The sequence below is a fragment of the Sorghum bicolor genome, chromosome 10 (assembly GCF_000003195.3).
Source record: "Sorghum bicolor cultivar BTx623 chromosome 10, Sorghum_bicolor_NCBIv3, whole genome shotgun sequence".
NCBI classification, from domain to species: Eukaryota; Viridiplantae; Streptophyta; class Magnoliopsida; order Poales; family Poaceae; genus Sorghum; species Sorghum bicolor.
The window spans coordinates 8174565-8229302 of NC_012879.2; the positions used below are offsets into that span (position 1 = coordinate 8174565).

The window sequence follows — 54738 nt, forward strand, 5'->3', positions numbered from 1 at the left end:
CAGTCACAAAACATAGCAGTCTTTAGTGATGATTTTTTGGAGAAAGCCATTTTATTTTTAGAGACAATAAAAAATTGTCCACCTTTAGAAATCTATTACCAGAGGTAGATCTCTTAAAAAGTCCGTCGTTGGATAATACATCCTATGGCCAACTCAATCTAGCCCAGTCTATTTCCAAATCCAATCCGCCCAATCTAGCCCACTTAGTAAACCATAAGTATAAAACATCCTATGGCCAGTCAAGGTAGTGGTGGCGGCGGCACATGGATCCGTAGGTGAGTAGCATGGTGGTGTGTCAATGGGCTCGACGAGCCTCGTGCATGGGCTTAGCTGGCCCTTTGACTGGCTCACTAGTTTTTCTAATTTATTAATAGAGGTAGGCATTTGTCCGCTAAGGCTAGTCTCAGTGGGATCTGAGTTTCATTCACATTAAATAGGTTGCTATATAGGCATTTTAGATGACATGACAGTGTATTTAAGAAGAGAGAGAAGAAATGAGTTTCATCTAGATGAAACTCTCTTGGCACGATTACCAACTCTCTATGAGTCTTGAAATTAAATGCCTATGAAACTATAGAATGAAACTCTCCATTGAGAATGGGTGTTTCATCCAAGTTTCATTTCATTTCATATGACATGGTAACCTTGGAAACAACGCTATAAAACTCTCCACTGAGACTGGCCTAATGTAAATTATGATTTACACATATGTGGCAACCAAGGCAAACGGTCTGCCACCTCTATCAATGTTTTTTTACCATCTGCGAAATTATTATGGTAGTAGAGTGGCTTGGAAGGGATTGAAGCGAAAAAATAGTTTATTTTCCTCTCTAAGCCATCTCAACTTATATGGATTAAGGTGAATTTGAGTGCAACTACATAATTTCTGTGTGGTTTTGCCTATTCCTGTATACCATATATTATCGGGAATTGACGGGAAATATGAATGAAACTTCTCCAAATGCATTAGCATGCTATATATCAAATAGTTCTCCGTGCCTTGGTTTAATCACCACCATAGCCACTTAATAATTACTTAATTGCAGTCTACTTAGAAGGTGTTTGGGACTGCTCTGCTCCACGCTTTTCAGCTTCATTCCATGTTTTTTAGCCAAATGGTTTCAGCTCCACGCACTTAGTTCGAGAAAAAAGGGTAGAGTTCTGAGAGCACCTAAAGAGGTACTCCATGAACTCCAGTTTTTTATGGAGCTGTTCCATAATAAAGTTTGTGGAGCAGAGTTCGTGGAGCAGTGCCAAACACCCTCTAAGTCGTCAAAGTCAAGGAACACAATAGGGTCGATCTTGGAGGAGGCGGAGGCTAAAAACAGAACTAAGGGTGAAAGAGCATCATGGGGTGAAAATCATTTCTACAACAAAAATTACAGATACTTTAACCAAAATTACAGATACTAAACCACTTCATCAAAAGTCCACCCAGCCGGTGAGTGGAATCATAATGTGACGGCGATTTTTCCAGTATGTTTTATGTTGTGGTTTTTCAGTTTCGAGCTTCTCCCTGACGCTCACGAGCCTCATGCAAGCTTTTGTCGCGTCATAGTACGAAGACGACATTCCCATATTTCTGCTGAGTACTGTACCTTGTTATGTTACATCCACTGCTACTAAACAATTATGAGTTCTAGAGCAATTGTGGACTGTTTGTGAATGGAGGTAGAGATGCTAGCGTTGATGATTTATGTGAGCTTTCGGATGGCTCGTGCCTTCATTTCCAGTTTCCATTTGGGCTGTTTCAACTTTCAAGCACTTAGGGGGTTAGCCCCAGATTGCATTAGTTTCTTAGCAAGGCCCCATTGGGCTTTAGTCTGAGTCGTTCTGAAACGCTCCTACTCTGATCACGGCACGGCACTTCCAATAAAAAAGCTAATCAACTCTGTTGTGCTGTCTCATTTGCTTTCTGAGTTCTGTCCGCTAATTGTCTACTCCTAGTACAGTACTAGTACTTGTCACACAAGAACAAGCTAGAAGACCTGCAAGATTTGGCAAAGCACAGCTACATCCACGTATGTCGAGAGATTAGAAATATAATTCCACCTTGAAGCGCAAAAAGGTATAGTCAGCTAGTACTAATACTAGGTCACTAAATAATAAGCAGACACACCACACATTCCTTAGTGTCATAGCTCAACTGCTGATGGCCGCAATGTCGGAGACGACGGAGGTGAGACTGCACGGCGCATGGGGCAGCGCGCACGCCGCCATGGCCCGGAACGCGCTGGCACTCAAGGGCGTGCAGTACGAGTACGTGGAGGAGGACCTGGACAACAAGAGCGAGGCCCTGCTGCGCCTGAACCCGGTCCACCACGGGAAGGTCCCCGTCCTCGTCCTCGTCGTCGACGGCCGGCGGCGGCCGCTCGCCGAGTCGCTCGTCATCGTCGAGTACGTCGACGAGGCGTGGCCCGAGAGCCCCGCGCTGCTCCCGCGTGAGCCCCGCGCGCGCGCCGCGGCCAGGTTCTGGGCGCGGTTCTTCCACGACGAGGTGTCGCCGCTGTCGCGCCCGGTGCTGTTCGCCGACGGGGAGGCCGAGCGCGCGGAGCTGGTGAGGGAGATGAAGGCGCGGATGGCCGTGATGGAGGCCGGGATAGCGGAGGACTTCCCGAGCGGTGATGAGGGCCCGTTCGTGCACGGGCGAAGCCCCGGGCTGCTCGACGTCATACTGGGCTCGTGCGCCGCGGGGACCCGTGTGCTCTCCGCCGTCTCCGGGGAGGAGATCGTGGATCCCTGGACGATGCCGCGCGTGCACGCTAGCATGGCCGCGTTCGACCAGCTCGCCGCCGGGTTCGGGACCACCGTGCCGCACGAACACCTTCTGGCCCGGCTCCTCCAGAGGAAGGCGAGGCCTCGCGCCGCAGCCGCGTGACGTGTGCACACTTGACTTATCTCCGTGTCGTAGACTGTTGTTTGTTGCCTTTTTGGAATGTGTATTTTCTGTGTCACTTGTTTGTGTGGCTTCTTAAATAAACAGTAAGAGCAACTCTAACACATATATTATCTATATATTATCTAGGCTATTTTTATATTTTTAAAGCAAAACTTTAAATCCAACATATATGCTATCTGGTTTGCTAAAATAGAAAGTTGTTACTCCTAAACTTTCGCTTGTCATATATAGCATATCGACCTCACTAACTATCCTATACAAAGGCTGTTGTGGAACTCTATGCTTTGAGTGAGTTTTTTATTTTACACAATAGCTAAATCTTGTAGTTTAGAATATAATTTTACCTAGTCTCTTGGAGATGCTCTAAAGATCCTTACTCTTGCCAAAGAGCCTATAGCATATAACCCAGTATTGGTTAAAATAGGTTAGAGCATAACTAAGAGTATCCTATTTTTTCTTCCCAAAACACGTAATTTTGTAACTTCTAAAAAGATATTGAGAGAAAAAAGAACCATCTCTAAGAGCATCTCCAAGAGTCTTTGCAAATCTAAGAGCATCTCCAAGAGTCTTTGCAAATTTAAGAGCATCTCAACAGTTTTGCAAATAAGCTTTGCATTCTTATTTTTTTAAAAAAAAGTCTTAAAAGTTTCTATCCAACGATTTGGTAAATGGGCTTTATATTTTGGTTAACTTGGCAAATTCCTAGCTAGGTTTGGCATATATATATCAACCGTGTATTGCGCTTGGCATTGCATAGCCCGCGTGTTTTCCTCCCGCGAAAAGTTAGAGGCCGTGATCTTTCGGTTCTGCACATCGCTGGACATCAACGCCGGCTTGATGAAGTCGTCGGCGACATGAATTCCGTCCAGGACGAGAACATGGCGACGATGCTATAGAGTACAACAAGCCCCGGTGGCTAGCTGATTTAGCCCGACCTGGCTGAAACTGTGTCCGTCGCTCTTTCTTCTAATACGCTAGCTACATTCCAAGAAGCCCTGGCTGCTGCAAGCAGTCTCCGTCACCCTGATCTATTCTCTTCCTTCAAGTGCACACATGACTGGAAATTGAAAGGCGGCGGCGCCAGGAATAGCGCGTGAAGAAAGATGCGCGACTAAATCGACGGCGCGAAGAAAATTTTCACCTGAAAAAGTAACCGTTGGGTCCACACTTTAGGTTTTGTCAATTCAATTTTACTAAATCATTGGAGGTAATCTTTTTTTTCTCCTCCTCATATTAATTTGAGGCTTGGCAAACTCCATGTTCTGCCAAAGATAAAATGCAAAAACAGAGATGCTCTAACTCTCTAAATTATCATTTAGAAAATCATTTCCATAAAAATCGCTTTCTATATTTCTTCATTCTCCAATAGCTTTTCTATCTCTCGTGCGCACTCTAAAGAGTCATTCTCGTCTTCTATTTTGGGCTAGTGAAAAATCCAAAATAGAAGATGATTATATTCACATAACCATTTAGACAAGTTGTTAGAAGATAACTTTTCACCAAAATCTTTATTGTTAGCATTTAGAAAGGATTTAGAGAGTCTTTTTGCAGTTGCTTTAAGAGTTTCAAAAAATTCACTCCTAAAATAATAGACAATTTTACGCCAGGAATCTTATACTATTTCTAAATTATCATAACCACTTTTATATATTATTTCTCTCTCTCTCTCTCTAGTATATTTGTAATAGGAACTCTTTCTACTTTCTATTCTTTTCTACACCCTTCCACCTCTAGAAGATGGCGCGGGAAGAGCGATGTGTACGACAAAGGCTGCACACATTTTTAAGCATGGTGCCAATCTATTTGTCAATTGCCAATAGATGAGGAAGGGATATAGGATACTCTTAGAGATGAGTTTTTCTCTTTTTTCTCAAAAAATATGAATGGGAAAGGAATATTATGTACTTTTGGAGATGCTCTTACTAAGGACGTCCTCAACGGAGAGGAATAAACCGCTAGCGATTTGGACTTCAAAACATTAAGTTGTGAGAGAGATTTTTTTAAATCCATGCCAGACTATCTATTCCTTCGTCGCTAGCTTGACATCCTTCTAGCCAATAGAAATTCAACTAGACTAGCTATTTGGATGTTATTAGGATGCCCTAAAAGTAGCAGTGATAGATCATTTCTTCGTCCCCACACATAGCCTCGCTTAGGGAAACCCAACTCAGACCCTCGTGTGCTGGAGGAGCCACCCCGAGGAAAAGGCAGGGCTTGGGTCGAGCTCCCTCACTACATGGTCTTCCAAATGTAGAGGATTCTAGCCCAGGCTGAATGCCCCATAGGGCTTTCCACCCAAGGATCACTCTGTTTGTTTGGGCTTATCAGTCAAAATCAGCTCTATCTTTTAGATATAGAATAGTGTTGTTCTTCCACAACAAATCAATATAGTATAAGCTAAGAAAATAGTCAACTGGACATAGGACATCCACGGGGACGTGGGCTTCCAAAGGAGGCATGTTGAGAAAGGACCTTTGCTCTTGCTTATAGTTTTTTTTTGGAAAAAGGTCTACTTTTCCTCTTTCAACTTTCACGAAAATCCGTTTTCTCTCTCAACTCTAAAGCTGGGCAAACCACCTCTCTCAATTTTTGAAACAATATATTTTACCTCCCTAAAGCAGTTTAGAAGGCAGTTTGCTACAGTGATTGGTGGTTTTGCTTCAGTGACTGTGGTTTTGTTTTTTTAATTATTTCGGCTGAATCTTTAAAAAATCATAGAAATTCATAGAAAAAATAATAAAATAGAAAATCTGATTTTGTTAGACTCCACATAAGTAGATCTACATAATAAATGTATAATATGGTATCTTTAGTACAAAGTTTTTACTATAAAGGTTTTGTCTTTTTCTTTTTTATTTATTTTAGCTAAATTTTGAAAAATTATAGTAAATTAAAGAAAAATTATAAAATAGAAAATCCAACTTTGTTAGACTCCGCATGAGCATATGTACACATTAAATATATAATATAATATGTTTTTGTATATTTTTTGTTGTAGCTTTAGATTTATACTTTTCTGTAATTAATTTAAATAATTCATAGCTACAACATCTATAATTATTTTATCGGAATAAAACATATCCATATTATATGTTCATTGTGTATATATACTCATATGGGGTCCAACAAAATTATATTTTTTATTTTATGATTTTTCAAAGATTCATCCAAATAAATAAAAAAGACAAAACCTATATAGCTAAAGCATATCATATTATATATTCACTATATAGATCTACTTACGTGGAGTCTAAAAAAAATTAGATTTTCTATTTTATGATTTATTTGTGGGTTACTGTGATTTTTAAAGATTCAATCGAAATAAATAAATAAAAAGAAAAAGACAAAACTATGTAGCAAAACCACCATTCATCGTAGCAAAACCGTCTTAAAAAAATGCAAGGTTTGAAAAGTTGAGAGAGGTAGTTTGTCCGGTTTTAGAGTTGATGGAGAAAAGCTAACTTTCATGAAAGTTGTTGGAGGAGAAAAAGTAGACTTTTTCTTAGTTTTTTAAAGGGTTTATTAGATAATTTAAGGTGCTGTTGTTAGGCCTTTTTTGGCAGGATTCTGATTTCTATGGCATGCGACAGGCTCACGTCCTTGTGCCACCCACTCGCGCGCTCAAGCTTCGTACCCGGGCCACGAATGCTACGGGCATATGGGCTGCCAAGTGTTTGTGGGGAGATTCTGGAGCCATACATGAGCCGGTGACCATTGATACTCCTGACAACAATTTCGGGCCCAAATGTGGTGTTTGGATGAAAAGCAAATATGTAGATGGGCTACAAGATTTTGGAAGTTGCTCGAGGCTTATTATGAGGTTGCGTCCAAACTAGTCGACCCTAGCACAAGTATTTGAAATTTATATAACAAATTTAGGCACCATAAAAAAAGGAATTTCTAAATTCACTATCGTTCATCATCTCTGTGTTTTCTCATATTCTAAAAAAAATTCTTATGTAAATATTTATTATATTGACCTATTTATGGTAAATTTGGTTACTAATTACTATATACTCTTTTTGGTTCATAGTTTTTCTTTCTTTTTTGTCAAACCTCCAATGTGTTTGACATGTGTGTAGTTAAAATTTATCTCTCATGTGTTCATATCTAGCACACTACTCATAGATACTTTCTTATTTTTAGTCTGTTATAATAACTTTAATTATATATTTTTTACATTCTATTAAACTCGCAGCACGTTGAGTATTATTTGACGTGCTAGCCCTCCTCAACCCCGCAATAATAAAACCTCAACCTTCAACCGTAAAAATGGACAAAACCATAAACACACATCGTACTCCCTCGTCCACACACCTGCAAACGTAAATACTCAACCATAATTGGCATTGAATTTAAGTAGTAATTATTTGAATTTAGGTACTACTACTTGTTTGAGTCATGTACTAACTGTTTCAAGCAAGAAGAGATTTTGCAACCGTAAAAATCTCAAAAACTAGTAGAAAACTCACAAAAATATGACTGTGATTAACTACCTGGTGTAATGTCTGATGATTATTATTGTAGGTTAACTTTATCTAACAAAAAACCAAAAACCTTATCCCGTACATGTTACTCAAGTTGTAGTTATTACTTTTTGTAAATATGTTATAGGAGAACTAGGTCATAAACATTTGCTTTGGCAAAACTAAATTTGAAGAGTACTTACGAAATCATCAATATTTATACACAAAAATATTCTCACAAATCACATGCTCTAGCAGTGATTAAAATCATAGGAAGAAAGTAGTGTCCTAAACAAAATTCATACAACAACAAACACTCCTCAATCCAACAAATCAATTATGACATGCTAACTTCCTCCAAATGAGACATAGCACGGATCTCATTTTTGAAATGCCTAGAGAAGATTAATTGCAGATGTCATGACTTACTCCATAGCCATATGTAGCCATACATACAACCTTCAAGTGTTGTTGGGAGGACGAAGGTGGGGCTGACTAGGACAACGTCCATGACTTTGGGCACGCCACATAACGGATTTTCCTCCAAGGCTACCATCCACGCACGCGGGAGGGGACCACAAGCCGATAGAGGTAACATATTTGCCGCCATTGGGTGGAGGGGAGACGACATTGCCAGATGGAGAGGAAGGGACACATTGCTAGGTGTAGGGAAGGCACCGCCGCCATAGCCAAGTAGAATAGAGCAGAAGCGACATTTCCACCCTTACCGATTGGAGCGTGCCATCGCCAAATGGAGGAAGTAGAGGCGCCACCACAACCCTACCAGCTGGAGGAGGGGTTGTTGCTGCTAGGGGAGCGGAGGCTCTGCTGACGCTGGGTGGAGGGAAAGTGCTACCGTTGTAGATCCTTTGTGTGATGTGGATGGGAGGACAATGAACAAGAGAAATTAGAGATAAGTAGGGTTAAGGATTGAAAGTATTGAGGTCCCTAATTCGTTTTTGGCAATTAATGACAACTAGAGGAGCCGTCATCACTAGGTGAAGGGGAGGTGCCGACGCCATCGCAGATGCTCTGTGTAATGTGGATAAAGGAGAGAGAATGAAAGAAATCAGAGATAATTAGGGGTAAGGGGGTAAGAGCATCTCCAAGAGTACCCAAAAGAGTATAGAATCCAGGAATTTTGGCAAAATTGAAAAAAAACTAATCTCCAACAACTCTCAAACACACCATCTTTTGGCACTTAGAAAAAAACTACCCCCCATGTGCGTAAAGTTATGCTCACGTATCGTCACCCCAATATGAGGTGGAAGGACGCGGGGAAGAAAAAAGTAGGATAATGTTCCTTATGCAAATATGCAAGAGAGAAATAAGTATAAAAGCGCTTAGTGTGATTAGAAATAGGAGATTTTGAAAACTATTGGAGTTCTAGTTTTTTATGTCTCCCAATATATTTTGCAAAGGTTGGAAAACATGTTTTTAAGAGTATTATTTTTAAGTACGGTTGGAGATGCTCTAAGGCTGAAAGGCCTTGAATCAGTTTTGGAGATTAATGACGACACAATCATTGCGAGTACGTAACGTGTTTTCGGAGTGAGAATCTATGTTTGGTCACAATGATGGTTGATTAATGGGACTATCAGTTTTAAAACCCCCCTAAAATCGATTTTGATTCTCTCTAAAAATCATCGTTTGTGATACTGATCGGGACCCCTTATATATATATATATATATATATATATATATATATATATATATATATATAAGTGGCAGCAAGAAATTCTTGTTTTCGTCGTAGTGCTACATGCAATTTTAGAAAAAGGCGGTAGTCATTTTGATGTGAAAGAAGTGGTTTACAGAGCTTTCAGTCGAGGTGATTCGGGTGAATTAATTACTTGGCTCAGCTTACATGATGTGTTATTGCCCTGGTCAAGCAAATTAAGAGGATCGAATCACGCTGTGCTCTTTCCAGGCAATTTTCTGCACTCTTTTTATCCAAATAAAGTCCCATTGCTTTTTGTGACAGAGAAAGAGTTTGATTTGTAGATTAGTGTAATAATTACCATCCAACAGAATATTCTTCCAGCTGCGCATCCATTTTACTATTTGTGTGCAGTTCTAAAAATATAACTTCCAGTCTTCCAGACAACACTGCTTTGAAGTGAATATTCTACTAATTTGAGGCTCCAAGTCCAACTATAAAGCTCCATGTTAATCCAAGATAAACTTTCGAAATTCACAAATCTATTTTGTTTTCTAAAACATCACCTCTGCTATTATGAAAAACAACAGTAACATAGTAACTATAGACCTAATCCGTCCATGTGTCATTATAAAATTGTAACCCTAAATTTACATATAAGTTATTACTTTAGCCACTATATTAGATAATCTAAACTGTTACTTCTGTTATTTCAAGAAATAAACCAAAGTACCACCTGATATCTACATTTAAATTACTAATACCTACTATTATATATTGTGAAAAAAATCATTAAATACCATAGATAAATGTCTATCTATGCTTACAAACTATCACTGTATACTATTATCTCAACAGCCACGTGTTTCAATGTCTTAAGCAGTGACAGAGGTTAGTGTAGATCAAAGTTTTGTCTATAATAACCTTCCTAATCTTTGAGATTTCTCTGTAGTGGGTAGCAGGTTAAATATAATACTCCCTTGAGCTTGAGGTCCCCCTCTCTCAAGTCTCAAGATATGGTTGCTGTAGTTGCTGTTGCGCAAAAGATAAGCGCAAAAGACTAGCGTCCAATGTCTAACCGAGAGTCTGAGACGTGCTAGACCGGAAGAGCTAGAGTTTAACCATCTAGTCTAGTACTAAAACTATTACTTACTTGTCAGAGGCAAATCAATATACTATAGCTGAACTATTACTTGTCAGAGGCAAATCAATATATAGCTGTATAACCATCTACGTAGCTCATTCTTTTTCAAGGCAAACGTCCCTAAAAGTCAGATATACATCTACATTATTCCATGGTGCTGCCAGAAAGCTGACCCAGGAATATTTAATTTGGCTCAAATGATATTTTTCCCCCACAAGAGCCTTGAGGGAGACAAAAATGGCAAAGCAGAGGCTGAGACACTCCGTCGTCCGTCCTCCAAATCTCGGTGAGAGGCAACATGAGGCCCAAACTCCCCCTAAGTCTTTTCACCAATCACACGCAAAAAGCGCCACGCACTAACGGCAACAACATCTCAAATCTTGCAGAATAATCGCACCCGGCGTGCTGTGCTGCCACACCATGCACACCGATGATAGTTACCTTGCATGAGTTCAACTCGACCACATGGATGAGCTCGATCGGCATCTCACCCGGCCGAGGGGTGAAAGAAAATGACGCGAGGGCACCATGCGCCCCCTGGCTTATTTAGCTTGCTTTATTTTTCCACCACTCACCAGCACCGTACGCCGACCCGCCGTGATGTGAATTCCAAGATTCCAGACGCCACCTTAGCTTTGAAGTTCCATCATCAGCAGTTGCTGTCAGCAAATCAAACACCCCACTTCCATTGTGTAATAACACCTCACAAAGGCGATCTTCTGAGTAAACAAGCATTATTATAGGATCCTATTTTATATGACCCAAGACCTAATAATAAAGGACTAGCATAAGCATCAATCAATCAGGATGGACTTTCTGTTCGTGCCCCGTCTAAAAAGGATAGTATCATTAGGCGAAAGGGTCTGTATAGCCCAGGGAAGCGAATATTAATTTTAGGATCATTGTGCATTTAGTGGTAGATGACGTCTCATCGGTATTGTGCCCCATCTAAAAAGGATAGGATCATTAGGCAAAAGGGTCTCTAGCCCATAAAAGCAAATATTTCAGGATTTATCGGTGTTATGCATTCAGTGATAGGTGATATAGTTTTAAGGATTTGCCGGCTTAGTATTCAGAGATGCTCATAAGAGTAAGATTTGCATATGTCTATTTATAGAGATGAGTGTCCGTGTATAAATGTCTGCATTGCACTAAAAAAAGATAAGATAAGAGCAGCATTGCTGCTAGGACGATTGGAATGGCCGCTGCATCACTAACACGGGTCCAATCGACAATCCGTCTGCGTTGATGGCTGGTAACTTGATCGAGGGTTTAAATCTAAGATTTAATAATGCCCGGCTGAGCCTTCGACGTGATTAAAAAAAAAAGTTGACAATTGCGAGCGGGTCGACCGACCGACATGCATGGCTGTTCATCGACAGTCTCGTGATTTCGTGCCAGGAGCACTAAGGCTATGGATTGCGGGAAGCAGGCGAGCAGCATCATATCCCAAAATTGGTGTGTATGCATGGGGCCAGTGTGACCTTGCTGTGCGCCTCCCCTCGTGCAGATTCACACCTGAATAATGGAGCTCAGGACCCCAAATTCCAACGCTATTGCCCCCCTGATCGCTACACGCATTAGCAGGCTCAGCTAGCTAGTGCGCTGGGACACATGTCACCTCAGCTGTGACTTGCTGGCGGCTCGTCGATCTGCTCGATGGATCGTCGTCGTCGCCGATTTGTAGCCAGTGCGACAGCTGCAACGTTAACATTTCCCATGTGTTTTCTGGGACAGTGCTTTGCTTGTTTCAGCTTTGGGACGGTTGGCACCGTACCTTTTGCTGCAGACAAGCCGCGCTCGGCGCTCCGGCCTGGTGGCGACGGCCAGCCGGCCAGGAAATTTGTGGATGAGAAATGTATCTTTCAAGCACAAACGATATTGTGGTTTGCTACTATGGGAGGTAGCAGAATTGAGGTTACGTACCAGAGACATGGATGATGCTAGAACTCTTACACGTTTATTTGTGGCCAAGTACTTTGACGTCGAGGGCACCGTGTAGTGGTAGGCTAGCTGGTGCCTTCTTTCCTCCAAAACTAAAGCTAAGGGAAAGGAGCAGCCGCAATGCCTAACCAGTCTCATCAGCTTTTTCTTGGACTACATGCTCTCTGCCATCACACGTGCTACTACATTTCCAAATACATATAGTATATAATAGAGACTTTAAGATAGATTAAGAGAGAGAACATGAAAGATGAATATATGTCTCAGGAACTCTCGGCGTGGTAGTTGGGAGCTCCAATCGGGCCTCGGCATAGGTAAGCCGTTGTGGAGAGAGGGAGAGAGGGTAACGGCTATAACAACATTTCTACCCTATGAATGGAAATGCTTGCGCCCTTGAGGAATAGCTGTGTGTTCTCCTCTGTTCTTCCCTAAACTCTTGCTACTCTACCTTAGATTCTATAATCACAGTTCTGTTACGGTTTGGTATCTAGAGCCTCTTGATTTGGGGACAAATATTTTGTTTGCAAGCCTTAGTGTCAGGAACTCCAACGCCAATCGGGCCTCGACATAGGTGTCGGCTTCCTGGTGTGGGCGTCAGCATGTGTAAGCGTAGTCGACAGTAGTGCAGTTATAAGTTGTTGTGAAGAGGGATAGAGGGTAATGATTGTAACATACATTTCTATCCTCCCAATGAAATTGCACTCGCCCTCGTGAAACGGTTAGACGCTCTGCCATCCCATGCTATTACATTTCCAAATACATATATTATTATCATATTCCTCTGCCTGAAAAAATTGCTTATGCTAGACATTTTAATTAAGATAGATTAAGAGAGAACATCAAAGATGAATATACGCTGACTTCATATGTATGTGAATCAACTTTTCCCCCACATGTATAACACTGTTATCAGTTAGATTAAAGGGTGATTTCTTGATAAATGACAACTAATAATATTTCCACGATGGGGGGATAGTATTTTGCCAAAAAAGCCACCACATTTATTCTACCTAGAAATTATTGCGTTATCAGAAAGAAATAGAAATTAAGGCACCCTCTAAATGTTCATAAATTACTAGCCCATTACGTAAAAAATAACCCAAAATGTATTTATATATTACATATATTTGTCTATTGCACCAATACCATCATCATTATAAAAAGAATGAAGATAAAATATCTTTGTTACATGCTCCACAATTTAAAAAAAATCATATTGACTTATTAGAAAGGATTCAAAGTTCCAATTCAAGTCTCATTTTAATATCAAATATAACAGAAAAATAAACATGGTATATAAATGGAAATAGTAGCTATGGGAAGAAACTTGGTAAGAAAAAGTTGAAAAAACATACCCTGTTGTTTAGTTTCTATAGTTTTAGCTTATTTCGATCATGGATAATATATAGGCTGTACCAAAAGGCCCAAGGCTCAAAGTTGTAATGTCAACTTGGCATCCACAAAGTTGATGATAAAACTGCCACATCTCACTACTACTGAAACAACTTTTAGTAACTCTCCACTTTACGGTAGGTTTCTTAGTTGGTCTACATCTAGAAATCAATTTTTAGAGCTGGATGAGCCGTATCTAGAAATGCTATCTGTTTTTTGGGTTGATTCGATTTGCTAGCCACCTCTAGAAATGGGGGTGTTTATAAAGGCGGTTGGAATTTTAGCCATCTCTAGAAATGGATTTTTAAAAAGCGTTGACAATTTGATCCATCTTTAAAAATTGGTGCAACATAGTAAAATTCAAAGGTTTCAAAACAAGTTAGATAAAGACAACATTTATGCCAAAATTGTAGTACTCTAAGAAATCTACAACTTTGTAGTTTATGACTTGTCCATTTAAAATCACTTAAGGCCCTAAATTTATGTTTAAAGTGTTTGCAATTTGAAATTGGCTTTTTTATATAAAAAATCAAATGGCCTCGGATGGAGAAACTATTTAAACTAAATTGTAGTACTCAAAGGGAGCTACAACTTTGTAGTTTACTATTTTTTCATTTAAATCATTTAGTTCCCAACAATTTAATTTCAAGTTTTAAAATTTGAAATTTATATTTCTAATTTCTTGAAGTATTTGGATGAAGAAATAATCTAAATCAAAGTTGTACTACTCGAACGGATATGGAATTTTGTAGTGGAAGACTTTTTCACTTCTAATCATTTAAGACTAAAATTCTATTTTAAGACAAATAATTTCTAGATACATGTTTTTTGAATTTTTGAAATGGCTTTATATGAAGAAATGACCTAAACCAAAGTTGTAGTACTAAAAACATCTTAAATTTCTAGTTCAAAGTTTTGAAATTTGAATTCCTTAAAGACTTGAATATTTATTAGAATATTTATTAAAGTGAATACAAAAGGATTATATCGACACCACCACAAAAATGATTAAATCGTAATAGCAAGTGGATAATTAGACACAAATTTACAATTACTTTTATATCTTATTTTTAATGGATATTATTATAAACGGTAATTAGAGTCGGCCGAACTGACAGACATATGTTTCTATTTTTTATGAGAATTTCTAGGATTTTGTTTTCTTCAGCTGATTTATGAGGATTAATCTAGAGGCACGATTGAGGACCATTAATTGGAATTCTTAGAATTTTTCTTATTTTTTAGAAAGATATATATTTAATTAAAATCTAAGCTTAAGTTATATGCATCCCATTCTATGACATTATGAATCTAAATTTTATATTTTAGCTTTTGATCTAGTTGTTGGAATTTTTTATTCATATGCAAGTTAACCTCTAGTATTTATTCTATATTCTATTCAAGAATTTTATTTTTTATTTATTCAGATAAGATTCTAGACCATAGGCTACCCTCTTAGTTCTAAGAATAACATAAATAATTATTTCGGCTTGTGCCATCACATTCAATATGTTGAATTGTTATATCAAGCAAATATATATATAACATAATTTGTGGACTTTTAATTATTTTCATAGTAGCTTATATTAGTGTTTACATGTATAGTCGAGAGATATTTTCATGTATTTCTATAAAGGTGAGGTGGATAATTTATATGTGAATTAAACGATGTTCCTTTATATTATATTTGATAGTAGCATATATTCATAATTTGAGTGCAAAAATAAGGGTGACATTTCATTATCTTTCATAATTTATAAAAAGATATTAGGGGTTTATTTTAAATTATCTTTTATAATGACAGTGGAAGATAATTTAGATACAAATTTAGTGGAATATTTTTAATTATCTTTGGTCGAAGTGGGTAATTTAGATATAAATTTAGAGGGTTAGTAATTTCAGGTACAAATTTAGGGGGTTATGCTGAATTGTCTTTCATAATATCAAAGATGGGTAATTTAGATGAAAAATTAAGGTGTTACTTTATATATTTTCATTATAGAGAGGTGGATAAGTTTTTATATAATAACTAGACTCTGCCAAACTAAAGGACAGATATTTCTGACCATTATGAGAATTTATAGCATTTTTTCTAACATGTTTATTAGAGCCTGTGATTAGGTAAGTAAGATACAAAGATACTAGCTGGAGAATTGTGCGAACCACTTCACTAATTGGACTTAAATGGTTATACTTGTGACATAGGATACAAGCTGTCAAGCATGAAGGCAATGATCAAATTCAGTTTTCAGAACATATTTCACAGGACAACCATCAAGGCAAGGATTTGGAGTTGCTGGAAGCTATGGTGTGTATTCAATTCCTGCGGTGAGATAGATAGATAGATATATAGCCCAACTTGTTGGTTTGGTCGCATGAGCTTGCATTGGTCTTCTCAAACCAGCTTGTAGGTTAGGATAAATCAGCTGTGACCAACGTACAGAAGCTTGTGACTTGTGAGAAAGCTCCACGGGTCGCATATAAGCCCGTTTAAATGTGATCTGGATCTTGTACGAGTTCTCAAGGACGAACAGTTTGATAAAAAACATGCAAGTTGCTCGATCTGAATGTCGTTGCCTGTAAGCAACAAGTTGCCACCTAGAAAAAGTGCAATCCCCATTTACTCCGTAGTCCAGGACATTTCGTAGATCCACAGTACTCATGTAAAGATTTCTAGACAACGTGAGATCATATCAGCATCATAGTAATAGTAATTCACCGTAGAATAATTGGTCATTTAGTCGTTTTCGTGCTGAGCTGTTCAGCGGAGGCTGATGGTTGTGAAAACTTTTTCACATCCACTAAGCTGCTCCTTTTCCTTAGCTTTTGCTGTTCTTACGTTTTTTCTTGTAAAATTTTAACTTTTTTTTTAATAAATTAGCTTGGTAAAACTCTTGCTGACTTCTCAAGAAAAAAAGATTTTGGGTTCCTTCAGGCTTCAACATATATGTAAGATAACTCTTCGCTATCTTGAGCCACTTATATGCTTAAATTTGACTTCTACAAAACAGAACTTACCAACACAATACAGAGGATATTGAACTACAAACTCTCAGAACAGATACAACGACGATCACACCACTTGGGGGAAATTTCTCAGTAATTTTAACTTTAGGTAACTGCATTCAGCATGCCAACATTGTTTAAGGTCCAATGGAAATCATACTCCCTCCGTTTCAAAATATAAGAGTTTCATCTTAAGTTAACTTTCTCTATTTTGATAAAGTTTACTGTAATAATAAAGATATTAACATCCATAACACCAAACTTCAACAAATGCACATCAAGACACATTTAATTTAATGGTGGATTTGATGAAACTATTTTGATATGGTAGATACACTTGCCTATAAGAAGCCGTTTGGTATGGCTCCAGGGGTGGCTCTGGTTCCAGCTCTTGCAGGAGCTGTACCGAACGACAGTATAGAAGCCAAAGTTGTTTTATACTAGAGGAGGAGTTAGAATTTGTAGATTCTTCGAAAGAGCTAGAGCTAGAACTGTTTTTGGAAGATCTAGAATTCTATGAAAACCCACTAAATTTAGTCAAAACTAGAGAAATTTAATAACTTATGATAAAATTAAAACCTTTTATATTTCGAAAAGGATGGAGTATGTCATACTCTATAGTAGGAATGATGCTTCTCTATAGTTGTTCCCCTGCAGAGTTATTGGCAAGGGGATCTGATTGCAATAAGGTTCACCTGTCACTAACTCAACCATAGCGGGGCAACTTTAGAGGAACTAGTGGTTTTATAATAGTCAGATGTCTTCTCGTCTTGGAAGTATTTTAATAAGTGCGGCAGTGCAGAAGAATCAGAAGCTTTGGCTTGCGTCGAAGGACTACAACTGGCACTTCAAGCACGCTTAGTGCGAGTAGTCATAGAAACAGATTGTGCAAGAGTAATGTCAGCCCTAAAAAATTCGGAGAAAGATAGATCAGAGATCGGCGTTATTATTGCTGAGGCCAAAGGCCTTACACATCTGTTGGGCGACTGGAGAATAGCCCAAATAAAGAGAGAAGGAAATAGAGTTGCCAATGCTCTGGCTGGTTTAGCTAGGCAATGTAAAAGTACTGAGGTTAGATGGTCAGAAGCACCTGCGTGTGCCTTAGATTTTCTCAGGAATGATTGTAACTTTATCTTGCCTAGTTAATAAAGTCTCTCTTTATCCGCAAAAAAAAAGAGTTCACCGACACCATATCACACACGCGCATATATGCCTAGTATATGGCAACTTCACCTGTATATTCTGACCGCACAAGCGGCATCGATCTTCAGCCAGTCTCAAAAACGCATACGTGGTTGATCGAGAATGCATCCTTTTAGACAACATTCACAAACACGACCATAACCACACGTACAAGCACTACGAGGAGCTCGATCAGGACCAGAAGCACTGCTAATTTTTTCCAAAGTATACCTGGCTATAGCATTATGGACATTATTGCCATCTCCACACACGTGGACACTGCCGCGCGCCCTACCCTACCGAGCTACCCTGCCCCGGCCCGTTGATCTCGTTATCACGGCAACTGTTGGCGTTTGATCCGTATGTCACACGAGTGCCGGAAGGCCCGCATAATGGTGGTGGTGCAGTGGTGGCGCCCTGCTAGCTGCTTTCCCCTTGCATTACTGCAGCACTGACCTGAAAAAACTGAAGGCGACTCGACGAAAATCTAAGGATCAATACGACTGGTGTTGGCAGCTACTAGCCTTAGCTGGACAGGGCATGTCCTACGATCTCCATTTGTGTGCACGTCCATCAATCCGTCCTTTTAATTTTTTTTCCTTTTTGGATGTTGGAAATGTGCAGCTATGTATGTGTGGTCAGGCCTCATGCATAATAATCGTCTCGGCGCTGGGCCGTCGGCTGTGCCTATATATGGCGCTCGGCGCATGCATGTGTGTGTTTGCTGTGTGCATGCCTTAGTGGCCGCCGGGCCGGGCTATTTGACAATCTGAAAGGAAACAAGGAAATGGACGCATCATCACTGAGCCATCGCACGAATCGCAGGGCGTGATTTGCATGGACCAGAAAGGATGATGGGGGTGAAAGGATCGATACATACATTCGCCTGTACTCTGCGATAGATGTAACCGGTGATGCTGCCATGCCAACCGGCGTGCGCACCCCGGTCGTTCGCGGCGGCCTCGGCGTGGGGACGCGAGAGCGAGGGCTCCCGAGGCGGCACCTTGCATTTGGCACGCCCCGTGGCCCCGGCACCGTGACGTCGCTGCGCATTCCCTTGCCGGCCCGGGGACACGAGTGGGTGACGCATGGGGCAGGCAGGTGTACGGGTCACCAGCAGGCGGCATCAGTGGAGGGAAGATTTCCTGGCGACCCTGCTGTGCAGTGCACGCACGGCCGTAGCTAGCTTCTTCAGGTGGTCCTATATATACTACTGTAGTACTGTGTTGGCAATTGGCATAGCAACTTAGCATGCTGCTGTCATCAGCGCTGGTCAACTTGAGAACAGAACCCTGATGAACTGATTTCATCTTGCTTGCCATTCTTCTTTTCCGTTTTGTATGTATTCTCCTTGTTTTTTAAGCCTAGGGACGACACTATATACCCCTCTAGTTCCATGAAAACATAGGATGCCCATGAGCTGATTCAAGCTTAATTTGCATCTACGAAATAGAGCTAATAAGGCAGTGGGGATTTTATATCCCAGTTTTCCAGCATTCTTAGAGGTTGGAAACAATGTAGACAAGTTTCATCTCATGAAATTTTTATCATATCTCTCTTCATTTATACTATGTCATATTAGTACAGTGGCGGAGCGTGAAGAGGAAACAAGAGGGGCCTAAAAAATATTTTAATGGCAATTATAATAGGAAGCAGCGATATGATGCCGACACTTCTGTCATTTTCTGATTGTTGTCTATAGCCTAGACTTCTGTCTCTCCATGTATAGCTTCATAAAGCAGTATTTTGTAGAGCAACAGGATATAAACAATACAATATACAATGACAAAGCATGGAAGTAAGGAGGGGTAGGTGCCCAGGTTCGCCTCCATGAGGCTTCGCCTCCATGAGGCTTCGCCAGTGTATTAGTATATTTAACGTCTAAGAAATCCTCATCACAACCGGCCTAATAATAAGTTCTGTCTGGCTATAACAGTGAAGAATCCCAAATCTTTAGGATTTGTCCAAGCCTGGTGAAGTAACCTCACTTTGATGCTAGCTTAGGTCTATGCTTAGGCTTATGCTATTTTGCTCTGGTCGCATAGCAACTGTGGAAGGAGAGGAAGGCACAATTGTTTCTTAATGATGCATCGTCCATGTGGTAGGTGTTTGGATAGAATCAAAGCATAAAGAACGCATCTAAGGGAGCAATTAACCGGGGGCCAAGCACTTAGGGAGAGCTTATTTGCGAGTGCGCTAATTGCGCTTCTTGTAATCAATCGTTAAACTATATCTTAATACAAAGCAAGGCAGTCATCCTATATTTTTCAAGAAAAAATTGCCCCCAAGCTTGGCAAAGTAACCTCGCTTTGTTGGCGGGCCAGGCCTACGGTAATAAGGTTGCCTGCTGAGGGCACATATATCTGAATGAAGAAACATAGGTTGAGTAAAATCGTTTTTCAAAAGAGACGAGTGTTTGATTAATTGCAGTTGTGGATATAAGCTTAGCTGAAAATATATATATTTCGTAGGCTGAATCTTTTGTTGTATGAGAGGACACAATATGTTAGAAGGTATATGTTTCGTTGTCTACTTTAGGATGTACATGTGTCTCTAATAAGTAAGCCCTACACTTTTACGCTGCATCAAGGCTCGACAGCTACCGCCAATTAAGCCACATAGTGTGGTGTTGCATTCACACGTGTGATTGCATCATCCATTCATACAATCGTATACCTTCTCAATCTAAGTCTATATACAAATCTATATCCACGAGAGTATTGGCGCTCAAAGAAAACCTTTGGATGCTACTAGTGAATTAATGGCCAGATGACACGTGGCCACTGCGTCACGTGTCGAAATGGGCTATCCCATGCCACAAGTGCACGAGGCAAGCATCTAACATTGTTTCTCTATATTTCAAAATATAGATTGTTTTAGTTTTTTTAGATAAAACAAATTAACATCTATCAAATTATTTTAATTAATCCAAAACCATCATTATATATATATATTAGTATTTATTTAGTACCGTAGATGTTAACGTATTTTTTTATTAAATTGCTCAAATTAAGAGAAGTTTTGACTTAAGGCAAAATCAAAATAACAATTTAGAACTGAAGGAATAGTTGACATATCACATATATATGAGTGTGATATCTTGCAGTGTCTCTACAATATCAACAAACTTCCTTTAAAAAAACACTTTGAATGCCATCCAAAAATATACTATGATATTAAAAATGTATAGTAAAATAAACTCAAAAACAAAAAGGAACATATAAAGTAGTTGACAAAGACATAAATCCATATATTTGTTCCAACACATGCATGCATCTTCTGCAAACCAGCAAAGCCACGATATAATCAGGCATCATCTGCATCAATTAACTTTTGCAAACTCTGACGCAGTACAAAGCCGAAGATACATAGTACACATCACACTTGCTCCGATCCGCTGCTACGTGGTAGGCGACGTAGTACGGGAGAAGAATACAAACACGTAGGTTTAGCTAGGTACACCAAGCATGACACACGCAGCTCTAACTAGCTCTCTCCCACCACCTGATGAGGTCCTGAACAGAGCGCGAGCGAGCACACAGTACTCTCACACAGCGTGCCCACGCACGAACAGTAGTTGCATGGACGCATGGTGAGGTGTGGATGCACCTGCCGGTCCCGGCCGTTAGACGGTGTCGAACTCGTCGGCGGCGAGCGCGGACTGGCTCTGCAAGCGGCGGAGCTTGAAGGAGGAGAGCCGCTGTGTGTCCTTGGCAGCGGGTGCCTCCTCGAAGCGGATGTAGGTGTAGACCCAGGCTCCAGAGAGAGTGCCGATGACGGGGCCGAGAAAGTAGATCCAGAGTCCCGTGAAGACGTTGCTGGCCACCGCCGGCGCGAGCGTCCTCGCCGGGTTCATCGATCCGCCGGACACAGGCCTGCAAATGCCACTCGTTTCCGCCCGCGTCTTAGCTTAAATGTGTACATGTGTGTGTCAGTGGCTCAGTGTGTTTTTTTTCCTAGTGGGCTACTAACTCAATCTATTTACTGGGGTCAGAAGAGATTTTATGGATATATAGTTTCGTTCTAAAGTCAGAGCTAGGACTCCCAAAAAAATCGTCGTTTAATTTGTGTGCATTAAGTAAGTCAGTGAAGGCAGGCAGGCTTTTGTAATGTCGTATATGTAGTTATTATGTAGACTGTAGATTACGATAAGCTAGCTAGAAGTACTGTACTAGTGCCTAAAGAAAAGCGATTATATGACATGAGCTGATGACAGGGTTCTATATTTCTCCAGTAGTTCAGCCGAGGCATGGGTGCATGGTCACGACCTGTCGCAACCACAGTGTCAGCTTGTAGTAGTACTACATCAAGGTGATCCGAAATCTTTAAAGAAGCCGAAAAAAAAAATGGCGGCTCGATCGGTACGTAGCAAAGAACGTCATCAGCTTGGAAAGTCGCCTGCGCGCGCTTGCTTTCCTAGCTACCGATCCAGGACCTGCTAGTGCTAGGCAGCAGGCGATTTCTTCAGTGTCACTACTGCTAGTGTTAGCTAGCTAGCCCTTTGTCGAAAGTCTACCGTGTTTTAATTCCTCGCGAGAGTACTACAGTCATGTCCTTGCTAATAGTACTAATAAGGTCAGTCAGTGTGAGGATTTTGTCATCTGTGTGACTCGTTTTCGTTCATATTACCCTGCGAAGATGGACGTAATGCAAACCGCGGAACCGACTGCTAACCCGGCCAACTCACCCACCTGCAGCCAAACAAAGCAAAAGCATCGTCAGGGCAATCGATCGATCGATGAACAGCGGAGGAGATCGACGGCGGCCGGCATGCAGCAGTGGGGCAGTGCAGCTAGCTAGGCAAGCAAAAACTACTCACCGCCCTGGAGTCCGTGGCGACGGCGCAGGTGACGAACATCATGTTGAAGGTGACGACGATCTCGATGACGAGGGCGTGCCAGTGCGGTCCCGACGGCGTGGTGGTGCCGATGACGGCGATGGGGTGGAGCACCGCCTTGAGCACGAACGCCGCGCACATCGCCCCCGTGAACTGCGCCGCCCAGTAGAACGGCACCTGCGATTTATCATGCGAAATACACACACATACACATCACAAAGCAGATTAACAAAAAAAAAACCTCATGCCGCCTCGTGAGCGCTCTATTCTTTCTTTACCCTCTGAAAGATGAAAGCGGCGCACACCTAATACACCTACCGCACGCGACGCGATTCCATCGTTCGCCAAGGCCTTGTTTACTTCTAAAAAATTTTACAAAATTTTTCAGATTCTCCGTCACATCGAATCTTTAGACGCATGCATGGAGTATTAAATATAGACGAAAATAAAAACTAATTGCATAGTTTGATCGGAATTGACGAGACGAATCTTTTGAGCCTAGCTAGTCCATGATTAGATAATATTTGTCAAATAAAAACGAAAGTGCTACAGTGCCGATTTTCTAAAATTTTTTGGAACTAAACAAGGCCCAAGCAAGCCCGTCGTATATTAGACCAGTCTCAATAAAGTTTCATTAAAGTTTTATGAGCATTAAATATATATGATCATGTGACATTATATTAATAAAAATAGAGATGATAAAAATTTCATCTGTACTGTTTCTAAAATATTAATGCGACATAAAACTTCCACTGACGATGCACTTATATATCGAACCTGGGCCGGGCCGTCTATGGATCCGAAATCAAAATAAACCGCTCGTTTACCATGTGATGTGACGGGCACGATCGTCGGTGTGCACGGGGGCGCGCGCACCACGTCCGCCGTCGAATCAGGCCGGCCGCCGGGGCCGGGTTGGACACGTCGGAATATTCCGACGATGGGAAGGCTGTGGTTCTCGTCGTCTCGGCGACACACCTGCCGCGCGTGGCTGGCCGCGTGCATGGTACGGTCCGGTGCGCGCGGACTTTGCAAGCATGCCACGCGAGCCGGACGCTAATAATTCGCCGGATTTGGGCTTAGCTTTTTAGCATGGCACCGAGCGAGGTCCCGTACGTTCCAATCGCTCCGGCCGGATTATATTCTTGCCATCGCCCATGCCAATGCATGTCTTTCTATCTCGGCAAGATCAGCCGGCCGGGCGGTGCACACGGCCGGATTCGCGGCCGAACGCAAGGCACATGCACGCACCCAACAACCTTCAGTTCTTCGCCAAGCTTAAGTACCATATCAGCCCATCACCATCCTGGGCACCATCTTCTTTTGATGACCATGGATTATGATCAACGCTACTTCTATAGAACAGCCGCGAGAATGTCAACGCCCCCTCCCGGCGCACCCGCACCGGTACGGTATGCATTAGCGGAAGCATGTGCCATGAGCAGATCGATCATATATCGAGCCCTAATCATACATATACACGAGCCAATCAGTTCTACTACCAAGTTGCCCAATCATATGTACTACTCTCGAGTGTTTTATCTGGTTCACATGTTGCGCGCGAGCTCGGCGTGTAGCCTGCCAAATAATGCCCGTTTTGTTTTGGATGCTGCTGTATGCTGCCAGGCTACCGACCTGACTGACAGCTGACACCGGCCGTGACTAGGAAAGTAGGATACCAATCGGCCGGCAATCGGAACAGATAAGCTGTCTAGCTACGAAGTATACTGGACTTGTTTAAGCAACACTACTGGGTCCTTGTCAACTTGTACTAATTAATACGAGAACTGTTTTTGGTCATTGGCTGCTTCATGCATGTGTCCAGTTGGCAGTTATAATCGATCTGTGTCTGTATGCACAGTAGTTTAAATTTGATAGTTTCTTCAGTAGTTTATTTGTATAGTAGTGGGACGCACATGCACAGAAGCTAGCGTTTCTTTTTTTAAAAAAAAACATATGTCGTGGAAAATTGCCAGGTGATCTTCATGTATAAACCATCTCGGCAATTTATTTGCAGAGTTCCTGTCTCAACTCAGACGTACAGTTCAGGTCATAGAGCTTGAGTATTTATTTCCTTTTTGATGAAATGCAAAGCTCTTCTGTGCGCGCGTTCATGGAAAAGGGTATGTGTATCGTAGCTAAATCCTAACCTGAGATGGCTATCCAAAGTATACACACGGACACGGCTATGCATGACAACATGTTGACAACTAAGTCGTACTGAACTCCTATATTAACAAATGGATTGAAATAGCGGACCCAACGAATTGAAAGAGAGCTGCCGCGGAAAGAAATATGCATGATGCCTACACGCCAAAAGCTCCACTTCCGTTTGCAGGACGAACACGAAATCAGCAGGAGCAGAGAGAAAAATAAAGGCAAATTAAACCGCGGAGATTAAATATTAAGAAGGTACGCTAGCTAGCTACGTACCTGAATCCAGGGGAAATGCCGGAAGCATGCGAAGGAGAGCGTGACGGCTGGGTTCATGTGCGCGCCGGAGATGTGTCCGGTGGCGTAGATCATGACGGTGACGATGAGCCCTCCGGCCACCGACTGCCCCAGCTGCGAGATGCGCTTGTTGTCCTCGCCGTAGATGGACGCCGCCCCGCAGGTCACGAACACCAGCAGGAACGTCGCCACCACCTCCGAGATCACCTGCCATCCATATGCAAGTAGTACGTGTGTTATGTTGTGTTGTGCACGCACGTATCATATGCGAAAGAATATGAGGAGTCGTCTCGTCAGTGTACGTTGTACATCGACCATCACCAGTCCGGCCGTGTTTATTACCACGGCGGCCAGTCGTCGGATAGCTAGTTGCCGAGCTAGCTAGCTAGCTTGCTCGCAACAGCGCAAGCTAGCTAGCTAGCCTGCAGACGCTGACTTATTAGAAGGCATGGATGGATCAGTTATATATTATGGCGTACGTACCTTCTTCCCGAGGTGCGGCGGGAAGATGTCGGCGATGGATTTGTCAGGGTAGAACAAGGTAGGGACAGCGGAGCCGCTCTGCACGGTGGACAGGTCGTGGATCTCGTTCGAGTAGTTCACCCGGGAGTTGGTCCTGGACGCGGTGGAGGCAGCCATGGTGGATCTAAGCTGACTTAGCTTGATCGATCAGCTGGATCGGCGGCTCAGCTCTGGGAGAAGCAGGCAGCTAGCAGGGTCACTGCGAGAGGGATGCTGGTGTGTGTGTGCTCGCTGCGCTTGCTGCTTGCGTGCTCTCAGCTCCGCAGCGCGCGGGCAGGTATTTATAGATGGGTGGCGAGAGGGAAGGGCCGGGCGAGGCCGCGCGAGCCGTCCGCATCCGGGTCCGGTGGACGGGGACGGCAGGTGGTGGGCACTGCGAGGAGGAGGCAGCTGGCACAGCTGCTGTGTGCGCTGCCCCCTTTGCGCTTGTGGCTGCGGAGCGCGCGCGCGCGCGGGCGAGAGGGATGGGTCGTCCGTGGGAAGGAAGCAACTGTGGGACTGCAAGGGAGGTGGAGTGGTAGTCAAGTCTGGACTGGAACCGGCCGGGATGTGAGATCAGACAGAAGAGGGAGAGGGGAGAGCATGGATCTTCCTAGGGTTGGCTTTGGGCTTAGGTCGTTGTTATGGCTTCCTGATACTAGCATCAATTTGGGCTTCCTCGGCTTTGTCAGAGCTCGTTCTGGCTCACGAGTTGGCTCGTGAAAAAAATCAAATTGAGTCCAAGCCGAGCAGAGCTGAGCTGGTTACGAGTCGCATATATTTTCTAACCCTATCAAATACTTGAGGTTTCATTTCAAATCATATTAGTACTCTATGACAACAAAGTTTTGTAGGTTGTTACTTCATATAAGTTTATACATCCTAACAGGAATATTATTACCTTAGTTTTTCTTTGATAAAACAATTCTCTATGAATCTTCTATAGAGAAAATTCAACAATTTAGGTGCTACAGTGTAGGTTAAATGACTATTTATGCTATTATATACTTCCTCCGTTCTAAATTACAAGACGTTCTGACTTTTCTATATACATTGCTTTCATTATGTATCTAGACATAGTGTATATCTAAGTACATAGCAAAAATACGTATCTAGAAAACCAAAACGTCTTATAATTTCGAACCAAGTGAGTAGTAGTAACTAAAAGTGAAGTTATTTATGGCAGTACAGTAATTAATAGTGAGTACTATGATCTAGAATCCATTTTTAATAAAATATAAAAGGAAAGTTTCAAATGCAAAATATTTGAAGCACTATATTTTGAACTTAAAACATGTATAAGCGAAGGAGCTCATTAGGTATGGTGTATTTAGCGCCTAACAATGGGGAAAACAGAGGTAGGGTGCTGTGATGTGAACAAATTGCTAGGCAGTAAATGGACAAAATGGCCACACATTGTCGATCTACACACAGGGGTGAGTGCCAGCGGTGCGTGCCTTTGAGTAGTAGTAGGCCGGGCTGATCCAAGGTGTTCAATTTCAAGTTGATCTTCCAATTGACTAAACTGTTTCCGTTATTCTAATAATTGTGCTCAATGGTCTAGATCAATGCAGACATCTCTACGATTTTTGTTTTGAAAGGAAAAATCAATGCATGGTAAAAACAGAAATTGACCCAATTATCCTTTTTCCTCTACCCTCCTTTGTCCAAAGTTTTAGACCGTTGTCCCTTGATCCAGTGGCACGCGCATGACTCACGGCAGCCGATTCTTCAGGCCACGCACGTTTGGTGAAACTCTGCGTACTCCCTCCGTCCCAAAAAGAATGTCGTTTTAGATTTTCGTGCCACAAGTTTGACTCGATTTGTAGTAAATACATGCAATATTTATATCTCTAAATAAATTTGTTAAAAAACTAGACTTAAAGATCTTTCCAATGATATTAATTATATATTATAAATATTAATATTTTTAACTATATATTTAATTAAAGTTATTTCTCGGGAAGCGAAAACGACACTTATTTTGGAACGGATGGAGTATTTTAGTCCGACAGCCGACCCTGTTGTCGGGCGGCATCGGATCCAGTGAAAGCAGGGTTTCTGATTGGCCAAGATCATCGTTTAAAAACCTTTGTGCTCGCATAGGAGTCAGTGATGAGTGGCCTGACCTCCACCTGCCTCGAGAGCCTCTTTACATCCATTATAATAGAGAGAAATAGAAATTTTGATAAAAAAATATTCTTCAACAACTTATTTATTTAAATCTCTAAATATTAAATTAGCATTCTATATTCTGGATATTTTTTGCTAGTTAAGAATCAGGGCGAGGTTGGCTCATGTGTACAAGATATAGAAAAGATGTTGAATGAATGAAAGATCAAAAGAAATAGAGACCGGTTTTTTTATTGAAAATGCTGATTTAGACAATGATTTTAAAAACTACTCTACGGAAGTTATATAAAAAGTCCTTACAATTGTAGGTGCTCTTATAATTGCACAAAATGCCGTATTTATAGAGGAAGAACAAAAGTTGTTATAGCTGCTTATAGTTTTACAAAAGGCCCGAGGTCGCTACCTCGACCTGATGAGACTGGCCATTCCTGGCACGCCGAGCGGAGGAGGTGGTTTTTTTTTTTGCCCTTAAGGGCATATATGCTCTCACTCTCTCACCCATTAGATTCGTTTTGAGAAGCAGTTTTGCGTTGAGATATATGTTTGCACACTTCTCAAAGCGAATTTAATGGACGGGAGAGTGAGGACACATGTCCTTAAAGACAAAAGAAACTTTAGGAACATGTCACGTTAAATTGCCATCGGCCGATGCTAGCCTCATGTCCTAGTGTGCCAAGGCAAACTCCCTAGCTACTAGATCAACACTAGTCACCACGCACTAGAGATAAAAAATGAAAATGGCCTATCCGACATTATTCCTATCCACAAAACTTGTAGTATGAATGGATATCTATATATTCTTATCATTTTCTAATATCGATACTAAATTAATGCATCTAAATTCGCTTTCAGTATTTTTCTCTATATGATTCTGAATCCGTATTCGACAAAAATATGAAACATCTAACATTTATCAATATATGCAAAGAACAAGGCATAATGAATTTACTTGAAGTTTTCTCTCCATGGTTACAAGAACTTCTATGGTTCAATAAAAATATGAATTAAGTGACTTATTATTTAATTTTACTATTACTAATGACGCATTGGAACTACTTAACAGTATATCTATAAGTAACATTTAGTATTAGTTTTAGTATTTTCTAATTTAGTTTAAACCTAATATATAAGTAACATTTAATATTAATTTTAGTATTTTCTAATTTAGTTTAAACCTAATATATTTGTTGTTATAAGTTATTTAAATTCTTTGATTTAATCATTTACTAATTTAAATTATTTTATATAATTTATAATTTCATGATATAAATAATATATAAGTAATGATTACTTAATTGATATATTTAGTTATTTGTTAGATAATGGAAATATATCCAGCTTCATCTCTCGTCAACATACACAAATGTTTAACCACACAAATCTCAACAAGAGAAATATATTTAGTTCTTAAATATTTATTGATAATTATATTAATTTTATGAGTATCCTTGTCTATGTTATATACCGACATACTTTAATCTTTACTTGTGTTGTAATTTTAAAAATATATTGATAAAGCAAAATGGGCACTTGTTACCTACCATTCTTATCCGATCTTCACTTGACCTATCATTTATTAAATATTATCTATTATAATTTAGTTCACTTGATATTGGATATTATTAGAAGTGTACTTTGATTTTATTTCACTTTGGTCATTGTTAAATTTAGTAGTAAAGTTCTATTCATGTATGTTGAATCTAACAATGCAATTTAAGTTGAATCTGAGAAAGATATTCTAATAGAAGAGATATCCTTTTGTATTCATATTTGAAAATATTAGTATACATATTCAAATTTTGAATTAAAATGTCATAGAAGATGGTATCCGGATCGGATCTATGTGAATCCGATCCTTTTCAATCCCTACCAAAGGACCACGACCATGTGAGACCAAGTGTGTGTGTGTATATATATATATATATATATATATATATATATATATATATCTAATTTTAACGTAGGTTATATGCTATTCCTACTATGAGGTACGGTGGCTTCTCGGTCTAGAAAGGTTAGAAAAAAAACTGACAGAACAAAGAATAAGACACATACCTATGTATGACGTATTCACGTATCTATTGTTCCCGACTGTATTTGCGTTTTGTCGTTATGTGACGGCGACCTCAACACAGAAAAACAACGGTGGTGCTTTCGGTAGCATCTTTCTACTCGTCGCCGTAGAAAAACGACAGAAAAAAACTGCATGCAGGAGCCAGGAGGAGGTACTAACGGTGTCCTCTCCGGCATACGGCTTGTACGACGAGAGGCGCCGGTGTCTCCATGGCTGCCATATCCATGGGACTCAAATCCAACACTGGTCTGCCTGGGAAGACAATCAAATTGGCCATGGCCTATATATATGTCACTGAAATCAACTCACCGGTCACTACCAAGTGGGAGGAGAGACGAAATTAACACGCAGCGAAGAAGAGTGCAAACAAGGACGTACGAGATAAATGCGTGTGGGGATGATGCTGGTAATGTGAAACCGATGCGATTTGTCATCTCGGTCTATCGAGCAATTAATTAATCGATGGATCCTGTTCAAGTAAGGTCGTCCATATCACTTCCAAGTGAGTGGCGTTGCACATATATGGTGCAAGCAAAAGCTGTTCTCTGGGTATCAAATTCAGAAAGGGATCGAAGATTAGGCTCGTGATTCTGGTGTTAATAATTAATCATGGGGATAAATAATAACCGAGAGCCAGCACGGATGCCGCAGCTAACCATTCCACATCTCCTCGCGGTGGTTTCGCCACGCCCGCGCGTTGACGAACACCGCCGCGTGCAGAGTTTAGGCATTGGTGGCCTGCAGTGCATGGCCACAGAAGAGCTGAAGCAACCCGGTAAGCGTCGGGTTTGGCCACTTTTTTCGCCCCGTTTCCGTAGCAGCTGCCGGTACAAAGCCCTAGTTGTGGCAAGCAGTGCCCAAGGCTGACTTGGTCGAGAGGGAAATAAAAGCCAGCGAGACAGTGACAGAGATGGCAATAAAATCAATCTGCGCCGGCTGGACTAGCCACAATGTTGGTAAAAGTCGATCCTGAAATTTTTTCTCTGAGCACGAGTAGCATCACTGTGTTAGATGATGCTGAGTTAAGAAAAGTAAAAAAATATTTCTCAGCTAGTATTGATTCTTTCTCGTGCGCAAGAAAGAATGATGAGGTGCTGAAGTCATTATTGTGGTCTCGTGACATACAAATGTAATATTAGGGCACTCTCAATACAAGACTCTATCACAGAGTCCAAGACAATTAATTACATATTATTTATGGTATTTTACTGATGTGGCAGCATATTTATTGAAGAAAAAGGTAGAAAAAATAAGACTCTAAGTCTTAGACTCAAAGTCCACATTGTTCGAGGTAATAAATAACTTTAGACTCTATAATATAGAGTCTGCATTGTGAATGCCCTTAAGCGCCGAGCAGCGCTGTGGGCAGTGCCTAAAGAAGTCGTGTTCATCGGTTTACTTCAACAACTGTGGCTGATCGGTGAATCTCTGAGTGAAGCCAGGCAGGTTTGCGGCTGCGGCTCAGAACGCCATCTTCAATGCAGCTAGTCCAATAGATGCACTGCAGTATTAGAAGTAGTATGTCCTTTGTATGACTTGTTTGTTCACTTGATTAAAAAGATGTGGCTGAAAATATTATTATTGATAGATTCAGTAAATAAGCTTGACCAAACGAGGACTAGTCGTGGCCAGAGAAATAAAATTCATGCTGCCTGCAGTCGCTTCTTCTTATACATTAAACTTGCTTTCTTCTAATATAACGATACACACACTTGTGTGTATTTGAGAGCCAAAAATCCAGGACTTGGGCAGATGCTGTTTACAGACTAGAGAGCACAGTGGCAGCGAGAACAAGGTATCTTCACTCTGTCTAGGGTCATATAGCCTGTAGGGCTAGGGCCTGGGCTGGGTTGAACACAATGAAACGTCTTGCAACTTCCGATCGACCGACCCACTTGGTGTTGGTGGCCGGCCGGCGGCCGGTGGTGGCCGGTGGCCGTGCCCCTTGGTGACGGCAGGCAAAGGGAGACGGCAGGGACCTAAGCTGCCTCTCTTGGCGTAACTCTGGTGTACTCCTCCATAAATGATCTAGAGCAACTTCTGCAAGACGATCTGCAACAAGTACTGGTGCTAGAGCTCGCAGTGCTACTGTTGCTTGACCTGCGTTTGCATTCTTCCTATAGCAATGGCTGGATGCGAGGAACCCCAGAACTGCTTGTTAGCCGGGTACCAGTGGGCAGTGGCAGTGGCAGTGCCAGCCTGGTGGTCTGGTCTCTTCGTCCTACGGGGAAAAGGATCTGCTGCTGCTATCTTGAATGGCAGTACCTGATCTTATCTAGTAGTGGACTAGTGGTTCGGGGAGGGGAGGAGGAAGAAGAAGCCCATTTATTGATCAAAGGGAAAATTAAGTAGAAAATTACTCTGTATGACAAATAAATTAGCAGATTTTTCTTGCTGGAACAAATTCAAATGAACGGAAATAATTCTCTGGATAACTAGGCATCATCCTTATGTTTTATTAGAATATGACAGTCTAGAATGTAAATAGCTTAAAATGAAAAGTCTTAGCATACGAAGAGCCATGTATCTTGTACTATAAATATCTTGTTCAATGACGAAAGTTAAGCCGGCCATTATCATTCTTCCATGGTATCAGCTTGGTACCGTTCCTCTTCCTCTCCCTGAAGCTTCCTTCATTCTTTCATGTATATCATGATTTTCTCCAAATAAATAAAACGCCACCTACTCCTTGCTTTTAGGTTGGTCTAGTTTAATAATTATTCGTGGTTTTCCCTTTCGATACATTTTTTGACTCATCTACCGGTATCCTCTTTTTTGGTGAAGGCGCAAGGATCACACGCCCATGTTAATGCTGATCTATCTTGGTCTGTTGCTTGATGTCATACGGCAACCAATTGGAGCAAGTGAATCAAATATTATCTCTTGCAAAGGTGACAGACTGACAGAGAGGACACCAAAATTTCGTCCAAACCGATGAGATTGCGCTAATCCTCTAGAAATCATGCTGCTGATGCTCCTCTAAAAATAGCTCGAGAAAAATATACAGCCAACAGTCTGTTTTTTCAATAAAAGTCCAGTAGGGGGTCACCCCTCCTGTTTCATAAAAAAAAACAGTCCTAATGTTTTTTTTGAGAGCTCAGTGGGGGAATTCCCCCACCTATTTTTTTGTATTAACTTTGCAAAAGGAGAGCACAAATGAAATGCACAAGTTGTGCATAAAAGGAGCTTGCAAGCTCAAAAAGAAAAATAGGTGTGACACTAATGTAAATTCTCTAGCCATAAATTTAGGAAACCTGCTATTGAATATGTTCTAAATTCAGTTGGGTCGGAGCGAATTAGGGTCCACTGATAATATGATTTGTAAGCCGCCGCATGGCGTTGTAACCCAACTCTTAATAATAGTGAGGAGTATTTGCTAGCTGACGCCCGTGGTTTTTCCCCTTCGCATTGGAGAGGTTTTCCACGTTAAATCTTGTGTCTCCGCTGTGTTTTGATCTTGTATTCTTCGTTATTTACCCGCCGTTATTCACGACACCTGCGAGGTTATCTTTGGCCTTGATGCAAATTAGGCCAATTTCTTCTTTAAACCGAGATTTTCCAGCTGTTGATGTTGCACTGCTGGTTATCAAAAATCAATCCATTTCTAGAGTTTCAAATGATCCAACATGTTGTGACAACAATCCTAATGCTGACCACCAAAATGTGCAAACATGGAAATTGGACTACCATACGTTTCTAGCATTAAGAGGATATAGAAAAAAAAATTGGTGCGACAAAATTCAAAACACAGACAAAGAAAGGACAAAATTGGGTTTGCCCTGACCAAACCAGCTAGGGCCAGGCTGGTTTCCCTGTATTGCTGACCAGTCAAAGTGCCTAGACCTAAGAAAACCAATCAGGCCAGTTTGAACCAATCGGGCTATTTTTCCTGCCAATTCCTAATCTGATTTATTTTAAAAACAATTTTGGATCCATTTTTTATGTCGGCTTAATAGGATAAGATCTCTCCTTCCATATAAAGGAGAGGATCATGGACGAGCTGTCGACTCCAAGCACGCCAAGAAGATGTTCCATGAAGTTATATTCCCAAGATTTGGCACAACAAGAATCACGGGCGGATTTAGGCCTTGGGCCACTCGGGCCATGGCCCTAGGCGTGGCCAAAATTCCCCTTATAGTATATATGTAATTTTCTAATCCAGTTCTAAGCTTTGGGCCCAATGTTGTAGCCTTTCGGCCCAACATACACAGAGAGAGGCATGACATCGAGCAAAGTGTGGCGTTTGTTAGTCTCTTCGAACCTTCTCTCCGTTACTCCATAGTCCGAACTCCGTCAGGTGTCTAACCCTAGCTATCAGCCACCGTCTTCTCGCCGAGCGAGCGCGGCGACCCTACGTCGGCAGCGGCAGTAGAGCGCAGACCAGCATCTTGGCTCCCTGTGGTCGCGTGAGCAGGCAGCAGCCTGCAGGCCACATGCACGCCATAGCAAGGCTGCTGTTGATGGTAGATAACTCCTAATTTTAACCGTCCACTTAACATGAAAAAGGACCTATTTGCAAGCACTTAGTAGATATAGGGTTATCACTAACAGAATTACACGAGTTTTGGTGATTGTCTATTTCTGCAGAGGTTACCAGAATAATAACAAAATAAGATCCACATGTTAGATTTACATAGAGAGAAGACCGGAATGTCAACTTAGGAACAATCTAGAAGACTCTAGGAGCCACCACCTGAAAGATGGGACCCACCTGTTATAGGGTAGGGGCAAGCACCTCACCCTGACAGGGGCAGCCGCCCGGGGCTCTACACCAATCGGAGTGAACCTCGCGGATCCTGCCTCCACCAATTTTGAGGATTAATCTTAAGCACACGTTTAAGTCAGTTTGATCCAAGGGCTGTGGTGATTCTTAGGGGGCTATAAATAAAGACCCTGACCCCCTGAGATGTAACTCTGAAACCCTAATTTATATTTTCCAGAAAGAGTTAGACAAAGAGGGGTCCCTCGAATGGATCTGTCTCTTTAGGGTGATAGCAACAAGAGAGATTGAGAGAGTATAGGGTGAGGATAGGAGTTGAGGAAGCCCGGCCTGTCGGTGTCTACTTCTTCGTACCTTCAGGGTCAACTCTCCTAACCCGAGGCTTGGTTCTAGAATTGTTTGGTAATTCAACTTATACTAGTAAGTTATTGTTCTTATTGTTCTTTGGTTTTACGAGTTTACTTTATTCGCTTCGCGTAGGGAATAGAGTAATTATTCGTAGCGTAAGTGTGGTGCTTGGGCTAAGAATACTCGTAGATACTCCGTGTTTGGCCGGATTTGTGGTAGCCTTTTGGGGAAGTGACAATCCTCTTGGGTCTCAGTAATCCACGTCCCATCAGGAGGTAAGATAGGGTATATGGTACTAGGGTTAAGCACTCTCTTAGGTGTTTCTTTTCTCTAGTTACTCCCCTTAGAACGATATCTACACACTTACCATAGGTTAGAAGAAGACTGAAGAAAGAGTTCTCTCTATATCGCTTATATCTCGCTATCTTGTCTTGCAACCTGTGGGTAGTAGTTAAGATAAAAGGTTAGTCTTTTGCACGCTTTCTCCTAGTGGTAAAAAATAAATACAATACTCTAGACTTATCTCCCGAGTGAAGTGCTCACCGATATCTGTGCGCTTGCGGATTATTTCTCTTTGATTCTTTCGTGAGCGTAACTAATATCAACAGCTGCCAAGCAAGAGGTTGTGTGTTGCCTGATTAGGTGATTATGTCTGTTCCTTGTGGTTGTCGATTGCAAATTTGTCATTGGTATTATTCGACTATTGGTAATTCCACATACCCATTAGTTAATTGATTGCGCCAATTTTTGTACAGTTGATCGAGACATTAAAATCCTTGTTTCTTCACTTACTATGCCAATTACTCACCATTAGTTTGGTTTTCTTAATTACTTTCATGTTTTTATACATTATGTTGTGAATTTAAGTATGAAATTAATATATATATATATATATATATATATATATTATCTCAATTTATGTGTTTACGAGCTAGTTTTGTTATCATTCGGTATTAGAACCGTATGAGTGGTATATTTACTTGATAATAATGGTACGTATGCTTTGATAGTGGACCTAGGCTTTAAAATTGACGAGCTCCACCTCTCAAGAATGGTCATAAGTTATGATCACATTTCATTGACAAGAGCTTCAAACAATTCCTTACAGAATATATAGTTAAGCATAATGTTGCAACCCCATACCATCCTCAAACCAGTGGTCAAGCAGAAGCATCAAATAAGCAAATCAAGAACATTCTGCAAAAGACTGTGGATGAGATGGGAAAGAAATAGAAGTACAAGCTCCATGACGCACAATGGGTATAATGAACTGCATATAAAACACTCATAGGCATGTCACCTTATCAGCTCGTATATGGAAAAACATGTCACTTGTCTGTTGAATTAGAATTCAGAGCTCATTGGGCAATCAAGAAATGGAACATGGATCTCTATCTAGCCAGCAAGAATCATCAGATGCAAATATCTGAGCTGGAAGAATGGAGAGAAAAGACTTATCACAGCTCCAAGATTTACAAAGAGAGAACCAAAATATGGCATGACAAGAGAATAAAGCACAAGGAGTTTAAGCCTAGAGATAAAGTTCTATTATTCAACTCAAGAGTAAAGCTCTTCGGTCATGGAAAGCTTAGAAGCAAATGGGAAAGACCATTCGAAGTGGTTGATGTTGCATCTCATGGTGCCATCATGATTCAGGACGATAGAGGTAACACATTCAAGGTAAATGGTCAACATTTGAAAGTTTTTCTTGAACCTAAATAGAAGAAATAGATGTGATTGAGTTTTTGCAATTTAAAGATCTAATCTAAAATTTCTAAAGGCTCTAGACAACTAAAACTCATTGCACTAACGCTTAATTAGTTCCACAAACTTAGTTGTCTATTTGAGTTTCATAGGTTTTAAAGGATCAAGAAGAGCTAACAGGTAGAAAGACACCCTGTCCCCTGTCAAAGTGTTGTCTGCCAAATACTGTTCCTAACAGCAAGTACACACTACACTCCATGCGGATGAGTACGCCTTCACTGCCCGTCAGCAATCTCAGCAGACCATGTTAACATCCAGCTTGGGGGAGACCATCCCCGTATATCTAGATAAGTATCATTAGCTTATTTATTTATTTATTTATTAAGTGTACCATGTTAACCTGAAACTAATAAAAAGATGCATAACCATAGAAAACCCAAATAAAGATTTCCCTATTTATTTATATCTATATCTTTCTTTTTTGTTTTTGTTTGATATTAAATTTGTTAAATAAAATATAGGAGAGTATGTGAAGAGTTGGCCTCCTAAAATGAATTCTACAGAATAAACTCTTATATAGAAATGATGAATAGTTGCTCTGCCGTAATTCCTTTCAAGTACCTAGTTTTCAACCTCGAACTCTCCCGAGTTTTAGACACAACTGTTTTGATTTGAGATTTACTCTGAACCTGAAACTTATGGGTAGCAATGCTTGATCTAAGTCTGGGTAGTTGACGGATATGATATGGGAAGGTTTTGAGTTGTTGTCCATCTTGTTCCTAGAGATACTAGAGTTCTGGAGAATTTATCTTCAAAAATTTTAAATTGTTGCATGATGAGTTCTTGTATAACGAGAGTTCAAAATTCCTACCATAACCAAGTACTCATGCTTACTAGCTTAGAAAAGCCTTCCACTTATATTTCAACCTATAAGCATTGAAGGTAGTTAAGTTGTGTTGACCCTAAGGAACTAGTCATGCAGTTAAAGTTAATACTATGTGCTCTACATCCATTGATCTTAGCTACTTTTATCCTTAGAAGTATGCAACCACTTAAATCCACTACACATTCTCCATGTGCTACTTCTGTTCCTAGAAGTACCACCCACATATACACACTATACTATGTGTTGTTTCTATCCTAGAGATACACACCTATGCTACTCCTACCCTAGGAGTACGCATTCATCCATCCATACACATTCCACATCCACTCAGAAAATATTCTACTCCTACACTGGGAGAGGACACCCAAAAATATCCATTGCCATTATGTTCTTTCTACTTATCCAATAAAGCTCCAGTTATTTCAGTTGATACTCCCTACTACTATTAGTGCATTAAAAGGATTGGCTACTTAAAAAAGTAGAAGAAGAGAAAAGAAAATAAAGAGGACAAAAGTCACAAAAGAAAGAAAAAGTAGCCAAGTCCTTATTTTAGATTAGGAAGGTATGTTATCCCCAAGGAGCAAATGTAGAATTAGATGTTCACCATCAGTCATGACCCCTTATTATCACCATCATTCTTATCACTCATTTTATTTCACTGCACTCACTTGCACATATGACTTGATTGTATGACTAGTTCCTCTAGATCCACGGTTTAACTATGCAATACATGCGAGTAGGTTTGAATTGTCTTCTCCACCTATAAGCTCCACATAAGCCTATTAGAAGTATGGTGAGAGAGAGAAGGCAATTTCACTATGCCTTAGTTATATAAATACCACATATTCTGAGAGAAGAGAGAAGGCATACCGTACACTTGCCTTAGAGAGGATAAAAAATACCACATATGAGAGACTTGAAAGGGTCATACAAGGAAACTCTGAGTTTTATTTGAAAATCTTGCAAAACCTACAGAATAATAGTTGATCAAAGAGTGAGAAATATAGCGCTCAACTCGACCGTTCTGTCTTTCAACTGCTCAAGGTCCAAGTCACGGTTACAAGCCCCATGGTGAAAGGTAATATGGGTGAATCTTGAGACAAAATAGTTCACTCTAATCCAGAGGAGAGTCTTTGTTTGAACGCATGTGTACTTATGAGGCGTGAAAGTATTGTAGCAACTCATGATCCATCACTGAGTCTATCTTTGCTCAGAGACAAGCAAAAGGTAAGCTTGTAGAGTTTGCTGACAGTAGATAACTCCTAATTTTAGCCGTCAACTAAACATAAATGGACCTATATGCAAACACCTAGTAGTTATAGAGTTATCACTAACAAAATTCCATGAGTTTTGTTGAATGTCTGTTTCTGCAGTGTGTTAGCTAAAAACAACCAAAGATGGTCCACATGTCGAGTTTACATAGAGATAAAGGGTGAACATATACTTTTCTATAATCTAGAAGGTTCGAGGAGGCTCTGGACCAAACGAGAAGCGAATCAGGCTCGGTAGCCGGGCGGCCGCCGATAGGGCATGGGTGCCCACCCCACCACCTCAACCAATCACATTCAACCTCACGGATCCTGCCTCCACCGTCTTTGAGGAGTAATCTTGGCCATCTATCAAGGTCGGTTTGATTCGAGGGCTGTGGTGCTTCCTAGAGGGCTATAAATACAAGCTTGACCCCCCTCAGGGGCATCTCCTTCATTAGCTACATCCATATTAGAAATTAGGGTTTCATCAAGTAGAGAATTAGAGGTCCCTCTAGTTCATCTAGTTCTAGTTCTAGTTCATCTAGTTCTAGTTCTGGTTTGTCTAGTTGTATCTCGAAAATAGGGAGAGAGAAGAGGAGATAGCCGAGGAGGAGCCGGATCTGTCAGATCTTCCTCAACATTGTACTTTTGCAGCATCTGGTTTGCACTCAGTAATCTCCAGGTTCTTTAATTATTATTTCTAAGTTCAGTTCTTATTTCATTCTTACTATATTATACTTACTTGATCTCTTTTCGTATTGATTAGAGTAGTAAACGCTAGCGTAGACGTGATGTCTAGGCTATAGTTTACCTGAGTTTGCACCCAATCCCATAGATAATTGTGGTAGCCCCAGGGGTGATAGCCTTGTTAGGCCTTTGTATTCCACCACATTCGGATTGGTGTTTTGTAGAACTTTTAGGCAGCCTTCTTCCAATTACCTTCTTCCCAGTAAGCCTGATCTTAATCACCCAAACAACTTAGAAAACTCTAGAAGGTTCCTCTCCACCCACTAAATATATATATATATATCTTTCTTCTCTTATCTTCATCCTTGGACGGCTTTGATTCTCTAGTACACTTCACGTTCCCTGTGGAAATCGATACTCTCGAATACTCCCGGATGAAAGCTACATCAGTATCCATACACTTGCAGATTTTTCTGTGTGTGTTTAAAATACCCAACACTACCAAAGAGAAGACCATCGATGTCATTTTGACTCAAGAAAGATAGTGCGAAAGGAATATGTGATCGCTTATATTAGTCAATGTCTTCTTGATCCCATATTGAAAAGTTATGCTTGTTGTTGTACTAGGCATGTGCTAAAATGAGAATATTTGCTATCTAGTACATGTGTCATGCTTGCTAGGCTGATATGATTGAACGCATGTTACATCAGTCAATCCTTAGCAAGCTATTGCCTTTTGTCTTAGTTGGGGGCTAGACTTCATTAGCTAGATTATCCCCCATCATCAAAGAGACATTGTTTTGTCTTAGTTGCTATAGATTATTTCACCAAGTGGATTGAGGCAGTTCCTTTGAAAAATATGGCACACAAGGAGACAATTGAGTTCGTCACCGAGCATATCATACATAGATTCAACATCCTTGAAACATTGACTATGAATTAGGGAGCGTCATTTGTATCGAAGGAGGCATGAGATTTTACCAAATTATACGATTAATTTACTTAGTTTATCTCCATACTATCCTCAAGCTAATGGCCAAGCTAAGCCTGGTAATAAGACTTTGATCAAGGTCATCATCAAGAAGAAAATTGAGGAAAATCTAAGGAGGTGGCATGAGATTTTGTCTAAGGCTCTTTGGGTGGTACTACAAAGTTTACTCCTTTTGAGCTCGTCTGTGAGCAAGAAGTTGTGTTACCCATCAAGATGAATTTGGATGCATATAGACTTGCTTAACAAATAAGCTATTTGTTGTTATGTACCATGATTTGATGATAGATAATTTGATAAGTTTACCGATAAAAGAATCAAGGCTCTAAAGGACATTGAGAAAGAAAAAGCTCAACTTGCCCAGACCTATAACAATAAAGTTAAAAACAAGTCATTTCATGTTGGAGATTTAGTGTAGAAAACCATACTAAAGTTTGGCAAGTGGACACCGAGTTGGGAAAGTCCTTATAAAGTGATAAAAGTGAGATTTGGAAATTCATATTTGCTGAAGACATTGCAAGGTGATAATCTCTCAAGAGCAACAAGTAGGAGGTATTTTGAAAAAAATATTTCTCAAGTGTTTGGCAAGAAGCCTAGAGTACTCTCCAAACAATGTCCGATCATGTATGGCTCTTAGAACCAATATGACCGATTTATACATTGGCCTTAGTTGCTATATAGCTAATGAGTTGGACATCATAGCTATTTAGTTATTTTTAGGTTGATACAAAAATCACCTAAAATAGGGGGCATATGTTGATGACCAAAAAATATGCTAACCTAAAAATTGGACTCTACCAATAAGTTCCTAGCATCAATAAGATATAAAAAAATATTTTGTGTGACAAAAATCAAAGTACAAGCAAACAAATGATAAAATTGGATTTTTCTCCACAAATTGGCCAGGCCAGTGACCTTGTACAGCCAACCAGCCAAAGTGCCTGTCCCCAAGAAAACTAGCTAGGTCAGACTAGTTTTCTTGTATATTTCGAGGCTAATTTGTTTTCAAGTCAATTTTGGATCTATTTTTGGCATGGAAAACTTGAAGACTGTGTTCTAGACATATTTCCTATTGGTATAGACCACCAGTTCTATATAAATGAGTGGATCATAGCCAATGAGGGCATCTCCAGCAGTACTACCTAAATGAGACTACCTAAGTGTCTATTTGGGTAGCCACCCTATTTCTCTACTACCCATATTTTCTTTCCAACTCTAGAAATACTACCTAAAATAGGCTACCCAAAACATATCCCAATAGAGAATGACAGGTAGATCCCACATGTCATCCTCTTTGGTGTTCTTCTTGCGACAGTCGCACGCTAGGAGCAGGTCGCACGATGCTGAGGAGGCCGTCCACGCCGGTGAGGTCTGCCTTGCAGCCATTGGGGAGGGTGCCGCCACGGGAAGTGTACCCACACCAGGGCGCCACGCCCACTCGAGGTTTGGGAGCTAGGCCCGTGTAGGTCGGGGAGCCGCCCCATGCCTAGAGTCGCGCGGCCATGGGAATCTGCTCGCTGCCGTTGGGAAGGGCACTGCTGTTGTTGGGGAGGCCACCGCTGTTAGGGAGGGCGCTGTCATTGGGGACGGTCATCGTCGTTGGGAGGGCGCTGCTCTTGGGGAGGCCGCCGTTGTTGGGGAGGGCACTGCCATTAGGGAGGGTCACCGTCATCGGGGAGGGCGCTGTTGTTGGGGAAGGTCGCCATCGTCGGGGAACCATGGTGGAGGAGGGCGAGCGGTGGATCAAGACCGAGCAGTAGAGAAGAACCACACGCGTGTGTAGGAGAGAGAAGATTTGGGTAGTCTGCTTGGCCCAACAGGAATGGGTAGTGGGAGGGGGATTTGGGTAGCCAACAAATTTATTGGGTCAAGTAGGTAGTCTACTGGAGTTGATTTTCTTGCCTCTACTACCTAATTTGAGGATAGGTAGTCTATTTAGATAGTCTGTTGGAGATGCTCTTAAGGAATCTAACTTCTAATCATCAAAAAACAAATCTACTACCTCTCCCTGCAAACTCTCTCTACCTTCCAACTTCCAATCACCAAAAAACACATCTACTACCCTTTTCCCCAATCTTTCTCTCTACCTTATTGTTCGTTGTGTCTCTAGACGAGATTTTTGCACCATTCTAGGTGGCCTTGCCAATTCTAGGATAACCTCTATATGCTCCTCCCTGATAGCTCTTCCCGAGGTGTTCTGACACTTCTAACAACACTTTTGGTACTAGGTTGTCATCCCTAGCATGACGTTAGAAGTGTTGGTATTTATAAATGTAACTGCTCCTCTAGAATAAATATGAAATCCGTAAGCGCACAAATAAAATACCATTGTAGCACTTCATCAAGAAATATTCTAGGTATCATTATTTATATTTTAGCTCAGAGAGGAACTAAGGACATAAACTAGAGATGAACTTGTAAAATAAGACTACTTATGAGAAATCAATCACACAGTCACTTACTTTAGCAGGGGGTAAGCCACAGTAAATAAATATAATAAATTATAAGCTCAAAGGATAACACACGCAGAGATTAGAGATAGACTACTTATCATAAAGGTAGATTGATAGGAGATTAGTCAAGAGATTGAATTTCTAGATATGGTTCTAGTCTACTAAGTCTTTTATCTACTCTAGCACATATACAATCATGTATAGCACAAATGACTCTTTATCTATGTATAAGGAACATCACTAAAGAAAGTCAGAACATAGCAAGACTTCCCATGTAATACCAATTCTGCTAGTCCTATCAATGGGGGTGGACTATATAAGACTCAACGAAACTGTCACTTCCACGATCTACCACACGATCCAGCCAATAGGATGTATTTGCAGGTAAATAGCATCTAAGCACCATGCTTACATGTAATGTATGAAACGACCTAGATTTTTCCACAAAGGGAAAAATCCTCAGATTCGAATTATAATGTGATAATTCAAAAATTGATCCATCACATTATCATATATCAGCTGTTATCATAGTCATACATCGTGAAAAACAAGATTACATCACATTTACTTTACAACTCTTGGTCAACCAGCCTATTACATCGTTTTTCTAGCGGAAACACACACGGGTCTATATCAAAGTTGATGTAGCGCGTCAGCGGTGAAGGCTCCTCCTTCACAGGCAATCATCAGAGTCGGCGTAGTTTATCAGCGGGCGTAGCCTTCATCTCCGAACCAAACTTGAGCGCAGGAACAAGACCACCTAATCCTTCTATTCTCCGTAGTCATCGTCATGGACCACGTTCAAAACCTGCTAAACAATTTTTAGTACGATTTGTACTGGCCACTGGCTCCCACCCTATGCTTTTGCGTAAGCTTTGTGGTAAGTGGAATGCAAGGGTGATTCAAGAGGCCTATATATATGGCTGTAGTTTTTCCTATGTAAGTTCATCAATATTATATAGTAATAATTCATCAAGTTTTATTCCATCTCTTCCACACATCCATCCATCCATCCCATCACACACATCTCACCACACTCTCACTCTCTAGGCGGCAAGTACGACTCCCGCTCGTGCCTTGCCTCATCGGCCAACGCCGGATCCAACACAAACCCAGGGGAAGGTAGAAAGGACTCCTCTCACTAGTCAAGTGAAGCGGAAACATAGGAAAGGTCCATAGCCGTAAACGGCATATGTATCGATCGATCAACCAGAAACTCTGCAGAGGTTTGCACTACCCACAAGATCACCATCATCGACGCTGTACATCGTCTAGGCTGATACCGGGCTGCCTTCCAACTAAACACGATGCCACCCTACCACTCAGGACTGGGGCCATGCCGGAGTACCACCGGCATGCTGAGACTGTGAGACGTAGTACCGGGCCCCCAAGGTCACTACGCTGTCTTAGGAGGGTGTGGGTCCCAGGCCCGTACCTCCCTACACTTTCCGCTAACAACCTAGTAGTAGTGGCACCGCCCTAGCTGGTCGTACATCCGTCCCGTTCCATGGCTAAGGCGAGTGGGAATGCAAGGCTTCCTACGAACCGGTTCTCAGGACATCTCAGTCCTTAGGGTGACCGAACAGGACATCTTCACGAGGGGCCAACCGATGCCCCGCTCGACGGGACATCCGATTACCCCGTGCTAAACAGCACCTCCCATCCCGGTGCTTCGTCCCACGAAGACACTCCACTCCGGGACCTCTCCCTGTCACATGTACCCGCCACAGGTATCTCTCGTGGAGAACGCCCAGGTAGCGTCCTCCGGCAAGACTTGTCCCAAGACTCGTCGTAGATCCTGCTCGGTCGACTCGACCCTCACCACACACCCAAGACACACGCCAAGATCTCCCCAAATCCATTATCCATTTCTTAACCAGTTATCGGCACCACGTGCCTGATCCACTCACATCCAATCCTCCACAATGCATCACATCACAGATATAATGCGTAGTAGAAGCAGTAGCAAGTAGTTTGCAAGCGTCTAACCTAACAGCGGGTGTGCGAGGGTTATAGGTTGCAACAAGGCAATGGCTCACAAGCATTTCTACCATGCAACCTATCTCAATTCATTTGCATAAAAGTAAAGCACTAGCATCTACATATTGTATGTCTAATAGGATTCTACGAGGTTGGGTGGGACGTGGCACCTGTCGAGTGACATTTCCAAGATCCTCAGTTCACTTGTAGTTGTACTCATCCAAGGTCTTTCTCCTATCTGCATGTCCTTCCTTCAACTGGTTCCGATTCGATCAATGCTACCCGAAGCAACTACCTCGTAAATGACAAACAAGGCGAAACAATCAATCCACTAGTCCTAGAAAGACTGTGAAAAGAGGCGACAAAACACTGAAGGACAACTACACTGAAAGAGCACCGAAAGGAAAACGGCTTAGCCCTCTCGGTGGGTGTCCGATCCCTGGGCTAAAAGAAACGGAAATGGTTGTTCACCAAGTACAAGCTTGAGTCTTAGCCTAGCCGGTACTTCCCGGGTCGATCGTGTCGACCTGTACGGCTTTAATAAATGGCTTAGACTCTAACTCATTCTAAGCAACACCACAGCTTACGGTCTTTCGATCCAAGTGTCATAGAGATCGACAGGAATCGTAAAGACTATGAGCACGAGAAGTTCCGGTCTCTCTCAACCCATACGCCATTGTAGTTGGCGAGAGCCAAGAGAGGGTGGAATAAAGAGAGAAGAAGAAGGGAAGTGGTCTACTCCTTCCAATACTCATGCCACGGCAAAAGACAGGGCATAAGAGGGAGTGACACACCAAGGACACGAGTGCTCAAACTACTTGTAGGGCGCCACAACCTAGGTGCACTAAATGCACTAAGACATCACTAAGGTTCTTAGCGGTGCGGTTGTCACCGCGAGAACCAAAGAAATGCTACGGTTGATTAAGTACAAACATACAAGAGTTTAAGCACAAAGAACCAAAAAGGCAGGGAAGGGATACGAGATTCATCTTCGTGTGACCCACTCGCCATAGCAACAGCGAGAATCACGGGATTGGAAACGAAACATCAAACAAGCAAAAGAGGCTTAATCCACATCTTACTGGATCGATGGGATTGAGAACAAGAGAGAAGAAGAATGAATCACACTCTTTCGACCAACTCGCCATGGAACGAACGACGATTGGTTAAAAGAGATACGACCCCACGATCTACTCCAACTCATAACACTTCTCAACCTAGGTGCTTCTGAATCGGCACAAGGTCATTTCCATAGTTTCAGGCGATGCGGTTGTCATCGCGGGAACTAGGGAAATGCCCGGGTCTAGGTGGCATAAGCATACGAGACAGAATAAATAAACACGCGAGAAAAATGGGATAGGCTCAATGGCCATGGCGAGGCGTCTCGCGACCATGAGCTTCACCTAACGAGTTGGCCTCCGACTGTTCCACGAAGGTTGTCCCCTAATTCGTATCCCACTCGACTAGGTCATTTAGGTCTCGGGTGTGCGGGTAAGAACCGCGTCGTTAACGACATCGAGTCCACGATGACCACGTCCGAGGGACGGGAATAGGAGCTAACGACCGTAGCGCAACGAAGTCAACTAAACACGGGGAGACGAGTTACGCTCGGCATCGCGATCACGGCGGGACGAACCCACGATCGAAATGATCAAACGCACTACCACTTCCCCGACCGGCTCGAAGGCTCAGTCCTCAGGCAAATAACAAAAGAAAGAACGACGACAACCCGAGAAGGGATATGCTTGGCACTACGACCATGGCGAGACAACTCGCGATCGCAACATTCAAACACATCACTCTCTCAATCGGCTCGAAGGCACGGTTCACAACCAACCAACCACATGACACAAGAACCAACGCACAAAGAACCACAATGCCGCGACCAACACAAAGACAAAGTAGAGTAGCACATTTCCATAGCGACCAACAGAGATAGATAAACGGATAGATAAACAGACCGGCACGAAGGCACGGCACAGGCATAGAATAAATAATTCATGTATCGACAAGTATAGATAGATGGATAAAGATGAATCATATAGCAAGTGTATGAAAGCAGAATAGGGTTTTTGTTGGCATCGGGAATGACGCCAACTAGGGTTCGGGGCTCGACCTTGGAGCCGATGGGCTGTGGTAGCAGCTGTTGTTCTTCGGATGCAGCGAAGTGGTGGTCATGCTTGGTCGCGCGGCTTCGTCATTGGCCGGTGCTCGGCAAAATGTTGCAAAGGCGATCAGCGGTGCTGCGAGGTTCCACTCATGGTAGCTCTAGCGTTGCGGCTTCCGTGGGAAGGTGTAGCAGGTCCGAGGCCTCCCTGTGACAGCAGTAAAACACGGCACGAAGGCCGGTCTCAGCAAGGACAGCGACAAGGTCAACCACAATGAGGAGAAGAACAAAGCTTGCCTACTGTCTCACCAGCGGCAGTGGATGTTGCCGAAGATGGGGTGCTGCTGCTGCTGAGGCTGTGCTGCACGTGCAGAGATGAACGGTGGCCAGCAAAAGGAGAAGTTCGCGGTCACCATGGCACGCTGAGCACGACGTCGTGGTCGGGTTCGCGATCACCATGGCCGGCGCTGACGTGGTGACCGCGGCGAGCTCGGCGGTGGTGCGGCTGCTCGACTTGGCGAGGACGACGCGGGGGCGATGGGGCTCGAGCACGGCGTCGTTGTGGTGGCTCGGGGATGGGGCTCGGCGTGCCCGCGGTTATGCCGCGACACACCCGCAGTGGTCGGCCGTCGTGGGCGTGCTGGGCTCCTGCTCGGTGCGGAACGCTCGGCGTCGACGCTCGGCTCGGCGGCGACGGATGCGCGAGGGCGAAGCTTGACGAGGTGCTGTCGAAGTCCGGCGTCGCGGCTCGGGTCGAGGACGCACGGCGGTCGTGGCGCTGTCGTGGTGGAGCTCGACGAAAAGGGAGCACTCGCCGCGGCGTCGCTCCTGGACGTGGCGACCGTGGCGAGCACGCGGTCTGATAGCGTCGTCGCGGCGGCCGGGGCGAGGGCGAGGCCGAAGCTCGGCGCGGCGCGGCGGCTCTGGCTCCGGGGCGAGGTGGTGCTTGGCGTCGCTGGGTGGTGGAGCAGAGCGGCGGCGTCGTGGGGAAGAAGAGGAGGGCGGCGGCTCGGGCTCTTATACGCGTCGTGGCCTAGGGTTCCAGGGGTGCTAGGCGCTGCGGGCGGTGATCCTCGGCGTCCGTGCCGTTGGGCGGGCCGCGTGGCGCTCATCTGGCAGCAGCACGGGCGTCCAGGGCACGAGTGCGGCGCTGCAGGGGCGCGGCGACGGCGTCTGGGAGCCAGGGGGCGCACCTAGGGTTCCAGGGGTGCTGGTCTTGGGCTAGGTGGGCCTTGGCTGCTGCGCGGGCCGTGGAGTGGAGATGGGGAGCTGGCTGGGCCGCGCGGTTGGAAGGGGGATGGCGCCGGTTGGGCCTCTGCCTGGGCCGCGTGGCTTGGAGCTGGGCCGCTGGGTGGCTTGGGCCAAGGGAGAGGTAGCTGGGCCACGGAGAGGGGAGGGGGTGGGCCGGCGCTGCTGTCCACGCTATGGGCCAGGGAGGGGGGGCGCTAGGAGGCCTGGATGGGCACGCACGAGGGGGAGAAAGGAGAGAAAAATAAGAGAGGAGGAGAAAAGGGTTTTCTATTTTTGATTAAACACAATGGAATGAAAACAAAAGGAGTTGGAGAAGATTCAAAAGGAGATCGGATAAAATCCAATGGAGTTTGAGACGTACTCCAACGGAAAGATTGAGAAGGGATTCGCTTCGCCTTTGAGATAGGCTCAACAGAGATTCAGAAAGACTTTGCTACGGATTTGTGCACTCCAAAAGAAACTCAAAACCCTAAACAAGACCCAACTTAAGACGACTCGCGATTAAGAGCACTCGTCTACAAACGATTCTATATGAATGCGACGTTTTGTTAGCGGGTTAGGATCGAGTTAGACCTAGAAACTATATGCTTCACACGATTACAGGAAAAATTTTAAAAAGTTCGTATTTTTGGTTTTTCGTAAAAATCCAGGATGTTACAGTCCACCCTCCTTAGAGGAATCTCGTCCCCGAGATTTAGGCGTTGCTCGGTTGGTGAAGAAGCAAGGGTGCTATTCCCGAAGTTCTTCTTACTTCTGAGTTGTTTCACTTTCAGTATGATCACTCCACAGACCTTTTTCCAAAATTGGGAGTGAGTCATGTTCCGGGTGTATCCACGTCACTTGCAGTTGTTGGGTATCCAAATTTTCACACCAGGGCATTGGGTGTCCAAGAATCGCACGGGGTTGATGAACATCTGGCTCTCAAAGAGTGCTTGGCAGGCTTAAACGTAGCTAGGGTTGTCAGCTTTCAAAAGCTGTTTTTCGTGCATTACTCTTTGCAAAAAGCTTTTGAAGGAAGGAATTTTTTTGGGAAACAGGTTTCAAAAACAGAGTGAAAGCGCTTTTACAAAGTCGAGTTTTTTTTTTTTTGAGACTTCAAAATGAAGAGAGCTTTTGAAGAGGGTTGAAATCAATGCAAGTTTTGAAAACCAAATCTTCTGAAGGTTTTGTTATAAAAGATTTCAAATCGAGAGATTTTAAAATTCTTTTATTTTATTATTACTATTTTCCTTAAAACAAGGTATTGCTCCTTTTTTTTTGAATTAAACAAACTAGTTTTGAAAATGATTAGAAATCATTTCTCATTTTGAAGGTTAAAGCTTTAACAACAAAAGCATTTTCTTTTAAAACCTGTAAGTTCATTTTGGTTTTGCTAAAACTTTTCCTTGAAAGGATGCAAATAAAATCTTTTCGCAATGGTTTTTGTTTAATAAATCACTCGCAATTTTTTTTTCTTTTAAGACAAGATGGATTTTTAAAGGAATTTGGCTCCTGAGATAAAGTCAAAGGCCTTTAAAACAAAACTGAGCCAAAGTTCTTTGGTTTGAAAACCACTTTGTTGATGAAAAAGGCAAAACCTTTATTTTATTATATATATATATATATATATATATATTTGGAAGAGGTTTTGTCACACCTTTTGCAAGATGATTTGTTTTAAAATTGTTTCATAAAATAGCTTTTGAATAAAATTAAGTTGAGAAAGGAGTTAAAATTACTTTATTTGTGAAAAGGGAAGGTATTGGGAGAGTTTTGAAACACTTTTCCATTTGAAATAGAGATGCTTTTGTTAAAAAGGGAAATACTTTAACCAAAAAGGAGAGAAAATTTTTCAAACCAAGTGGCAATTTTGAAGATAAGTTTAGTTGGAAGCCAAAAACAGTTTTGAAATAGATGGGCAAGACATGATGCACCAGCTTTACACCCATTTTCAGCTCTGTTAGCCAGGGTCACCTATCTAGTCTCAGGACGGTCTTAGGTTTAGTCGGCTAGGTTGGATGGGATCCAGAGTCTTTCTCGCATAAAACAGGTTCTATGACTTACACTCAGACAACAAGAAGCAGAAGAAATGCAACAACATAAGATCCAAGCTCTCAAACAGCATTACAACTCCTAATGCATAGTGTTGACTTGAGGCGGCTCACAGACCTTCAAAGTCTCACACGATTACCGATCTAGCGTGGGCGGGTATGGGAAAGGATTCCAACGGTCAACTTTATGAAACAGGGAGGTCAGTTAGCAGCAGAATTCAAGGCGGAGGGGGAAAACAAGTGTTAGCATCTATAACTCTACAAAAGATAGAATGTTTGGCTTCTAAACTAGCGTTTGGTCCTAAAGGTCTCGTCCTAGGGTCAAGTATGGCTCTGATACCAACTGAAACGACCTAGATTTTTCCACAAAGGGAAAAATCCTCAGATTCGAATTATAATGTGATAATTCAAAAATTGATCCATCACATTATCATATATCAGCTGTTATCATAGTCATACATCGTGAAAAACAAGATTACATCACATTTACTTTACAACTCTTGGTCAACCAGCCTATTACATCGTTTTTCTAGCGGAAACACACACGGGTCTATATCAAAGTTGATGTAGCGCGTCAGCGGTGAAGGCTCCTCCTTCACAGGCAATCATCAGAGTCGGCGTAGTTTATCAGCGGGCGTAGCCTTCATCTCCGAACCAAACTTGAGCGCAGGAACAAGACCACCTAATCCTTCTATTCTCCGTAGTCATCGTCATGGACCACGTTCAAAACCTGCTAAACAATTTTTAGTACGATTTGTACTGGCCACTGGCTCCCACCCTATGCTTTTGCGTAAGCTTTGTGGTAAGTGGAATGCAAGGGTGATTCAAGAGGCCTATATATATGGCTGTAGTTTTTCCTATGTAAGTTCATCAATATTATATAGTAATAACTCATCAAGTTTTATTCCATCTCTTCCACACATCCATCCATCCATCCCATCACACACATCTCACCACACTCTCACTCTCTAGGCGGCAAGTACGACTCCCGCTCGTGCCTTGCCTCATCGGCCAACGCCGGATCCAACACAAACCCAGGGGAAGGTAGAAAGGACTCCTCTCACTAGTCAAGTGAAGCGGAAACATAGGAAAGGTCCATAGCCGTAAACGGCATATGTATCGATCGATCAACCAGAAACTCTGCAGAGGTTTGCACTACCCACAAGATCACCATCATCGACGTTGTACATCGTCTAGGCTGATACCGGGCTGCCTTCCAACTAAACACGATGCCACCCTACCACTCAGGACTGGGGCCATGCCGGAGTACCACCGGCATGCTGAGACTGTGAGACGTAGTACCGGGCCCCCAAGGTCACTACGCTGTCTTAGGAGGGTGTGGGTCCCAGGCCCGTACCTCCCTACACTTTCCGCTAACAACCTAGTAGTAGTGGCACCGCCCTAGCTGGTCGTACATCCGTCCCGTTCCATGGCTAAGGCGAGTGGGAATGCAAGGCTTCCTACGAACCGGTTCTCAGGACATCTCAGTCCTTAGGGTGACCGAACAAGACATCTTCACGAGGGGCCAACCGATGCCCCGCTCGACGGGACATCCGATTACCCCGTGCTAAACAGCACCTCCCATCCCGGTGCTTCGTCCCACGAAGACACTCCACTCCGGGACCTCTCCCTGTCACATGTACCCGCCACAGGTATCTCTCGTGGAGAACGCCCAGGTAGCGTCCTCCGGCAAGACTTGTCCCAAGACTCGTCGTAGATCCTGCTCGGTCGACTCGACCCTCACCACACACCCAAGACACACGCCAAGATCTCCCCAAATCCATTATCCATTTCTTAACCAGTTATCGGCACCACGTGCCTGATCCACTCACATCCAATCCTCCACAATGCATCACATCACAGATATAATGCGTAGTAGAAGCAGTAGCAAGTAGTTTGCAAGCGTCTAACCTAACAGCGGGTGTGCGAGGGTTATAGGTTGCAACAAGGCAATGGCTCACAAGCATTTCTACCATGCAACCTATCTCAATTCATTTGCATAAAAGTAAAGCACTAGCATCTACATATTGTATGTCTAATAGGATTCTACGAGGTTGGGTGGGACGTGGCACCTGTCGAGTGACATTTCCAAGATCCTCAGTTCACTTGTAGTTGTACTCATCCAAGGTCTTTCTCCTATCTGCATGTCCTTCCTTCAACTGGTTCCGATTCGATCAACGCTACCCGAAGCAACTACCTCGTAAATGACAAACAAGGCGAAACAATCAATCCACTAGTCCTAGAAATACTGTGAAAAGAGGCGACAAAACACTGAAGGACAACTACACTGAAAGAGCACCGAAAGGAAAACGGCTTAGCCCTCTCGGTGGGTGTCCGATCCCTGGGCTAAAAGAAACGGAAATGGTTGTTCACCAAGTACAAGCTTGAGTCTTAGCCTAGCCGGTACTTCCCGGGTCGATCGTGTCGACCTGTACGGCTTTAATAAATGGCTTAGACTCTAACTCATTCTAAGCAACACCACAGCTTACGGTCTTTCGATCCAAGTGTCATAGAGATCGACAGGAATCGTAAAGACTATGAGCACGAGAAGTTCCGGTCTCTCTCAACCCATACGCCATTGTAGTTGGCGAGAGCCAAGAGAGGGTGGAATAAAGAGAGAAGAAGAAGGGAAGTGGTCTACTCCTTCCAATACTCATGCCACGGCAAAAGACAGGGCATAAGAGGGAGTGACACACCAAGGACACGAGTGCTCAAACTACTTGTAGGGCGCCACAACCTAGGTGCACTAAATGCACTAAGACATCACTAAGGTTCTTAGCGGTGCGGTTGTCACCGCGAGAACCAAAGAAATGCTACGGTTGATTAAGTACAAACATACAAGAGTTTAAGCACAAAGAACCAAAAAGGCAGGGAAGGGATACGAGATTCATCTTCGTGTGACCCACTCGCCATAGCAACAGCGAGAATCACGGGATTGGAAACGAAACATCAAACAAGCAAAAGAGGCTTAATCCACATCTTACTGGATCGATGGGATTGAGAACAAGAGAGAAGAAGAATGAATCACACTCTTTCGACCAACTCGCCATGGAACGAACGACGATTGGTTAAAAGAGATACGACCCCACGATCTACTCCAACTCATAACACTTCTCAACCTAGGTGCTTCTGAATCGGCACAAGGTCATTTCCATAGTTTCAGGCGATGCGGTTGTCATCGCGGGAACTAGGGAAATGCCCGGGTCTAGGTGGCATAAGCATACGAGACAGAATAAATAAACACGCGAGAAAAATGGGATAGGCTCAATGGCCATGGCGAGGCGTCTCGCGACCATGAGCTTCACCTAACGAGTTGGCCTCCGACTGTTCCACGAAGGTTGTCCCCTAATTCGTATCCCACTCGACTAGGTCATTTAGGTCTCGGGTGTGCGGGTAAGAACCGCGTCGTTAACGACATCGAGTCCACGATGACCACGTCCGAGGGACGGGAATAGGAGCTAACGACCGTAGCGCAACGAAGTCAACTAAACACGGGGAGACGAGTTACGCTCGGCATCGCGATCACGGCGGGACGAACCCACGATCGAAATGATCAAACGCACTACCACTTCCCCGACCGGCTCGAAGGCTCAGTCCTCAGGCAAATAACAAAAGAAAGAACGACGACAACCCGAGAAGGGATATGCTTGGCACTACGACCATGGCGAGACAACTCGCGATCGCAACATTCAAACACATCACTCTCTCAATCGGCTCGAAGGCACGGTTCACAACCAACCAACCACATGACACAAGAACCAACGCACAAAGAACCACAATGCCGCGACCAACACAAAGACAAAGTAGAGTAGCACATTTCCATAGCGACCAACAGAGATAGATAAACGGATAGATAAACAGACCGGCACGAAGGCACGGCACAGGCATAGAATAAATAATTCATGTATCGACAAGTATAGATAGATGGATAAAGATGAATCATATAGCAAGTGTATGAAAGCAGAATAGGGTTTTTGTTGGCATCGGGAATGACGCCAACTAGGGTTCGGGGCTCGACCTTGGAGCCGATGGGCTGTGGTAGCAGCTGTTGTTCTTCGGATGCAGCGAAGTGGTGGTCATGCTTGGTCGCGCGGCTTCGTCATTGGCCGGTGCTCGGCAAAATGTTGCAAAGGCGATCAGCGGTGCTGCGAGGTTCCACTCATGGTAGCTCTAGCGTTGCGGCTTCCGTGGGAAGGTGTAGCAGGTCCGAGGCCTCCCTGTGACAGCAGTAAAACACGGCACGAAGGCCGGTCTCAGCAAGGACAGCGACAAGGTCAACCACAATGAGGAGAAGAACAAAGCTTGCCTACTGTCTCACCAGCGGCAGTGGATGTTGCCGAAGATGGGGTGCTGCTGCTGCTGAGGCTGTGCTGCACGTGCAGAGATGAACGGTGGCCAGCAAAAGGAGAAGTTCGCGGTCACCATGGCACGCTGAGCACGACGTCGTGGTCGGGTTCGCGATCACCATGGCCGGCGCTGACGTGGTGACCGCGGCGAGCTCGGCGGTGGCGCGGCTGCTCGACTTGGCGAGGACGACGCGGGGGCGATGGGGCTCGAGCACGGCGTCGTCGTGGTGGCTCGGGGACGGGGCTCGGCGTGCCCGCGGTTATGCCGCGACACACCCGCAATGGTCGGCCGTCGTGGG

At 42.8% G+C, this 54738-nt stretch overlaps 2 protein-coding genes across 2 annotated transcripts; one reads left to right on the forward strand and one right to left on the reverse strand.

Moving 5' to 3' along the window:
* Positions 2162-2878, forward strand: LOC8081287 (glutathione S-transferase U10). The gene has a single exon (XM_002436702.1). It carries the CDS (start codon positions 2162-2164, stop codon positions 2876-2878), a length of 717 nt encoding a protein of 238 aa, XP_002436747.1.
* On the reverse strand, positions 20937-25769 carry LOC8081289 (aquaporin NIP2-2). Its single transcript, XM_002438060.2, has 5 exons — positions 25465-25769; positions 24964-25188; positions 22513-22707; positions 22323-22384; positions 20937-21568 (listed from the first exon to the last, which is right to left on the reverse strand). The coding sequence occupies exons 1-5, from the start codon at positions 25618-25620 to the stop codon at positions 21319-21321; spliced, it is 888 nt and encodes a 295-aa protein (XP_002438105.1). The 5' UTR covers positions 25621-25769; the 3' UTR covers positions 20937-21318.

Bases quoted from the DNA above. Each gene is read 5' to 3' on its own strand.
- LOC8081287 (XM_002436702.1), top strand. From the start codon at position 2,162: ATGTCGGAGACGACGGAGGTGAGACTGCACGGCGCATGGGGCAGCGCG.
- LOC8081289 (XM_002438060.2), bottom strand. From the start codon at position 25,620: ATGGCTGCCTCCACCGCGTCCAGGACCAACTCCCGGGTGAACTACTCG. The intron at 25,189-25,464 runs GTACGTACGCCA...TATGGATGGCAG, and splicing joins CGCCGCACCTCGGGAAGAAG to GTGATCTCGGAGGTGGTGGC. The intron at 21,569-22,322 runs GTAATATGAACG...TGGCATTTGCAG, and splicing joins ATTACGTCCATCTTCGCAGG to GCCTGTGTCCGGCGGATCGA.